The sequence below is a fragment of the Stegastes partitus genome, unplaced genomic scaffold (assembly GCF_000690725.1).
Source record: "Stegastes partitus isolate 25-593 unplaced genomic scaffold, Stegastes_partitus-1.0.2 Scaffold507, whole genome shotgun sequence".
In the NCBI taxonomy this organism is placed as follows: Eukaryota; Metazoa; Chordata; class Actinopteri; family Pomacentridae; genus Stegastes; species Stegastes partitus.
In genome coordinates, this window is record NW_007578238.1 from 345,650 (window position 1) to 410,445 (window position 64,796).

The window sequence follows — 64,796 nt, forward strand, 5'->3', positions numbered from 1 at the left end:
CAAACCACAAAGAAGCAGCATTAATGATAAGCACCTGGATTCCCACAAGTTCCCAGTTAGGTCCAATTGGCAGTAACTGATAAATTGGGATGAGTAGGAGTTAGACTGCAGAGCCTCCGTGAATGAACCCTTTTCACGTAAGGATGCAAAAAAGAGCCCAAAAAGAGAGATGAAGAGATCCTTTATACTGGCAGTGTGTTCACATGAGAGGAGACCACACGCTTGAGAGGGAATGAGATAGAAAAAGAGAGAGAGGGACAGTGTCTCTCCCAGACAGCCCATGAGAATCCAATACACTCCCACGCGTCTGGGCTTGTGTGTGGCCTCTGCACACACACACACACACACGCTACACGCTACATGTGTCCGTGTTCATCCCCTCCTTGTAACATCAACCTTTCGCTTTCTCAATCCGGGCCACACTCCCCGCCGACTTTGATGCGTTTTTTTTACTCGATGTGTACGACAATAATCTTTTTCACCCCTCCAAAAGCGTGGGCCATGGGAAGAAAGGCCCTGCTCTCGAGGCTTTGCTTCATCTTTTGCCCCGGCTCTCCAGCGAGACAAAATCGCTTCGCCGGCACCACAGCGCGGTTCAACTGCAGCTGAAAAGAGACGAGGACCAAATCCCTCTCATACACAACAAAACAACACTGTAGCCTTTTCAGTGTGACTGCCCACAAGGAAAAGGCCTTTTCTGTCCGCGGCGGACACAGTGTCTATCTATCTATCCACTCCCCACAGATGTTGACACTGTTTGTTGCGGGTTAAGATGCCCTCTAAAGACCATTGTTTCCCTTGTATCTTCTCTGTTATTGAGTTTTTCCTCTCTTTCGAGGCGAAGGCCGGAGGTAGAGAGGGGGGAAAGTGGTGAAAGACCTCCGGATGGCAGTCAGCGCTCCAGGGGGCCTTTCTGCCCAGAGAGACCCCGGCAAAGGGCTTCATTGTGGGTAGCAGCAGGCAGCCAGTGAGGGCTGTATGCTGGAAGTATTGTGTGCCTGGATAGACCCGAGTCCCTCTCCAGAACAGGGTCAAAGGTTAGCCCCCTGTGGGCTGCTCCATACCTGCCCTGCTCTGTCTACCTCCCCCCCAACTCTCTAAAGCCTGGACAGACACAGCCGCATACAATGGAAACCAGTCAACACGGTACTAAGGAGACTCTTAAGATTGAGAGGTAGCAGAGCGGAGAGACTAATTCAGTGCACTCTCCACTTTTCGATGAATAGGTAATTTGATTAATGGGACCATGAGAGGGAATAACGAGCGAGGCCGGTCAGAGGTTCCTCTCTGCAGTTTACAAGGCCACATCTCAGCACTTCAGCGCGATAAAAATCTTATCGCAGACTCAAAACAAAAACCTTTTGATGACATCTCAGCTATCAACTTTGTTGATGCGGGTGTGAGTCATAAGGTGGTGTGTGTTTATGTGTGTGTGTGTGTAGGTGACTGTGTGGATATGCAAGTCAGTATGCTAACATTTGGATCTGTGCTGAGCCAGATATCACCCCTATCGCCTTATTTTGACACCCCTGTGCATCCAGGGAATGCTTGTTCTCATGCTTCTACGCTCCGTCAGCACTTCAAACTTAAACATGCAGCTCTCCCTATTAACCACAGTGATTGTGGATTATGAAATTTGAGTTCCTATAATCTCTATCTTGTTTTTGACATTCATTGCTGGGTGTAACACTATTTTAATGCAGCCTTGACATTTTTTTAACACGTTAGTGATTTTTTTTAGCTTCTAAAGAGCTTTGTTAATTAGATTATTACAACCTTTTTAATTAAAAGACAGACAGATACAGTTTTAGCAGCTGTGGACAACTCACATCAGGGTTTCCTGTCACTGTGGTTCGATGGCACTTATCTAGATTGTTTTCTCCTGACTAGATCCTTGCTTGTGTTGTATCTGCTCTCAGATGTACGTCGTGTTGGATAAAAGCTAAATGAAATTGTAGAATTGTAGAATCGTGGTTCCCAACCCCTGGGCCGTGGACCTGTGCCAGGCCTCGCCACATTTACCAGACATGAGGAAGTTGTATGATTTCACGTAATTGTCAATATATGACATAAAATCATTTTATAACTGTAACGGTCGTATTCTATAATAATCACTTTAAACTGAGCCCAGTTTTTGTCTCTGTGTTACACCTGTAACAACAACATACTGCTGAATATTTCATACAGACTGGGTCCCCGGTCTGTCACTGCCATCTTTCAGCATTCAGCGCATAAATTCTGCATGAGGTTGATGAGTGGTGCTGAGATATCTTTCAGTATTTTCTGAAATTTAGTCAGTAACATGATGAAACACAGACCCCACAAAGTTAAGCTTCTATTTATATTTAGTTTGATCCCCTTTCTGCTGGACCACAACAATATTGCCAATATAAAATCAGTCAACCACTTCCCATAAGAGTACAGTCTACAGCAACGCTTGTTCATTTATTGTGTATTTGTGGAAGTTGGCTTTTAAATTCATACCTGTGAATATATCTATTAGTCTCTGGCTGTAAATTTTGCTGGTATTGAACACACAGCAGAACAGTATCTTCCATCTAATAGGGTAATGAGATTAAAATGTTTCTAACAAGTTGCATAAACATGTAATAAATTATTCATCAGTACTGAAGCTTATCAAGGCCTTTGCTGTTAAATTTTCCTCAAATGCCTTTGCAACTGTTTAACACACTTGAGTGAGAAGTCGCAGAATAAAGATTGCTCTCTTCAGCTGTACGACACCGCTGTGCAGATTTTATGACAGGGAAGATGGGTGCTGCTAGTCATCACTGATGGGTGCTGTCAGCAGTGATGTATGAGTGCGAAGGGGCATCTCTGACCCCAGATTAACAGTACATTAACCTTCTCCCCAGGCGAGGCCGGCGTGCCTCTTAAAACCTGACCCCTGTCCCCCGACACCACCACAGGGGGCCCGCAGTCACCGCTCTCCCCTCGAAACTCTGCAAGATGCCACATTGTTCCCCCCCTACGCTATTGTGTGCAACGTTAAATAATGTGCATCCCCTCGTCCTCATGCTGACTTCCAGGGAACGTCCAGGAGTCCGAGTTGTAGTGTCCAGTTTGAGTGTTTTCCCAGAGGGGGAGCTTGACCGGGAGCTGCAGGTAGCTTTCATGGCTCCTTCCCCTACTGCCCTGCTGCTAGAAATTTGTCGTCCCCCTCTGGGTGTCTTTCTGGGAGTGTCAACCATGGGGCCCCTGATGGGAGATTTGTTGATATGATAACTCGATTAGACTCCAGGATGGATGACATTTTGGCAGAGAGCCAGTCAGCAGCACCCAGGGAGCCACTGACTCGTCTCCTTAACCTCTCCTCAGGAGGCAGCAATTAGTGGTAGTAATTGGTGAATTAGCAGTGTTGCTACATGCATCCCCTACTTCCTCTCACTTTCTATGGGCTGTTGGTGGACTCGAAGCTGAGAAGCTAATGTCACTTTCTACAGTCAACAGTTCTCCTTTCGTATATTAATTTTATTATTTTGTAACTGAAGGCAAGGTTGGCCATGGTCACCGCCTTTTATTATTTCTCACCGGTGCCTTCCTTTATGTGTCTCCGTGCCTGCAGTTCAGAAGAGATAATTCAATTAACGCGGCCAAGGCCTGCATTTCAAAACCTGGCCTTTTCGTCTGAGAGATTTGCATCATAAAACTCCACCTCACAGCTGAAGGTCCTCCGATGTTTTATGCTTTTAAAATGTTAAGATTGCAAAATGAAATATACGTTTATTTTCAGACAAGGCTGTTACCTCGACAACAAGATGTCCCCATTGTTTTGTCATGGAAATGTTTCATAACTGCACAATGTCAGCTCATTACAAAATACAGACAGTCTGTTAGGGTTCTAAAAGTGTTTATGTGTTGCTTTTAACTTTTGTTCCTTGAGATCACAATGAAAGCTGGCAGGAGATGACTAGTGGAAGCATAAAGGAGGTTTTTTTGGCTGCCATTCAGAGATAAATAACAGAGATATTTTGTTTAAATGTCTCAGTTTGTTCGGCAAAGTCCATTTTACTCAAGAGTCAAATTTCTTATCTTAATAGTTGCTGTAGTTAAACAAAATAGTTCTGGTATTTCTCATTATTACTTCAAGTTTGACAGATGATGTTATTTTAACATTTTTAACATAAATATCAAAAGACTACTTAATTAATCATCCCTAAAAATCAAGTACATCCGTTATGTGCAGTTATGCAATAACTTGCGTGATTAGTTCTTCATTTTCTTTGGGCAGCTTCTTCAGATTTTTTGCGCTCTGAAGCAGCCACTCGGTTGAAACTTTGCACAGGGACTTTCCAAACTCTGCAATTATCTCGCCTCGTCCTCCAGTCCGGTCTGTGGAGCCTGTCGACTCCGGTGACCCCTGACCCGTCACGCAACGTGGGTTTAGTCTGACGTATTCAAGGTGTAACCATCTGTGCCCCCAACCTCCCCGCAACCCCCGGGCCCTTGTTTCTCTGTGGACAAGCCCTCTGTGTCCAGGCCCACTGGGCTGGAAAAGTTGCTTACAGTGGACTGTTTGTTTGGCTTTGTAAACGTCTCGGCCCAGGAGAAAGGTTGGACAGAGGAGTGGCAGGACTTCTGGAGGACACTTGTGCTTTCTCCCTTTTTTTTTTTGGTTTTTCTTTGGTTAACAGTGCTCCGGATGGTTGTGGTTCTATGCAGCTACGAGTTAACTTGTAACACAGTGACCTCTGACACTGTGTGTGTGGAGAACAATCAGTGTTTCCAAACTTGTTTGTGTGTGTGGTTTGTGTTGTCCAACTTCAGATAGATAGATAGATAGATAGATAGATAGATAGATAGATAGATAGATAGATAGATAGATAGATAGATAGATAGATAGATAGATNATAGATAGATAGATAGATAGATAGATAGATAGATAGATAGATAGATAGATAGATAGATAGATAGATAGATAGATAGATAGATAGATAGATAGATGCTGCCGTCACTTTCTTTTCCAAGTATGGAAATCATCCAAATCTGAAGGCAACATCTTGTAACCAGGACGTTTCAAGAGGTTGCAACACATTCACAATGATGAGGACATCTTTGTGTGCAGAATAACTGTGTCCCTGCTGTTACCACCCGAAATAGGCTCCAGATCTGAAGTGGAACGAACAGATGATTCATTTTTATGTCTATGTAATGGAATGTGTAGTCTGATCCTATAGTTAGAAAGAAATGACAACAACACACTATAAATGTGCTCCACTGAATGTAAAAAGTCCTGCATTTATAGTCAAAAAGAAGAAGTATTAACAGCAAAATGTGAGGTGCGAAGTGTCAAACAGTACATTCAGACTACTGCATTATATATAATAAATAATCGAAATTGTGTAAAATCTTATCTACAGACTTACAACAAATTGTTAGAATAATTTAGTGCAACAAAAATCACAGCATTTCTTTCTGAAGCGAAGTCTAGCGGGAGAATAAAGCAGCATAAAACGGAGCTTTTCAAGTAGAATACAAGTACGCTGTATTTAAATAAAGCACTTAAGCAAACGAGGTGTTCTGAGCTGCTGAGGTCATTCTTCAGGTCAGCTGCGGTGCTTCTGATGGGACTTTTTAAGAGGCCCAAAGCAGCACGGGGCTCTTCTGAACGGCGGTGTGACAAGCACGATAAGCGCACTTGATATAAGATGATCCTGCCCCAGATTTTGAGCAGCACCACTTCCAGCAAATGTACAAGTGCACATCCATCTTCCCTCATTTATTTTTCCGCTAGTTGCATGCCTGAAGTTTCCCTGAACAGCCGCAGCCTTCATTGTGTCAGCCTGCTGACATGTGACTGTCACTCGAGGTACACCATCAAATTGAGAAACATCTTTTGAAGGGAAATCAGTGACGTCCGTGTGGTTTGAATCATTTCTGATGATCAGTGTACAAATCAGCAGCTTAACCAGCTAAACCGTGTCCCAAAGCCTTAACAGATGGAACTGCGGTGTCCACACACACCCGGGACATTCTCTCAGAGTGATGTGTCATCCTGTAGTAATGACACCACAAACACGATGAGCTGGCCCAGACTCTGAGCGCATATTAAATGTGTTCATCTTCATCATAATTCATTATTCCCTCTGCCAGTGGAACTTGTTTTGTTTTGACATTCTGGTAGTGATTCCGTATTTTGTTTGACTCTGACATTCGTTTTAGCACCACGGTGAACTGCGGTGTTGGTGATGTATACATAATAGACTGAAGAACATGACGCTCGGTGGGTGGCAGTAACATGGACTTGGCTCAGCAGACTAGACGAGTAAAAAAGCATCGCTCTTAGTAGGAAAATACTGCCATCTAGTGGGGAAAAGTCTGCACAAACTTTTACTGCTGAAGAGTAGAGATGATCCTTAATTGTCAAATAGCTCTGCCACCAAAAGGCTTGTGTAAGGATTGATGACGTTTATGAAATTGAAGAAATGGCACTGTGACCTGCCCTCTGCAGTTTCTCATTGTATAACTAAAGGTAAATGATTTGTTCCTGTGTTTAAAAAAATAAATAAATAAATTAGATGTTCAGTCTTTTGTAGCAAAAAACTTAAACGTACATAAACAGAAACTGCATTTATTGTATATATGTTTAAAGTATTTGCATATACAAAATACAGCAAATCCACATTTTTAATTTAAAGAATTTGAAATTGGACATGGGGGGATTAATGTTATTATTGTTTATTGTTATTATTATTGTGAAAATGTCCTCAAAAATAATGCAGAAGATATAATGTCCTGTAGGGAGGAATTCTTTATTCTTTATTCTTTATTAGGAGTGGCTGTTAGTCTTCCTGGGGTCCCAGGGAACAAATGAAAATGACAATTTACAAAACATTAAACATACATAATAAATAGCAAACATTTCATTTATAATGCAACCCGGTACAAAGCAGTAAATAGATTACAATAAATGCAAGTTGACACAACACTGTAAATATAACACGAATACAAAAGGAAGAATGCTCACGTATTCTGTGCCAATTGTCCCTTTATTTTTTCTTTTAAAAGACCGTGTATTTTTAGTGTCTCTGATCTGTAAAGAAAGTGAATTCCATGCTTTTGAATAGCAGGAATAGCAGTTACAACAGAATGTTTTGGGGAAAACAATGATGTACAGTAAATTTAATTGGTAGTAAATAGTCTAAAACACAAAATAAAAATGGTATTGTGATATCTATAACCTTATTTATTATTCTTACAGTAGAAATGCGCACTAGTTCTTTCAATCAAAAAAAAGATTTTACGCTGTAAAATATAATGCTAATTAAAAAACAAAATCATGGTGCATAAATGGTGTATGAATAATGTTGAAAATAACAGCAATTTCAGATTTTTTTAAAAAAGTAAATCTTTTTTTTTTTTTTTTAAGTAAATCTTTTTTTATTATTATTAATTCAGTCACCTGCCAAAACAACACATTTTTTTATGTGAACATTATGTACAGTTGTGCCCTTTTTTTGTGTGTTTGTTTGTTTGTTTGTTTTGTTGTTGATGTTTTCCCACCAATGTTTTTTTTTTCTCTCTGATTTTATCAGATATTTTCTGTAATTTAACAAAACAGGGACTATCTGTAAAGTAAAAGTAATTTGTTTTTCCCCCCACTATAGTTATGGACTACATTTGTTGTGTTTAAGGTTTACATTTACAAATATAAAATATAATATCTATTGTGGGCTCCAAAAATCAGAGACTGCTAGATCCCGGTGGGGACACCCGGGATCTTTCTGCATGGAGTTTGCATGTTCTCCCCGTGCAGCATGGGTTCTCTCCAGGTTCTCCGGCTTCCTCCCACACAGTCCAAAAACATGTTGAGGTTAATTGGTGATTCTAAATTGTCCGTAGGTGTGAATGTGAGTGTGCTTGGTTGTCTGTCTCTAAGTGTAGCCCTGTGATAGACTGGTGACCTGTCCAGGGTGTCCCCTGTCTTCACCCTGAGTCAGCTGGGATAGACTCCAGCCCCCCAAGACCCTAGTGAGAATTAAGCGGTGTATAGATAATGGATGGATGAATTACTGGGATCAGCACTGCAGATATCAGTTTATTGAAGTTGGTCCAACATAGTTTGTGTCCTGGAACATACAAACACACTCCAGAATTCAACAGTGCCTTCTAGTGGAGAAACGCCATAATTGCACACACCTGTATCATCTCTGTGTGTCAACATTACATATTTGAATTTTTTCCGTGAGAATATTAATTTAAACATTTTACACTACACACATAGAGTCTCTGAGGTGTGTAGTTCTGTGGTGGTAATAATTATCACCTGTATATGTTTGAAAATATATTCAGTACATCATGCTATCTGCTGACAAAATTGACTTCCTGAAGATGTCTCAAAACAAAACAAAAAAGCTTCATTTTAATCACATTATGATTTGAAGAAACTCCATGTCCAACAATTTTGTCTACATTTTTACAAGGTTAAGGCAAAGACTTGTAAGTAGACATTTTTACAGCTATACCTATTGAAAGAGATATTTTCTCTTTAACCCTATTCAGGACTTTCATGCTGCCATACGTAGAAGGTCTTTCATTGGACCCCCAGAAAGAATATGTGCAAAATATTTGTATTCATTATAGACTTTTATACTATGTTAAATACATTTTCTGATAAGTTGACGTGTTTTTGGTTCCAAATGGATGACAAATGTCCCTCTTTTTTTATCTATTAAAAAAAAATCTTCAGAAATGAAAAAACAATACCTGTCACCTAAACCAAACAAGTAATGCAGTTCTTTGCTTCTTTCTCACACACAAATGAACACACTGCACAATAGATATAATCACAATAGTGAGACTGATCAAACAATTAGCAGATATTATTAATGAATATAAATTTAATCAGTTTGGTGTTGAGTTTTGTGCTTCATGATTTCTACGCTGTCTTTATTTTTTTAGGGATTTACTATTTCATAAATGTCACGACAACTCCAAGCCAGTTCCATTGTCTGATTAATGAGATTTCCTCAGTTTACAAAGGTACACGGTAACATCCTTCAACCATCTAAGAGAGCAGATTGGTAGTAATAATTAACCTGCAGCTCACTGCCACGACACACAGCTGCACCAGAAAACTGATTATTACACTGGAAATGTCAAATTCAATTGATTTTTCTGAATCAAGGCACAAATTAATTCTAAAATCTGTGTGGATTTTATACAACATAGTGGTCAGTTTTTATGTACACACTGACTTGCATGCTATATATTATTTAATCGTTACATTAATGTGTTCTTCGTATCAGTAGCATGAACTCAGAGTGTTGCTTTACCACATTTTATTGTTCATATTGCTGCTTTACATTCATCATATCATGCTTGATGAGTGTAAAACAATCATTATGACAAAACAGATTTATTTTCTTACTGATTACAAAGTTTTTGTTGGTGTTGTCTTGATTTTGAGTTACAACTACAAAACAGCGCTATTCTTAACTTTAATGAGGTTTGCTTTGGGGTTTTTTTCAGGTAAATTGTGTAACATTTCGTACCACCACTCCCCCACACCCCGGCTTTTGTAACGGTCAAAACCTGTCTGAAATCTAACACTCATGAATCCTGATCTGGTCTTTTGTGTTTTGTATGAAACTGGGGCGTTACACTGTTTCTTCCCAGAAACACTTTTTCATGGCTGCAGAAGCTTTTCTGCGCACGATGACGAAGAGCAAATGTTTTTGTGGAGTTGTGCAGCTCGGAGGTCGGCCTGGCGTTGGTCTTGGTCAATGGCTGTTCTTGCTGTTTCTTGGAACCATTTTTGTTGGTAAGTAATGAACACTTTTAAATCAAAATCATCCGTAAAAATAGCATTACAAACCTCTGTTGGATAATCATGAAGTGCTGTAGTGACAATCTATCCAAAGTATCCATTTGCACGTATCTTGGGTTTCTAGGTCAAACAAGAACTTTTTTTTTCTCTTTCTCTCTTTTAAAAATTTATTTATTTTTTTTAGATCAACACATCCTAATTATCATCAATCATATTTATGGCCAAACCCAGCTTTGACTTACATGGAACAAGTTAACATCTCTCTCCTGATGCAAAGTTGCTTGAAATTGAAACCACAAAAAAAAAAATGGAAGCGCTTAAGTAGGATGTGAAACGTTGTGAATCAGTGAATAATATTCTGGATCAGTGGTTAGCACTGTTGCCTCGCAGCAAGAAGGTCGCTGGTTCGAGTCCCGGTGAGGGCACCCAGGATCTTTCTGTGTGGAGTCTTCACGTTCTCCCCGTGCACCGGGTTCTCCGGTTCTCAACAGTCCAAAAACATGTTGAAGTTAATTGGTGATTCTAAATTGTCCGTAGGTGTGAATGTGAGTGTGCTGGTTGTCTGTCTCTAAGTGTAGCCCTGTGATAGACTGGTGACCTGTCCAGGGTGTCCCCTGCCTTCACCCTAAGTTACCTGGGATAGACTCCAGCCCCCCAAGACCCTAGTGAGGATTAAGTGGTGTATAGATAATGGATGGATGTATTCTATAGAATAAAAATTCCTGAAATCTATCAATAACCCAAGTTGCTGCCACCTAAAAATAGATCAAGATCTGGTATTATTATGCATTTTTTCTTGTAAGCGTTTTTGTTTTTCTTATGTAAAGTTTAAAATCTCAAATCACTAATGTTTCAATTACATCATGTTCAATTTGCAACTCACAATGAAAATGTGAATGATGATAGAATTACAGGTGATGTTTTGTGATGGTATTCTGTTGGTGTGAAGTTCATTAAACAACATGTTTCAGGTTCTCAGGAGAAATTTGCTCCACTCAGAGGAAACGCCTCCAGGTCAGTGGGTGACCAACCACTCCTGCAGCATTCCTTCACAACAGGTTAGCAGTGTGTCTTTGTACTTCCCTGAAGAGGAAACTTCATCAAGTTGATATTCGTGCTTTGCAACAACACATTCATTCTACATTTTACTTATTTACAGTGTAAAAATCAAAAGCTCGTCACTACATGTCTTCTAGGTGCTGCGTCCACAGTATTGCTGCAGATTCCACATGTCACAAATGTGCGTAGGACAAAAAGGAGCTCTGACGCTGAAGACTCGGCTCTGCCTCCAGAGATTCTGACGGCCTCTCATCTCTCCTCTCTCAGAGATCTGCTGTCGGACAAGAAAATCACAGGTTGTGAAATGGCACCACACCTCCCCACTCAACTCATCACGGCATGATGAAATCAGAAAATCTCAAATGGAGATAAGATAAGCTGGACCAGCTACTCCACGTTTGTTGATTCAGTCTCATAGATACAAGGCAAGATTTTTAGTATTCATTTACTGTTTTGTTTTTTGTTTTTTTTTTAAAAAAAGGGAATTTGGAAGATTTTTTCCATCCATAAGTTCATTGAAAATTGTGATTTTTTAGCACAGAAAGCCCTCTTTGAGTTATTTAATCTAAAATATCTAAAAAACAGACTTCATAACCGAAATCTTTACTGATGCTAACATTTAGCCTTTAATAATATTAATTAGTAAGTATAAGGTAAGGCCATGAGAAACAGCCTTTGAGAATCATTTTAGTAGATTTTGTAACCTGACATTTCTAGATACAGTGCTGCTACCAGCTTTGGTAACGTTTTGGAGAGAAAGATCCTGTTTGTGTTCAAGCTGCTGTTAGTATGAGTTTGAGATAACACTTGTTGTCTTTCAAGAAAACATGCAAAGTGCCCAGGTAAGATCTTCAACCACCAGGTGGCAGCAAAAGAAAGAATTTCAGGGCTGCCCCGATGGCTGAGGACTTACAGCACATAACACATTGGTGCAAATAATCTGATCAGTGTCCCTTTTACTGCACGTCGTATTCTCCTGCTCTCCTTCCTGTGTTTTTCCACTTTCTATTTAATGAAGGCGCCGGTACGTCATCTTGCAGAACACTTTTAAAATAGTTTGCAGACCCATCCACTTACTGGTGTTTGCACAAACAGGAGACGCGTCAATAGAAGCAAATAAAAAAACGTGCATGAAATAGAATAAGTCATGGAGAAGGAGAAATGTTGTTGAGCCGGTGCGTTCTGTCAAAGGGACAGAAAGTTTAAAATAAGCATCTGTGGCCAGAATATGGAAAGTAAGAGTGGAGGGTTAGTCTTTGTACACAGTATCCTACATTCTCTGAGTCATCACAGGACAGTAAAAGGCTGCACTAAAACACTTTGCGTCTCTTCTCGAGCATTTTAGAGGGTTATTATTACAGGAAAGGGCGTTGTGTTGCTGTGTGTGAAATGTGACCTGACTTTACCGCATAGGCCAGAGTGGAAAACGTGGATATAAAAATGTGTTTATTTACAAAAATGTTCTTTAAAAATTACTTTGAAAAATGTTCTTTACTATCCGACAAATAGGAATATACTCCATTATAACAAAAATGAGGCTGCACGGTGGCACAATTGCCGGTTTGTGTAGTACACTGTAAATATGTATGTATGCGTGTTGTGTGTGTTTAATGGCAAACATATAATAAATAACTGTTGGAATGCAGAATTGTTCATTAGTAACAATGAGGCAGTGGATCTGTAAGTCTTGTCGGTGAGATGGCTCAGCGGTGTGGTTATCTGGCCTCCTATTTGGCACATTGGATTGCTGACCTTTGGCCTCTGACAGTCATACCCGCCTTTGTCAAGTATTTGACCCCTGTAAATGGCTTGTACTTCTCCCCATACACGTCAAGGCGACTCACTTTAAGACCTGATATGACAAGCTGCTGTATCTTCAGGTTGAGAGAGGGGTTCTCGTCAGGTTTGGGGGCTCCTACCTGCAGACTGAGACTGCCCCACAACCCTAATAAGGATGAGGTGGTGTATAGATCATGGATGGATGGATATGAACAAAAATTAACAATAAAATTAGTTGATATTAAACATTTAGTACCAAAATCATTCAACCATATCAATCAGTCCATTATAACAGAGTTTATAACTTTTTTTGGCCACATCAGGAGGTAACAGAAATGACAAACTTTCTAGAAACAGTTGATGTAACTTATCAAGGATAATATTAGCACAGGTACTTGCATTTTTTTATAAACTGCCAATGTGATGCACTGAACATTTACTTTCTTTGCAGTTCGCCTCGGCCTCCGTGTTTCTCTCAACGGTCCATCTGAACTCCTCGACCCTCAGCTCCTCCTTCTCCTGAACAAAGAGGTCAGCAAGTTGACTCCAGCATACACAGCATGAGTAGTGCAGGAACACCCCACAATGTTCAAAATATACAAACGCCGCCGTGTCCATAGAGGGGAAAAGGAGTTGCTGGTAGCGGTGGTGTTGTGTAAAAATAGAAACAGAATTTGGTGTATTTTTGCAGACGTCAGATATCAAACACTCAAAGCTGCGGAGTCCTCTTCGGTTAGATTGTAAAAACCAGACAAAGCGAGCGCCAGGAGTTTTTGTTTAAAGAAATGCCAAACAGCTCACACACCTTACAACTAATCAATGCTCAGCCGGTCTAAAGGTCAAACACTGAAACCTCTGTATTGGTCAGACTTTACGGTTTATCACGTATTCATCCGGAAACTATGGAGCAATCAGGCCAAGCAGCTGAAGTCACTTTAGTTTGGAGTACAGCGGTTTGGCATTTTAGACTGACAGCACCTTTTAATTAAAGAGCAGGCACTGCTGGATTAAAGGATTAGAGTCTGGAGAACTGAGCAGACTGTGGTGTAGCCGAGGGTTGGAGGAGGGGGGGAGGCATTTTTTGATCTTACAGTGCAGTCAAGTGAAGTAAAGCTCTTCAAGTTTTTAAGTTTATGTCTGTCATCTCTTTGTTTTCTGTTTTCCTCGAGAAGCCAGGAATCTACAACACTGGAGAGACGTCAGGACTGTTTTCAATGCGAGTGGTGAGAATGAAGAAGGTGGCCTCCACACCCTGAGAGTTCATCATCCAGCCCAAACCTTTAATTAGAGCTGATCTCTTTCTGCTCTGAGCCCATGTTGCTAATGTTATATGAGCGTCCTGGAGTAGTAATGGCGTTGTATTCAAATTAATAACATGTGTTTAGCAATCTATTAAAGATTAATTTCATTATCCTGAAACATGTCAGTGTTGTGGTTATTATCGGATGTTATATGAGCTTCCTGAAGTATTAATGACGTTGTATTCAAATTAATATTGTGTGTTCAGCATCTATTAAAGATTAACTTCATTATCTTTAAACATGCCTGTGTTGCGGTTATCAGATTGCCCCGCCCACTTTGCGCATCAGCCAATAGAAATGCGCGTCGTTCCTTCATCCCCACCGTCCCGATTGGTGCTCCTGATGACCGTGAGGAAGTGTTTGTATCAGCCGGACAGGAGGCTGGCTGGGAATCAGTTTGACGGATCACTGTTTGGAGAAACGGATCCGAGCAGCCGCGATTACGCGAGGATGGCGGACTCGGCCTCCCCGGAGGACACGCTGCCTGAGGAGGAGAGGGACTTTCAGAAGGTCGTATCTCTGATCGGAGGCAGAGAGAGGATCTATTTGGTCAGTGACGCCTGTAAAAGTAAAGAGGTGGACGGAGACGACGTTGGAATACTGCAGGAGTTCGTACGTGACATGTTCCACAACGGCAGCCCTGCGAGCATTAACGGCCAGCTGCAGCCGTGTCCGTCCGGCAGACACGACGACGCTGCAGGTGAAAGCGTTTGCTGTAAGACAGAGACCGGTAAAAGCAACGAAATCCCTCTGACAGCGAGGCCCAAGGATTTGGAATTGGGAGAGGAGCGAGAGAAAGAGAAGCAAGATGGAAATGTCCAAAAAACTATTTCGCGGAGGGCGAACATTTACAGCCTGAAGCGGGCGATAGACTCCCCAGTCATCATATTCATCTTTAGAGAGACGTTTATCAGCCAAAGTCCCAACGAAGTGTGTCTAAAAGAGATCCTGAGAGACATAAAGGCGCGCACCAAACGTAGCCGAATAGCCCGACCGGCTCTGATTGGATTAATACGCACGACACAGGAAAGCGCCGAGACGCGTCGGTGCGCGCAGCAACTGGAGAGTTTGATCCGCGCGGTGTTCCATAAACAATCACCGGAGACAATATGGGTCGGCTGTTTCATCCCGCAGACAGAGGACAAAATGCTCAGCATCAAGAAAAACACCTGCAAAGTCATATACTCCTCTCAAACAGCAGGTGTAATAACACACACGCTCCATTTTTATGTTTTACACGTAAATGTCCAACGAAAAAGTAACTTCCTACTTGCATTTAGTGTATTCTAATGTGTGATTTGTGAAATCTGCTTTTTGTTTGCACAAACACACACAGGCACACGGTGACACACATGTCACATGTCTGTCAGTATGAAGTTTGAACCCTGGCAGCCTAAATTTAACCAGGACACCATGCAACTTTGAGGCATTATGAGATCACCAAAATGGAAAAACAAGCAGAGAATATGTGGACAGACTGATAGATAGAGCAGCCTCAGTTACGATACGATCAGGGTACACACTCTAATGAGTATTATTGAAGTTGAAGCACCAGGCAAACAGTAATTATCTGTGTTAACGCACTCTATTGTGCAGGTCAGTCCATGACATTCACAAGACCACACATTTTTGTACACATTTTTTCTTCTCAGGCATGGCCACAAAGGCCTGGAAACAAAGGGAGCATTGATGAAACAATCAAGCCCTTAGATAAGCTGCCAAATTGTTAAAGTGCTTATTATTGCCTTTCAGATCATACCGGGGATAGAGGGAACCCACTTCTCTGGCCATTCCAATGTTGGTTTAGGCCTCAGAGAGAAGAAGACAGAGGCCAGGCCAACAGCTCTGCAAGCAGCAGGCAAAGAGGTAGCATGAATCGTCCAAAAATTCAGTCTAACCGATACGGACACAGGCATTTAGATTCCCAGTGAATGTTGTCTTTAAACTATTCTTCACTATTCTTCTTGTTCCTTTTATTTCTCTGGATCCACTCTATACACTTGTTCAGGGTTGTCATGGGATTGGAGATTGCGCAACATAGGCAAAAGGCATAGATACAGGTTGCCAGGCTGTCACAGGGCCAGCAGACAAACACATTTACTCAGTCACTCTGTACTGGCTTATCTTGGTGTCAGATTTACAGGCTGTGGTGTAGAAATAAAAATCTGTAACTAAGGGAAGCAAAGGAGACCAGTTCAGCCTCAATATCATTCCAGTCAGATTATATAACACTGTATAGATTACATTTTATTCAATTTCACAGTAAGTCACAGTGTTTTGTTTTTTAGGCGACACTGGAAGCCCCGATGAAGGCGTCCCTCTGAAAACCGATGCCTTGTCTGCTGAATCTCATGTGAATGGAAACCCAGCTGGAGAAGACAGCTGATGTCAGAACACATGACCTGCAGGTCCATCACTGTGAACAGTCGTGCTTTTACTGTGAAAAGTTGGCTTATTGGTGCTACAGAACCTTACCATATTACAGCCGACATGATATCCGAACTGAAGCAGTATGCTGCTGGTGTACGCACTGTGTTGTACAATAGTTAGCCACAAAGGGATGTGTTGTACTTGTAACCTGCTGATCAGTTTAATACCACAGTATTTTTTGTTGTTGTTTTTTTCTTTTTGACAGAAGCCCTTTGATAGAAACTTGCATATTATAGGCTGAGACTGCAGTAAAGAAAGGCAGGCTTACGGCGTACATACACCTTTAACATGACATTTAATCAAGTACAGGAGTGGGTAACTATCTGAAAGAAATGGCTCAGTCCCAGCTCACTGTGTGTCAGCTGGTTTGTGTGATTTTGATTTATCCAGGAATATACACTACTAAAGCACAATATCGACAGATATATTAGGGGCCTTAAAGTGGACCAAGCTTTATTACTGTACCTGACCGTAAAAAGGATCTTTGCTCCAAAATGTTAGTTTTTACTTTGTGTATATTTTGCATTTTCTCATGATGACACAGCTCTTATGGGACCAGATAACCTGGATCACCGGATGTAGATTGCAGATATAATCCTGCCATTTCCGGCTCTTTTAATGTGGCTCTCTTCCCCTTTCGCTGTCTGCAAAATGTAATTCGTTATGGGAAGCAGCAACAACAACAACATACCACAGTAATTTCGAGTTTTCCTGATGATTTAGATCATGCAGAAAGGCTACCCTAGTGGTTTTTTAAGTGAACGAGCCGCTTTTTTCACAGTTCTCGCCTCTATGTGTGCAAGTGTTTCACCAAAACAGTTCCACCTGTCACTATTTTAAGGGGACTCCTGGTGCTGTATCCTACATTGAGCTCCCCCAAAACAACTGTGATTGGTTTAAAGGAATCCAGACGAACTCGTGTTTTTCTATCTGTAGCAGAATGATAATGAGGTGCAGCTTCGTGAGACTACAGGCCAGGTGAAGCACTGCACCTGCTGCATAGAAAACTGGTGTAACTAGGGATCATAAGCGGCCAAGCAGGTTTTTATGTGAATTTTTTGGAATTCTCACTTTCATTTGATAGGATCGTGTGCCTTAGAGAAGTGCTATTGACACTAGCATTATCTGTTGTAGAAATGTAACTCTGCTTGTCACTTTAAATGCATTTCTGTCAGCTACTGGTTCGTCCATTCAAATAAAGACATTCAAACTTGTGTGAATGTGCAGCTCTGTTTTAAGACCCCTCCCTGAGCCTGGTTCTGATGAATATCTCTTCCTATTAAAAGATAGTGGTTCCTTTCCACCAACACAAATATAAATGAGAAAAAGAAATATAAATAAGGAAAAATATGACATGAAATTAAACTTCATTTAAAAAAAAAAAAAGAAACAAATTTAACAAAAAGAACACTTGTTCAATGGAAATCAAGGGATTTTTTGATTTTGTTGGCCTTTCATGTGTATTTTTGGAGGGTTGTAGCTTCTAAATTTGTCAGATTAATCGCTATAATTAATGATGCTATAGGGTCTTAGCCCTAATATTTATTACAGTAAGTATAAAAAAGTAATTTTATATAATTTTTGTGTCAATCATTAATATTTCATTTGCTTAGGTAAATTCACACCATAAATAACACTGTAGGCTTTTAATTGCACAAATTATGTCTGCGAAGTTAGTCCGCCAGTCTTATTTATCTACTGGAAAGCACGCTGGCGCAACAGCTGTTGTTTTAAATGTTATTTCACTTCAAGGGCTATGACTTGACTGTCACTTGAGCAAACTGTTCACACGAGAGCCAAAAGAGCTGTTTCACGTCAGACTGCCTTTTGAAATGCCGGTTCATAAATTAGATACGTAGACATAAAATATATTTTTACAGTGGTTTTATTTATAAATTTGATCAAAATGATGCTATTTTTAATTCTTGAGCTAATGAGTTGTTCAACAGTAGAGTACAAAATTTATAAAATAATATTTTAGTTGATCTTTTTACTCAGGCGCAAAAGAAGCCAGCCAATCAAAAGGTCCTTTAGAGGGGGACTTGCGGTGTTGAACAAAAAGAACCTAGCAGCGGCTGCGTTTGGTTCTACCCGTTGTGCTTGTTCAGATACTACAAATCTTTTAATTTTCTTTCACTCCCTCGAAAATCGCACGGAATTCCGCCGTCGAACCAGGAGCGAGGGGCCGAGGAGGAAATAAAGATCCAACCATGATAACATCCGCCGGTAAGTCGGAGAAGGTGTCTTTATTTTGGTAGCCTTCAACTTTAGCTAGCTGCCATTGATTTAGCTGAGTCACACAGCTAATGTAGCAGTCAGTCAGCCGTTGACCGGTGACAGCCAACAAAATCACAATTTATTCCGTGTTTCACCGTGTTTTTCAGGAAGGAGACATGCGTTATTTACCGCAACGTAGTTAAAGTACAGGAAAATTAAATTCAGTTTCAGCATCGGCCATGCTAACAGTCTTGTTGAAGTAATCGGTCCTGAGTGCTCTGTAGCAGCTACTCAGCTTTGATCGTTACAAAAACACATTTTTCTTCATCTTTGAAGCAATTCCCCAAGACATACGTTTGAATTAAGCAAGTTTATTGAACAACTTTGTATCTTACATTGACTATATGTTAAGTGGTTGACAGGCAATGTTATAGAATAATTAAAAATGATAGACCTAAACAGTTCAAAACGGCAAAATATAAGAAAGATGGAAGTAGAGTACGAGTAGAGTAAATGATCAAGAATAAGAAATGTCAAATTAAACATCCTGTGTGCTACTTACAGTTTTGCACAGAAGCTCTGATTTGACATCTGGCCTGTACGTTGTGCTATTCTCTGCTACATTTTTTTAAACACAAAATAAATTAATACATTAAAAAAACAAACCAAACGTTTTGGCCTTGGCTGTAACCTGCAGGTGTATCATGAAATGTAACTGTAGTCCCAGTATTTGAGCAATGCCTTCCTTTGAATGGCTGGCCTTTTTATTCACAAGCACCGGACATCTACTCTATAAATACACAAGTTGTGTATTAAGCATGAATTTATTAGCTACTACTGTATTTAATAGTCTATGAGGGAGAAGTATTATATGTTATATGCCATTCTATTGAACATGTAAGTTCCTAGGCTGCATTGAAATACAGTATGTAGCTGTTATGGTTTGACTGGATATCGATACTTATTGGACTGTATATTCAACATTTTCCAATTATTAGTATCGTTATTTTATATATATGTGTGTGTGTGTGTTATTTATTTATTTTTTGAGGATGTTTAAAATCGATACGTGGATGAAAAAGATGACATGTGAACCTAATCAATTTCATTTTTCTCCCCTCCTTTTTTTAAAGCTGGAATTATCTCACTCCTTGATGAGGAGGAGCCACAGCTCAAGGTAAGAATGGGTTGCAGAGTAATGAACAACTGATGAAGTGGCAAACTCATATGCAGGTGTTTTATGAAATCGTAGACATCTGTTTATAACAAGCCATCATATCATATCATAAGCCAGTGCAAAAGATTTTTGCATGTACATATTCAGCTGCTTATTTAAAAACAAAAAACAACAACAAAAAAACACTCATCTCAAGAATTGCATAAGTGGTTTCGTCAAAGTCAGCATTGCCACTGCAGGTTTCCTCAGGGTTTTGGTGCGCTGCATGTTGTTACCACATGAAGTATTGAGGCTAGTAAAGAAGTTTTGGGATCTGCCTGTCCTCCATTTGCAATCTTTGATTTGACATCCGATGCAAGATGGAACAAGAAAACAAAGACCTCTTCGCACCTTGTTATGCATGCCTCAGATTTTGATTGTGGTTCCAGTCAGCTTTGCTAAATGCTACTCTTCTACATTCCTTTGAAATTTTAGTAACTGTAACATCAAAGTTGAATTTTCATGCCGACTGCAACATAAATAATGTTTTGTTTTTGTGCCTAAACTATGAATGATAAATTAAGGTAGAGTGTGCAGTGAGACAGATTAAATCAAAGATGGTACGTGTGTAATTGTGTATCTGTAATGTGTTTGTTTTTACTTGCAGGAGTTTGCGCTGCACAAGCTAGATGCCATTGTGAATGACTTCTGGGCTGAGATTTCAGGATCTGTAGATAAAATGTAAGTACTGTTAATGAGTCTGGAAGCTGTAGTTGACAAAGGAATGCAACATAGGACAGAAATAACTTAAGCTTGGTTTACTTAATTCTGTGTTTGTAGCATGGAGAAAGATACATCCTTTTAAATTCAATTGTGATACGAAAATGCGACTTGCTAGTGCTTGTTTCAGTCCTGTGTAACCGGCTCATGTCTCCCCACAGCGAGGTCTTGTATGAGGATGAGACTTTCCGGAGCAGAGAATTTGCTGCCCTGGTGGCCTCTAAGGTTTTCTACCACCTCGGAGCCTTTGAAGAGTCTTTAAACTATGCTCTTGGTGCTGGAGATCTCTTCAGCGTCACAGATGACTCAGAATATGTGGAGACCATCATTGGTGAGTTTTCCAACAAAAATACTCTCTTTGGATGCTGCTATGTTGTGTTTTGTATCAACAGCAGGGAACATAAATAGAAAAAACTGAAAATCTTTACTTTGACTTTACACTTCAAGCTCATCAGCAATTGTTTTCGTGTGGTGAACACATATATTTAATAGATATTGACCTGAACACTAAAGATGGATTTAGGAGTTTAATGCGTTTCTTCTGTCTGCTTCAGCCAAATGCATTGACCACTATACCAAGCTGCGGGTAGAGAATGCTGAGCTGCCCGAGGATGAGGAGAAGAAAAGCATCGACCCGCGCCTTGAGGGCATCGTCAACAAGATGTTTCTGCGTTGCCTAGATGACCACAAGTACAAGCAGGCCATTGGTATCGCCCTGGAGACCAGGCGGCTTGACATGTTTGAGAAGACCATCTTGGAATCGGTCAGCACCTGTTGTCATTCATGGCAGATTTGAGATTAATTTGTAATGCTTAATAAATCTGTAATACTCAGCAGAATAGCCCTGAGTGTTCAACAATAATCTAGCATAGTTTGCATGAGAAGGCCATAAAACTTTGATTGAGTTTAGTGTAAGAAATGTGTTAACAGTTGTCTTGATGACATGACTTGTACAGGCAGAATTCTCTTACAAGAGTAAAGACTTGGATTTTGATTACTGCTGTTAATTAAGTTGTTTCTTTATTGTCATGAGACGTGTTAGTAATTTGCAACTTCTTCTTTTCTCCTCTCATTCAGAATGATGTTAGCGGCCTCCTTGCCTACAGTCTCAAGGTGTGCATGTCACTGATGCAGAACAAGAAGTTCCGTAATGAGGTTCTGCGGGTGCTGGTCAAACTCTACATGAACTTGGAGAAGCCTGATTTCATCAATGTCTGTCAGGTAACCACTGGACTGTCAAACATTTATGTATCATCTCTCCGACTATTCCTGCTGTGCAATACATGCATGTTATTTGCAAAAGAATTTATTTTACTTAGTTCTCTTTTCTCCCTATTTAGAAGAATTGGTTTTGACCATGTTCAGTTTTTTCCAACAGAACCTTTGATTTGCAACACAGTGGCATTCATTTGGGACACGTTTCCCTTATGTCTTGGAAGTTGTAATTATCACTGTTTTGATGTTTTCAGCACTACTTTTGGAATTTTAACAGGGACTTTTACATTTTTTCTTTTTGTCTTGGTTCTTTGATTACTTGCAGTGCTTTTATGTATATATGTAAGTTGCATATGGTCATTGACTTGATGCTTATTTAATATTGATAAATGAAGTAAGATTTTTTTTAACCAATGAATGGTCATAAAATAGTAAAACATTTGTTTCTAATTCTGAACAACCCAAGTTAATGTATTTAGATTGTTTTACTCGACTGACAGTCCACCATCCAGAGATACTCTGTTGACTATGCAGTATGACAAAGAAACCATGAAATCCTCTCACATGGGAAGCTGGAACCAGCATGTTTGCCATTTCTACTAAATGTAAAACTAAAAACTGATTATCCAATTAGTTGTTCTTTTCCTTCTTGACCAATTGTTATTCAACTAATGTTTTTAAGTCGACATATACAACTCGTCTTCTTGTGATGGTAAAACCTCACCAATGTTTGCCCTGAGTCACACTGACAGTTATTCATGTGTTTAATGTTGTGTAACAGTTTTGGGAACTGCTATTTACTGTTTGCTCTAGTTTCACAGTATTTGGTTTGCCAAAGCTTTCTGAGCCTAACTTCTATTTTCCCTTTCCTCTCTGCTGCAGTGCCTGATTTTCCTGGATGACCCGCAGGCTGTGAGTGACATCCTGGAGAAACTAGTAAAGGAGGACAACCTGCTAATGGCCTACCAGATCTGCTTTGACCTCTATGAAAGCGCCAGCCAGCAGTTCCTGTCCTCTGTCATTCAGAACTTGCGTACCGTTGGAACTCCTATTCCTGCAGTTCCTGGCTCTACAAACACAGGCACTGTGCCCACGCCCGACAAAGACAGGTAGAGAATAAGAACGCAACTAATACCTAGCTTAAAGCACCTTGTCTTGGTTCATGCTGACAAAGGTTTGGGGCTTGTTCTTGCTTATAGCTCTGGTTGGGATGCTGTGTGTTGCTCGGAAAGCAACCAAAATCTCAAAAATTTTCAAGCAAGGCAGGAAAAGTGTTTTGTTAAGTCTATAAGACATCACTTGCTATACAGAACATTAAACGAACCAGAGAGAACTTTTTTACACAAGATCAGATCCTTGCATATCAAAATGTTTCATATTCAGTCCTAAAACTTTGGTCTTTAGGGTGCATCTTCTTTAAATGACATTAAATCAAATCTGGAGAAATAACCTGAGCTAAGGTAAACATACACATTAAATATTAGAGTTTTAATAAATATGTGGTGGACCTGGCAACACGAACTAAAACTGTACATTAGATTATTTGAGTCATCAAGTTAGTTGCTTGTATTGAAATCATGCAAAATTTATAGTTTTTATTTGTGTGTTTGTGTTACAGTGACGCAATGGAGACGGATGACAAGGCTGGCAGCTCCCCTGCTGGAAAGCCAGCTGAAACGGTAACTATTTTGGATTGTTGGGTTTCCTTTTGTGACACTCGGTGCCGGTTAGTTTTCTGTGTCTAAATAGTAAAGATTTCATGTGATTGTCAAATCATTGTTTTTCCTGTCTGTGATTTGCAGAAAGATGAGCCTAAAGACCAGAACGCCAAGATGATCAAGATCCTTAGTGGGGAGATGGCCATTGAGCTGCACCTGCAGTTCCTAATTCGAAATAACAACACAGATCTAATGATTCTCAAAAACACAAAGGTAATGTAGTTTAGCAATGGGATGAATGACTTGGCAATCAGAAATAAATTAAATACTGTTTGATGAACTGAAGGTTTGCAGAAGTCACTAAATCTGTTATGACAGCTTTCATTTCTTTCCTCTGTTACTCCAGGACGCAGTTCGAAATTCAGTGTGCCACACAGCCACGGTTATAGCCAACTCGTTCATGCACACAGGAACCACAAGTGACCAGTTCCTCAGGTAACTGTGCTGTTAGAATGAAAAACAAAACGCTGCATAGATGGCATAAAGAGATGAAGTAAATAACTTACTCTGAGTGAAGATGACCAACGTTTTTGTTTGTACTTGTAGAGAAAACTTAGAATGGTTAGCAAGAGCCACCAACTGGGCAAAGTTCACAGCCACAGCAAGTCTGGGCGTCATCCACAAGGTAAAGTTGTGCCGCTGCCATAATACGACAAAGCAAAAATCGTTTTATTCTCTTTTAAATATCTATTGAATCTTAACATGAAATGCTGTGTTTTTCAGGGTCATGAGAAAGAGGCACTTCAGCTCATGGCCACTTACTTGCCCAAAGACACTTCTCCTGGCTCTGCCTACCAGGAAGGAGGAGGCCTGTATGCTCTGGGACTGATTCATGCCAACCATGGCGGGGACATCATTGACTACCTGCTCAGTCAACTCAAGAATGCCAGCAATGATGTGAGTACTTTTTAATGTTCAATTTGAATGTTTGCTTTTTATCCTGTAAATATTATATGTCGCTTCAGCAAAAAGTTTGTTGTTAAGATCAGCAGCTAATTTTAGTCAGTGCGTCAGTGAATTCATTTATGTTCTCTGTGATGCTCTCGTTTTACAGATTGTCCGTCATGGTGGTGCCCTTGGCCTGGGTTTGGCTGCATTGGGCACAGCCAGACAAGATGTTTATGACCTACTCAAGTCAAACCTGTACCAGGATGATGCTGTCACTGGTGCGTAGACCCTTGATTTAGTTAATTAAAAGAGGTTTCCTGAGTTTGATGGTGGTTATTCAGTTTGTTCCACTCTGCTCTACTGACTAAAGAGGTTATCACAAAAAAAAATAAAACACAACACACGTATAAGTATTTTTACCTTCTGTTTGCCCTGAGCTTCTCTGATAAACTTTGCTTACTGTTAAAGTAGTGTTGCACAGAAGTGTCACACATCCATGACAGAATGATGAAATGCATTGACATAGATTTGGGTTTTTATTACCTTACCTTTAAGGAATATGTATTCAAAGAAATGTCTCTCATACGCGTTGCTGTTTAATCGAGTTGTGTAAACACTTAACATCTTTTTTTTTTAAACAACAAAAGAACAAAGTGAGACATGCTGATATCATCATATGAACCCACAGGTGAAGCTGCAGGCTTGGCTCTGGGTCTGGTCATGCTGGGCTCCAAGTCAGCTCAGGCCATCGAGGACATGGTGGGCTATGCTCAGGAGACACAGCACGAGAAGATCTTGCGTGGCCTGGCGGTGGGAATCGCTCTGGTCATGTATGGACGCATGGAGGAGGCTGATGCCCTCATTGAAAGCCTCTGCAGAGACAAGGTACAAGCAAATCATGCACACCATGAGGTCAGAAATGCGATATCCCCCCAAAACGATGATGAAGACTGTAGTATTTTAACATAGGTGCAGCTTATGCATATATGGATGTGTGACAGAAAAACCTATATAAAGAAGCCTCGTAAGGTTTTTTGGCAACCAAAAGCCACAAGAACAGCTTTATTGTGCCTTGGCATCGATTGTGCAAGTTTCTGGAACTCTACCAGAGAGATGTAAAACCATTGTGCCAAAAAAATATTCCTTCATTTGGTGCTTTGATGTTGCTGATGGAGAGGCTGTCTTTGATCCAAAATCTCCGATAGAGACCTGGTGACTGTCAAGGATATAGATTAAAATTCACATCAATTATTTACTCTTCAAACCATTCAGTGACTCCTTTTGCTGTATGGAAGGAATATGCACACAGAGCGGGCAAATAAGGAGACAGACAGGGCTGCTCTAAGGTTTATGGATTTTGTTTTGGATGCACTGACATATCCCACTGGGATATACCCTGGTATGCCAAATGACCACTGGCTGTCCTGCTCGCTAGACCTTCCACACATACTGCCAACTTGTTTAAAGAGTTGGGTGTACACAATAGACAGCATTGTGCTAAGAATATAGGTAGACTGACTTCTCAGAATTAATTAATTACATGAGGATGAATTTTGTACAGAGATGTTCTTGACACTGAGCATTTGTGAGCTCTGGATTGCTTGTATTCAGGAATTCAGCCAGCCGTCTTCTTTGTGGGGAAAAAGCTAACAACAGTCCCTGCATGTTTGGATTCAGAGTGTGCAAGTAGAGGAGGGGCTGTTCCTCGACAACTCTGTGTTTGTGTGAGAGAAGGGCGAGGAGGGACTGAGCAAGTTCATGCGATGCACACAGCTCTACAATGAAACAAGATTTTGGCCATTTTAGGTGTGAAAAATTGAAAATCAGTATGTGGCAGTCAGTGTTGATATTATGGTTGACTGACACAAATATATCAGTGTGTGAGGAAGCATTGCATCAGGATAAAAATGTGTCACCATAGGATAGACGTGGCCACTCAGAACAACTTTGTAGTGATTTACAGTGATCTTTTGACTTTAAGGGAATAAATGGAGCCAAACTATGCCAGCAAAATGCTCCAGCAAGTCACCGAAGCCCCTCACTTTAGGGGCAAATATTCTGTTGTTTTTTTTTCCCTTCAGTTTGTCACCTCTTTGTACTAAACCTAAACATATGAACCAACACACGTTTGTTTAATCCATCATAGGTTAAAAAGTCAATGTGCAGCCTATAATTCATTGCTCTCTTAAAGCTTGTTGTTGCAATGCATAGATGTTTAATTTAGTGAGTCCTGTATGCACCCATTCAACCCCAGTTGTGTGTATTTTTATGTCACGTTTGGGGCTCTTCCTCTGTATTGTGTGCCAGGAATTCTTCTATAAGAACTGGATGGGGAAAATGACTCAAACCGTGTTGATCTTATATGTGCAACCAGACAAAGTCTTTCAGCTCTGCTTTCTTTCACTGTCTATAATAGGACCCCATCCTGCGACGCTCTGGTATGTACACTGTGGGAATGGCCTACTGCGGATCCGGGAACAACAAGGCCATTCGACGCCTGCTACATGTCGCTGTGAGTGTTTCCTTTTGCTCTTGTTTGCAGAGCTTTTATGAAGGGAGGTGAGGTTTATCATGCTGGCAGTGAAGCAGAAGCCAGGATCCCGGACTGCACAACTGATGCTACTTATTTAGGTGTCATATTTATGATTGTTTAATTTGTGCTGAGAGTAAATTATTTGATGAGGCATTAATTATTAAACTAACATTTCACTTGCTCCAGACGCTTTGGTAGTGCTCAATTCAGCTAGGACAGACAGCTATTAGTCCTGCTCACGGCATTATGAAAATCACCTGTATACATTTTCTGGGTTAATCTTGCACAACTTTATTTTAAAATATAAGGGTCAAAGTGGAAGTTTAGGACACAGCAAAGAATATGCAATAGCCAATGGCAACTTTGGCAAACAGCATTTTGCAGAAGTGTGAACAACTTGTTGTCCTGTAGGTGGCACCTTGTGCAAGCTAATGTTGTTAGAGGGTGTGATAGTGAAGCCTCGTTCACTTACAGAGAGACATACGGGAGCTGCATCATTAATTAATTTCAGTCTTAGTATCAGCTTTACTTATTTACTTGCTTTGCTTGTCTTAATTAAGGTGAGTGATGTGAATGATGACGTCAGACGTGCTGCTGTCGAATCTATTGGCTTCATCCTGTTCAGGTAGGATCCAGATCTTTCAGCTATCAACACCCTGTTTATTTATTTACTTACATGCACCAAAGGCATGTCTGCACCTATGACACATCACTGTTTATACACATACAAAATGACACATAATTTGGCTTTATTTATGGGGTTTTTTTTGCCTTACATTGCCCTAATTTTTAGTTTTGCATAAATGATGAGCTATATTATTGTGATATAACAATTAAGACGCCCAATTTCCAGTAGTTTCCTGGTTTTTATGGAAGAAGTTCCTCCGTTAGAGAGAGCTAGAGGCTCTTGTCATTGTCACTCACACATTCTTCTCTCTAGCTATTCTTTGGGATTCATCACTCTTAAATAGATGTGAATGTACCCATCAGACACCAGAGCAGTGTTAAACAGATGGCCTAGCCAGCGCACAAATATCAGTGTCCATTTTTAAGCCCAAAAAAGGCTACGCGATATTCTGTGGGATCAATTGGCTGCTAGATAAACCTTGTGTAAATCATCCCTTTGTTTAGAAAGACTTCTGAACCAGAACAATTTAGTTTGCCTACTCTTGTCCAACTTCCAGTCCTAATGGGTCAAGGATAACTCCTGCATCTCCTCCCCCCCAACGTGCACACAAAGACACACGGAGGACAGTTTCAAGTTCGAATATCTTGTGTTTCTGCTTTTCATACTAATTCAACAAAGTTCCTGTTTCTTAGCAGTGATACAGAGTTCAGCGGTCTTTGCAGAAATTAAATGATGACACACAATTTGCATGAAAAGCTAGTGGAGCCTTTTACAGATCTCACATTTTTGGTCAATTGTGATTATTTTTTTGATAATAGGGTTGACTGTAACCTGGTTAGGCTTTTATGTGTTTGGATGTCTGCGGTGTTGTTGCTTGTCAAATTGCAATAATAAGATGTATCTCTTTAGCTCAAAAACAAAGAAATTGCTGCAGAATACACTTGAGCAGTGAAAGAACATTTTCTTTAAGGTTGGCAACACAGAAAGTATTTTATTGAACACATTTAGGTTTCCATTGAATCTAGATTGAGTTCTTTCTTATATACAGTCTTTCATTCGGAAACCGTTTTAAACATGTCAAAACAGCAGGCTGCAGCACACATACAAGAGTGCTTTCCAAACGTCCAGCAAGTACAAATACAAGTTTCATTTCAAGAGTGCAATGCATTTACAAGTCTGTCTGCAGAAGAGAGTTGTGGTCTTCTTAGCAAAATGTAACCATGTGGTCTGAGATGGTTTACAGCGTATTTTTAGGCCAAGTTGAAAGGATCAGCAGAGGAATATATTATGTACTGCATTCAGAGTGTTTCCAGGTTGTCATAATGTCTGGTGGCCTGAACTTTGTTGAATTACAACTTGTGTTCTTTTCTGAAGTAGACCTGTTACAGGTTATCTTAAAGTTATCTGATACAATTCAAGGACTCAAAAACTCTTGGTGTATGCTATGAACAGCCTCGCTGAGAATTCACATTGTTAATATAGCTTGCCTTTAGGCCTGTTGAGTTAAATTTGATCTTATACTGTACAGTCACATGTTTAACTGAGGGGTGGGATTTGCGTCTGAAAGGTAGCATTTTCGTTTCCAAATGATGCCAGTGAAAATACAGCCATGTTTTGCTTTAAAATTATAGATGTAAACAAACAGCAGTAGCATCAGATAACAGCAGGTGAGCTTTTGCTGTGCAATAAGTCCTGCCATCAAATGATTTGTGTATCAAATGGAGACTCTCTGGCATTTTGAATATATTACATATGGGGCAAGCCTTTGTCTTTTAAAGAGATGAAAATTTTGCACCATAAATCTGATCCTCTTCAAGTGCTCCCTTTAGTTGGATGTATTTGTCTGGTGTCTCTATACGCAGCTAACATGCTCCTGCTGCTTACCATCATCATTTTCAGTCAGAAGTATAGTGTCTAACAAAACTCCACTGGATGACTGTGCAGGTGCTTGCCGACACCTCAGTGGACTTTGGTAGCTCACTGATCCGATGCCATTCTTCACTCCTCGCTTCATGAACAGTTTAGAGTTCTCTGCCATGGAAGATCTGAATGACATCCTTGTAAGGGTCCAGTCTGTATTTGGTGTCTTTGGAAGTTGTCCTGCCCCATTACTCGAACAGTTTTTGTAGTTACAGGTGATATACCGTGCAAACGCCTCCCTGAAAGTTTTGTTGAATAGTGTGTAGACCAATGGGTTAATGCCTGATGACACATAACCCACCCAAACGAAGATCTCCATGAGGCGGGAAATTACGTTAGCATCACAACTCTTGCATAGCACAGAGGTGATGTTTGTAATGAAGAAAGGGCACCACATGACAACAAACAGGAGGAAGACTATGCCTAGCACTTTTGAGGCACGTTGCTCATTGCTCAGAGTCTGCATTGACTTCTTGCCCATTGTTGACATCCTGCGAAAAGAAATTTCCTCTCCTGTAGGAGCGTTCGTTGTGCCTGCGTTTGGTTTTTCTTGCATCCTGGGAAGTCTACTGTCCAATGTGTTCCTTTGCTCACCTTGAGGTGAAGTCACGGTCTGTTCCCTTTGGAAAACTGTGGAGACTGTCGAGCAGCTAAAGCGCTGAGTCACCTTTGACCTGAGCAAATAAACCTTCTTGCGCAACACTTGGACAGTTAGTAGGTAGATCACCATCATGATAGTCAAAGGGAGGAAGAATGCTGCCAAGGAGCCATACATGATAAAATCCCCGAAGGTGTCCGTTTTCAGCAGGCAAGTGTGATTACTGTTGAAGGTGATGTTGTTGGGAAGGGGGTAGTTCTGTAGCCCCCTAATTGGAATCAGGATTGCGATACCTGAAAAATGACAAGAACAGTTAATACTGGCAAGCATTGGCATTTTTTTATTTTATAACATTGAACTGAGAAATGAATTCTAGAATTTTTTTTTGCGATTTGTTACCACTAGCTACTGTAATTTTTCTTTTTCTCACTGGGAAATCGGTTGAATTTTTCGTTCCATAAGTATAGTGGTAGAAATGGAAGAATATTTATGTTAAATGAAAGGGTAGTTTGGGATTTAGGGGAATCTATACACAGAAATACAATGTAGTATTCATGATTGTGTTCTCTTTAGTGTATAACCTGTACTTCAGAGTCACTGTGTTTATCTTATGCCCCTCATACCTACATATGGAGCAAGTCCTCCTCTTTAGAGCCTGCCATGTTCCTACGGTAGCTCAGAATGAACGAATCAAACACTGGTTCTAGAGAGGGCCTTTTGTGTTATGTTGAAGTGAAGGCCATCATAGATTCTCCCACACACTTGGAGAGGGCGGGTGGTGGAGGGGCTTTACTGCAGTATGTAGCCTCACAGTAAATCGTACACACTGAACCTTTAAGCTGCTGGTGTTTTGTCATGTTTGCTGGTGAACATGTTTTGCTATCATACTATTTGATGTGAGTGTTTTGTTTTTGTTGAAACCTTTGGTGGCCCAAAAACACTGGACTCCACTCTCATGACTGTCAGTAATTGTGATAGTACCATCCCATCCCTTTCCCCTAAATGTCATAGCTGGTTGGTTGCTGTTTATACAGTATTTCTTTTTATTGCATCCGGCAAATGTTACTGTGTCTATGAACTGCTATGCATCTTATGCCAAGCTGTTGGAAGGCTGAGAAATGACTTACACAAGGTAAAGACTGCTACAGTGCTCTGTAAAAACTGTAAAAAAGGTTACAAAAAGTTGAACTGATGTGCTTACAAATGGATATGATCCACACCAGTGCAATCTTGACCAATGCTTTGGCTCTGGATTTGTACTGGCTGTGTTGGATTGGCTTCTTGATGGCAATGTACCGATCCAGTGAAATGGCACAGAGGTGCATGATGGATGCAGTAGAAAACAGCACATCGAGGAAGAGCCAGATTGGACAGAGGAACTCCGGAAGAGGCCAATCAGAGTCTAAAGAGAAGATGAGACAGAAATTAATAGAGGAAGACGATAAACTTTTGGAAACAGTGTCTCTGCAATTAGTAGCTAATTTAATGTACTTGTGGTACAACTCATTTTCATTCCAAAAGGAGCTTGGTCTTACTACCAGTTATGGGAGATATACCACAGTGGCAAAGGATTAGAAGTAGCACTCATGCAAAAGATTGGTGTTTGTTTATCTCTGAGGAACGACTTTACTGGAAAGGGAGGGTTCACAGACTGTTTATGGAGCTGAAAGCTCTGTATGTAGATGTGGTGGAGACTATGCTTAACGGTAGTGTTTATTTTCAGTTCCAGGCATAAAACGGGCTAGTAATTGCTCTGGCTTTTGTCTCATCACCTATTAACACTGCAAAAGACTATTGTTGGAGATATTCCTTTACGTAATTGTCTTTTCTTCTGCCCCCCTCCCCTCTTTTACTTGCAGTTTTTTCTTGTTGCACTTAAGGGAAGTTTGGAGTCATAGTTTGGATTAGATTATATCTGGAGGGTTTGTTCTCTGACTAATACATAACTTGTTCTCAGAGTAAACCTTCTGTACCTCTTCTGCGAAGTGTTAATTCCTATGCCAAACTCAATAAACAGAGCGACTGTATTAGTTTTATAATGTTCATAAAACATTTTGTCCTATACCATAGCTCTTTAAATAGTTATATAATATTGTTGTGGTTTTATAGCTTGCCTTTGAAAATTTCCTCGTTTCACAAAATGCCAGCTCATATAGTTTTATGGAGGGTAATTGATATCCTGCAGTTTCTGGTTACACAAGGCTGTGCTCAGTTACTTGCATAGTAACTTGTCTTACTGCAGTATTATGTTATTTTCTTTTGTACAAGCATTAAAAAATGCCCTCATTTCATATTTTTAGAATTTTGGTAACTTGGCTCTAGTTTAGGTGAATAAAGACAATTGCATTTTAAAAGGACAACAGCAAAAAGACTGTATCTCCATCTTATTTTGAGCAATGTCACATTCGTCAGAATGAAACTTAAGTATGTGGACAAGGTTTAGCTATGACAGACGTTTAAATCACATCCATAGACGTGATTGATAACTAAAAGTAGATGAGGCTTAATAATTACTCTGACCCAATGTATAGTTGAAAAGATGTATGAGGCTTTAAAGGACCAGTTGTTAAGGCACCAGCATGGTACTGCGATGCTGTTGCAGAGCTTTGCAGATTTACATCAACCTGTAGTTGCCTGCTGCCACTTGGAGGCAGTGTAAAACATAGATGGAACAACTGAAAATGAAGATTGCTCTTGTTCGTGTTTGAGCTGCTTTTGGTCCTTTTGCTCCTGCCACATTGAAAACAGAAGTCACAGTGGAGTGGAGTGGACTGAAACCAGTCCCGCTGCATCAGCATCGCTTATAACGCATGCGTTTTTCATTACACCAAAAGGACTCTTTACCATTTGTGATTCAAGCCAACCTTTTAACCAATAAGCATTCGGTGTATGTGTTGCATCACCGCCAAGGGTAGATGGACTGTTGGCAAATTCGTCTCAATAGCCTCGATGGTGTTTGAATTCTAATGATCATTTTCTATACGGAGAGCTGCGCAATCCTATAACATGATACACGCCCAAAGTTGTATCGGTCTATGTGCTTGAGTGTATTTTTTTTTATTTTCAACTTGGGTAGTGTTGCTTACCATTGTTTCTCTCTCCTAATTACCTCAAGCCCTGCCTATTTGGGAGATTAAAGCCCAGCCCATCAAGAACTGCCCCACCGACATGACCTGCAGATACCCCTCACTGTGATCTTCTAGGTCACATCGTAAACAGCATTGGGGAGTGTGTGTGACCTTATAATAATAATACAGTTTTAGTTATTGGTGCCCTTTAAAACAATCAGGGACACGTTACTAACAATAGTCCTTAGAGTAGTTTGGTGGTGATATTGCCAGTGTAACCTGTCCTGTAGTCTGGCAGTTTTACTATCTGCTCTGTTGTTAGCTCTGCCTTGCTTCACACCAGCCTTATGTACACAGTTAACATGTATGTTTATGCCGCCATGACCTCTTCCTTCTTGTCCTCGTACTTTGAACTTCATCTCTCTAAATCGCCGTTGTTTTTTTTCTTTGTTTTTTTTTTGCTGTGACAAGGGCAGCAACTAGCCATTATTTTTAATACTTGTTCATCTGTTGATTTTTTTCTTGAATAATTTACTAGTTGTTTAGTATATGCTATACCAGAAAATGTTGACCAGTGTTTCCCAAAACCCAAGATAATGTCCTTGAATGTCTTATTTTGTCCATAACCCAAACATAATCAGTTTACGGGAGAGAAGTAAAGAAAACATCAAATATTCTTATGTAGAAGCTAAAGCCTGAGAATTGTACTTTTTTCCCCTTAAAAAATTAAACTGATTATGCAATTATCAAAATAGTTGGTGGTTAAATTGCTGACAACTACTCGATTAATCGTTGCAGATCTTATTGTAGGCCAGTAATGCTGTGAACTCTGTGTATTTTAATTGGCACAGTGCTTGCACACATTTTCATCTTACTGCATTGAATCTCAGGACATTTTGTTTAGAATATATTTAAATAGCTTCACAAGGCCTTATATATATATAAATAAGTAAATAAGTGATTGTTCAAAGATGTCCATGAGCTCTGGTTTCTTTTAGGTTTTCAAGCTTTCTGTTTTTTGATATTATACCGGGTAACTTTCGGTCTGTCAACCATCTCAGCCTCTTCATTTGAAACAACTTGAAAGGCGGAAAGCTTTTAGCTTCTTTTAAACACACTTTGTTTTCTGGCCGAAGTAATAATATGAATAAGTGTTATTATAAGGAGTTGTTAAACTAAACAGTTGATCATTCACTTATATAACTCTTAGGTTAAATAAATTTACTGTAATTTCAAAACCCTGCCAGCTTTGATTCTCTTTTACAGCAACCCAATCTTAACGTGAACAGGATGCATGCAAATAGCTTTTTAAAAAAATCTTATTACAAAAGTAGATGGAAAAGTACATTTATTCTGAGGCTTTTATCTTATGATTAGAGAGATGAAAGCAGCACTTATGACCACTCTGACTTGTGTGGTTCCTTTAGTGTAACACATTCAGTTCCCATGCAAAACATAGTGTTTGGAAAAGAAAACACTACAAATAGCCTTGTGCTACACTATACTTTTGCACGTGTAAAACATTATTATGATGTGACTCATTGTCCTCTAATTGAATTAATGGAGACTTGGGGATGTCTGAATTTTGTAGCTGTATTAAAATACAGAGAATAGAATTCTAAATCAGTTCCTATGCAGCTGTGTTTACACAACACTGTAACTGGAATTATAATAATTTAGCATATCTCTCCAGAGGTAATGGTCCTCTAGCACAATAGTTCAGTCCCAGCTGTGCAGCTGCTACCACAGCAAAACCAGAGGAGGAAGCAGTGTGTTTATTGTCCACTATCGCTTGTTATATTTCATCGTATTTCATCAAGAATAATTTGTTTAGAGATGGTCGAGTATTCCTCATAAACTATTTTTACCCTCCATTGCTACTGTAGGTTTGCTGCTTGTTTTTGTAGATTATTAAAGCTACCAAAGCTTAAGTACAAATGAATGATGAATTGGTGGAACTCTTTGGAGGATTTACATGCTCACTCCTACATTCACTTTAAAATAGTTTATGAGGTTTTTCAGATCTTTTACCAAAGTTTGTTTATTATTAGCCAGCCCATGGTGTTTACAAACAGTTCAGCTGTAGCAAAGTGTCACAAAAATGTCTGAGATTTATGTTACATTTCCTCTGGATTGTGTTTAAAAAAAAAAAAGATCTGGACATTGAGGACAAGGACATAATTCTCTTGACACTATCTAATATTGCTTTGGTATTGCACAGGTTATCCTGTTTCCAACACAAGGCCCCATGCTAAACTTACTATAGAGAACAGTGATGAGCGCAATGGGCATCACCAGGACTCCCACCAGCAGATCAGCTACAGCAAGTGACATCAGGAAGTAGTTGGTGGCATTCTGCAGCTTTCTTTCAAGCGAGACAGCAAGGATGACCAGAATGTTTCCTCCAATAGTGGGGATGATGACCATGACAATGAGCAGGGCCGCCCATTTCAGCTGAATCTCAGGCGTTTCACCCGCATGTGAGCTGTTGGCCGCAGGTTGTGCCACGACTGGCTGAGACATGGTGCTGCTGAGATTACAGCGGGCCTGAGCGTGGGTCGGGGCTCTGATCTTTCTGGTGTTGGACACTCGGTCAGCATGGTCACTGGGTCCCACAGGCAAGGGCACAGGGTAGGGTGGGGCGGCTCGAGCTCAGTGCACAAGAGGCTTCATGCCTTGCGCAGTGTGCAGACCAAAAGCAATAGCTGACTATCGGTCGAGGGTCTACTTGTTGAAGAGGACAAAAAAATAGCAGGTCCAATGCAATAAACTCCAATTCTGGCGATAATCCCACTACGATTAGTACTTCCACAGTGAGATGTTTGCAGGGATCCTCATTTTCCAAGGCAGCTAATAGTCTTGTCATCCACTGCCTCCACTTGAAAGAAGAAAAACGTTTGTTAAAAGGGACAGCTTGTTACCCATTTGCTTTAATTTGTCTGACTGATGGCATAATTACGAGACATTAATGATAACAAATGATGAGGGTCTTTCCTGATAATTGACACTCACTGTTTCCACATTATGTCAAAGAAATGAACCAAACTGGAAAACATGAAGAAAAATAGCTTCCAAGCTTTTTTTCATTGCTTTTGTGGTGCAGTTTATAATAATTGTAAAATAAATGTAGCAAAGGGTGGTCTAGCATAGCAAATCCCTTAATTTATAAGTTTACACAAATTAACAACTTGATGTATTTAATCAAAAGTAGTATATGAATGTGTAGGTTTTTGAGATATAGAAATAAAATGCAGTGCAAATTAGTATTATCATGAGCTTGCAAAGGTTTCCTACCTGCTCCCCAAGGTAATATTTCTCGTACTTCTTTGCCGATCTTCTTTGGTGTTTAAACTCTTGAAATATTTTTCCAAGTCAGTACGTCTTACCTCTCGTGAATGCAAAAGTGACGTTCTCACTCAGTGCGTTTCAATCTTTGCACACCTTGTGGTATAACATCCTTTTTAACGTCCCCTATGTCATCCTTATATTTCCACCCTCCCTTAATAAGAGCGCTGCTGAGACTGCCCTCCCTCAGCTGCAAAACTTAAATCTGTCGTAGTCTGAAGCAGTCCATGATGTGGAATTTGCTTTGCTCCCACATGTTGGAGGAACCCCCAGTCTTGCTTCGCATCACCTACCGCGATCACAGGTTTAAAACTTTCAGATGTTGTGGTTCCTCTGCCTCTCTCCCATTCCCACTCGCTGCCTCTCGCTCGCAGCCTGTGATCAGATCACACCCTCTGCCGTCTCGTTCGCTCTCTCACTCCTCCCCTCCCTCCCCCTCCGTCTTGCAAGTGAGTCAGACTCTATACAAAACAGATGAATGTCTTTGTGCTGGCAACATGCCAGTGGTTCTGGGAGGTAATTTCCTTCAACACAGCCGTCCCACTGTTTATATTTGTCACTTTCTGTTCTCTCCTCCATTGGAAGCAAGCGGCGACGGGGGAGGTAGGAGTGGTGTATGCGGAGAAGCCTCTTTGGTGGTGGTGGATGCTTAAAAAATGTACTGCATAGCTTTCCCCTTTAGTCCCCAGTGAGCTCACACTTTCAGGCAAAGTAAGTCAGTCAAATACAGTCGTATTATCTTGATAGATACACCATTGGGTCTGGCAGTAAAAGTTAAAAGATCCGATTTTTTGTATTTCATTCAGGACGCCTATATCCACATAAGATAATTTGTTCTGTTTATCTTCCTTCGCTCTTCCTTTTCAAATGGGTTTGGTTTAGTATCTTCCGTCCCAGGGGAAGTGTTAAATTGTGACAGCAGTCAGAAGAAAGCAAGTTTCTGAACATTCACGTCTAGTTTTAACAACCAAACTTTAAGCACAGTGATTACAGGAAAACATCGGACTTCACCTTCACCTATTTGCATAATACTTTGAAGGAAGTAAGCAGCTGGTGCGCTGACTTCTATTATGTTAGATTCATTTTCAGAATGACATCCAATTTTGCAAGTTCAGACTGCAACTTAACAAAACATCTGAGTAAGTGTTGTATAATGTGTAAGTTATGTTCTGAGAAATATGCAATATGGCATAATTTAAGAATTCCACCGTGCACTTTATACTATGAGGTCATTGTTTCATTAATTTACATTTTGGCAGTGGCTCATCACTTACAATTATGGCAATATACCGTACTCACCCATAGTGTCAAACCATCTTTCTCTTAATGATTAGCACATTCGATGCCTTTTTTTTTCTTTGTTTACCCCTTTGCGAGACATTGGTTGAATTTTTAATTAAATTTAAGTGTCAACAGTAAACACCACACAGCTTCTTGGCTTGTCTAATATTAACATTGTCCAGGTGTTTTCATGATGTGTTTGGGTGACTGGTTGTAACAGACAGGAAGCAAGCTAATGAGATCTGCTTTCTTACAGTGAATGTGCATTATGCAACAGACAGACACATTTCATGTGGCAGAGTGCGGCTATAATTTGTTTGCTTCTTTCTCAACCTTTCAATGGCCGTGTTGCTGCCCAGATCATCACATGGGACCTGTAGCGAGAGGGAGTCATTAAGTTGTAGCTGTATCACTCACAGCATAATGCAATCTGTGGTGCATGCATTAATAGTCATACAGTACATTAACCAGACAAGTAAAAGCCTTGTGCGTTTCTGTAACATTTAAGTAAATGTGTGTTTTCAATCCATTGTTAGTGTTTTATTTAATCAGCTTCTTGGGTGAGTCTCTTTTTTTCTTAACTTTTTTTCCCTTCTATCTTTTGGGTTTCAGTTCATTTGGAGGTTTATAGGTCCATCACACATTAATGGAATATTCCAGTAACTCTAAATACAGACACCATTGCTTCAGTGCTTTTTCATACGAAACAAATGCTTGGTATCGATTTCTTCTCTGAATCTGAGTTCTATTTTGATTGTGGTTGAAAGTAATTAGCCTGTCTTTTACTTTGAAAAGGTTGCAAAGGCTTTAGATGAAACAATTTTAAAAACCCATGCCGAAGGTTTCTCAGTTTTGCCTCAAGGGACTTTAGTCTTCAATCGATTCCAAAATTTATCTTAAAATAGGTCTGGGTGTCTAACTATTACTAAAGCTCCTACGCTTTAGATGGCATAGTTCATACCTCTTTTTATAATGGACAGACAGTCTCCCGTGTTTTTGCTGTAAATGCAAGTGTTGAAGAATGAGGAACCTTGACTCACCACCTACATGTTGATCAGCTTTATTAAAGACGTCTGATATCGCAAATTTGTCCCTGAGGACTTTGCGATCTGGTCTTTATCCAAGTATGGATTGAAAGGGCATCGTCAGTCTACCAGAATAGTATAAACTCCATCCCTGTAGGCGAAACTGAAAGGTGATCTAGATCTCCCAGTGATTGCCATTTGTGATCTTGTTAATTCCTCCTGTAGTGGCTGAGCTGAGCTTCTAATTCCAAACAGGCCAGTGGAGATTACCCAGTGCGAACATGCCTCTGTATTAGGGGCTAAACAAAATGTGTGAACCGTTACACTTATTTAGATATAATATTCAGGACTATATTGAGGCTGTTTATTAGTTCCAATCAGATAGTTTCCTCCCATCCGAGTTATTTTCGTTTCTCCTCCATATATGCATTTGAGTCTTCAGTGTTGAATGAAAACAGAGATTTAAACATCTTGGCCACATGTACTGTTGTGGCATCAATAAAAAGTAGCTATAGCTCACATAATGATGTCGTTTTATTTATTGATTTTTTTTTCTCCCCCCAGTTTCTTGTTATACCGGATTTTAATAGTGATGGGAAGTTCGGCTCTTTTCAAAGAGCCGGCTCTTTCAGCCCCCAAACGACTCTTGATTTATAATCTGTAGACTCATATTTTAGCCTAACTTGGCAAATATGAATGATTTGTGTGTTGATAAGCCCTTTTGAATGTAGTGCTTTTATGAGAAGCCTTATAACGGCCTAATTTTGTATATTTTTATTTTACAAAAGCAGGCATTCTTACTTTTGTTTAATATTTTAATCAAACTTTTAATCTTTTTTTTTTTTTTTTTTTAACATGAAAACAAATGAACAAAACACTGCAAACAAACCCACAGAACAGAACAAAAACAGAACAGAGACAGAACAAAACTCCATTCAAACACCAAGCAGTATGTCCTTAGTGCAGGTTTGCATTCAAAAAAAATTTAATGTCTCAGCTTGGCTGGACTGATGCGGTTTTTCCTCTTGGTTATTATCTGCCCTGTTTGTGAGAAGACTCTCTCAGAGGGAACAGATGTTGCCACAGTACACAGTCTCCCCTCCATCACCTTCACCAGGTGTGGAAAGACTGAGGCCTTGGCCTGCCACCAGCTCAGTGGGTCTTCTGCTCATTGGATGAGGGGCTCCTCAAGATATAACATCAGCTATGGCACTAAATCCTCACATGTGATTGGCCACAAGGCCGCCATGCTGCCAATCAAAACAAAGTTCTGCCATGACCTGAGCTGAGCCACTGAGCAGCGGGAAAAAAAAAAAAAAAAAAGTCGGGAGCCGGCTCTCACTCGATGGGAGTCGGCTCTTCTGATTCACCTAAAAGCATTGGCTCTTAGAGCTGATGTTTTTGAGCATGACACATCACTAGATTTTAACCATCTATTAGATCATGTAGCAAGTACAGTTATTTGCCTTGCTGAAGCTGCCACTTTATTTTATTCATAAACTGACAATCATGTAAAGTGCCTTTTTTGCTAATGCTTGTGTGCACATTTTATGTTCCCTGCCAGTGTTACATTGTTTCAGTGAGCAAACACAAATACAACCAGCTAGTTTAAAACCTGAGGGATAAACATCCTTGTGATGCTTCTCTTGTCGTCTTTGTTCCAACGATCACTGAGCTTTGAATTCTTTTTAGGTGTTGGAAACAGATGGTTTCTTAACTGGACCTATAAAACTCTAAAGAAACATTGTCTGTTTCCTCATTTTTAATAACTTCCAGCATCCATTTGAGCCAGACTGAATCGACACTTGAAGGCACAGAGTAATCTCAGCAATAGGCTCATCTGACAGGCCCAGACATGGCTGGTGTTATCACGCCACCTTTCATGCACAAATTATGAGATAAGATTCTTGGGGAAAAGCAGCAGGTTACTGTAACTCCATGCATGTTTTTCTTCTTTCCTTTCAAATCAAACATCTCTTTTGGAACAATTCTAAACAACTCACAACACTTTTTTTTTTATGGCAATTGCACAATTGTAATTGTTTGTCTCTGACTTCACTCCTAAATTTTGTGGGTCTTTGTTGAAATCCGGATATCACCACTTGGCATTGACAGGATTCAACACTGCTGTTGACCTGCCAGGCTGCGGCTGTGTCTTTTATGTATAAGTGTTAAGTGTTTTATTGTGACCGAGGAGCAAACCCTGCAATGCAGTTTAAATGTGAAGAAGTGTTTCTTCCCTACTTCAGTCCACTCATTCAGCTCCGTCACATTCACTTGAAGTACCTCATAATTGTGTGGTTCTTATCTTTGCAACCCTTTGACTCATTACACTTAGTCAGCAGTCTGCATAGTGTTGTAGTCTTTTGCAGATGTTCCTCTTTTGCTGCTACAGCCCCACAGTCGTTACTGCTTCAGTTAAAAACGTTTAGTCCTTCTTTGAATATTTCTTTTAGTATCCCTTAATATGCACTTCATTCGCAAGAATTCAGTTTATACAAGAGGTGGAAAGACATAACATAGAGCCACAGCATTTGCAATTATATCTTGAGCCAAAGATTTAGCTTAAAAGGTTTGGCTCCATTACTTCTGTTCTCTCCAACAGCACCACTGTGACAAAATGCATAAGGACTTGGAGACTTTTCAGAGACATAAATCAGAGCCCTGCATTTCATATCCACACACTTTTAAGCTTTCTGTTCTCTCTCTTTCTCCCTTCGCTTTGGCTTATCCAAGATCTTTTTCACTGACTCATACAGTTCACCTTTGACACTGATATCACAAAAGCACACTCTGAATACATTATGGAGAACGCAACTATGTTATACCGATTAATGCGTCCGAGTTAGTCTCAGCTCATTCTACCATGTTGTACAAACTAACATCATATTGATACAAACCTTACATTTTGTAAGACTGCACAAGCGAGCACTCGCTATTATCAAATCAAGATAACTACAATGACCATGGTTCACGTGACTCTTTGCTCAAAGCCTCGAAGCACTTTGAAACAAATCACATCATCCATCACTTTAGCTTTTAACATTCTTGTGGGCACAAAGAGCAGATTTTGTCAAAGACTCCTGCAACCACATCCAGACACAAGTTGTGACTTATCAAAAATTAATGTTAACACAAATATCAGTCAGTTCAATATCAGTGCTGGAGTATCTTTCTTTTTGTCTCTTTTTTGTCTTTGTTCTATATAATTATCACAATTGCTGTTAACTTCAAGTGCCTCCTCCTGACTCTTTTGTTTCTCTTCCTTTCATCCCTCCAGGACCCCTGAGCAGTGTCCCAGTGTGGTGTCTCTGTTATCAGAGAGCTACAACCCTCACGTGCGCTGTGGGGCTGCCATGGCTCTGGGCATCTGCTGTGCTGGGACGGGCAACAAGGTGAGCGCCTCCTTTTAACCCGAAACGTCAGTCACCTTACCATGCCTTACCTCTCATGGTGTTGAGCTGCTGCTAATGAAACTCAGCACAGTCTTTCATAAACAAAAACTGTAAAAAGCATTGCTATTTTGCTGTCTGAACTGAGTGTGTTCTTTTTGCGTGAGACATACAAAAAAAAGTTTGCAATTCCTTATAAAGTTGCACCTCTCTACAGTCTAAGTAAATAAAGGTCCAGTCACTATTTAATAATTTCATCTTCTAGATCCTTTAAAGTGTGCAAAAGAGGGAACCACAAGGACTTAAACAAAGAAATATACACAGACCTTTACTTGCTAGCAACTCTAGTCGAGATGTAAATAATGCTGTTCTATTTAATTTGGTCTTTTTACGCAGGAGCTACTGTTTTTGGAGTCAGTAATCAGGACTGAACTGATGTGTCTTAAAAGGCCTTGTAGAAGAAAAGCTTAGGTTGCATTTTTTCGACCACAAATGCAGAATTCGCCCCGCTGTCCTCATTTATCCCATGTGCTTTGTTTCCCTCTTGGCCTAACGTGTGCGTCACTGATGCAAAGATTATCTGTGCTGAACAAAGGGTTTTCCTTAAAGCAGCCAAGTGATGGCTCCTCAGTGCGACAGAGGTGGTCGGACACACACTCACCCCCCTGTAACCCCCGACTGAAGCTGATAATGGAGGTTGACTGTTATCGCTTATCAGACGTAATGATGTATCACAACAAATAATAACATTACTTCATTAAATTGGTGTATTAAGTGTAAAAAAAAAAAGAAGCTGTGATTATCCCAAGATTATACCACAAGACTTGCTTTTTTAATTTCCTGCCACAGTCAGTTTGATTTGGGAACCAAAGTGTTGCTCTTGGATTTCCATCATTAAAACATGAATTTAGCAGCTCTTTGACACCTAATCAATTGATTTTTGCCTTTTTTTCATTGAGGATCAGCACTGAGGAACTCTAATGTGTGAAGAGTTCGTTGCAGATTAGTTAATGAAGTGGTGCAAGCTGGCACACAGTCACTAGGCTGCTCGCTGTCATTTTGTTTGGCCTCACTGAAATCCAAACAAAGAGGACGGAAGTGAGTGTGCTGCCAGTTCCATAGCTTTCTAATGATGTGGCCTGATCGGTCCCAGGTAGAACAACCACAGCAGAATCGCAGCTCACTGCACCCTGAGTCTTGTTGCACCAAAGGGAATATTTTGGACCCGAACAAACTAAGACATAATACAGACCTGATCAGTCTCAAGCTTTACTGCTTTGTTTTTCCAGAATAAGACCTAAAGCACATTAGACCCTTAGCAAGAGTAATGAGGTAGTGACAAGAGAACTGGGTCACCTATTTAGAGGGAGCACATTCCTTTGCCATCATTTACACCTTGGGGTTTGTTTATTGGACTGATGTTCGTGATCTATTGTATACCATAAAAAAAAAAACTGCACAGGAAAGGTGTTCTGAACATTGCTGTAGTCTGTTCATGCATATTTTTGTGCTATAATTAAATTCTTGGAGATAGTTGAGCTTGTTTTGATGAACTGGATGGAAACACTGTCCACCAAGAATTATGTGTGGAAGTCACGTGAACCATTTCATTATTTCAGTCCACTGTTATTTGAGACTGTTTTATAATTGAAATGGAAGTAATGTTGTGGTAAAGTGGTGCTGTACTGTAACCATTCGATTCCACAGGCCTCCAGACAGTAATACTGAATCGAATCTGTTTTTTAAGGTTAGTTCATGCTGATGCACAAACCTGAAGAAAACAACACTGCACTGTACATGGATTAAGATGATCTGAAGCAACCAGCCTTCTCTGTTGATTGGGTCTGACAGTAAATACCCTCAATTAAACCCCCCCCCTCCAACAAATGATCACAGGCAGGATGTGGCCGACTAGTGTTGGCTTTACACTCTTAACTTATCATCTTGCTGCGTGGCCGTCTGAGGCAGCTGAGCTGAGAACATGGTTTATTTTACCTCCACTGTCATCATCCGAGTTTGTTTCTCTTTCCTCGGCGGAGCTGATGTCTCCTCCTGAGCCCTGTGGTGTGGGTTACAGCCATTACCGTTCAAAAGGAATAAAAGTAACAGTGATGGACTAGCTGGAGGACAGAGGGGAAAGCAGAAGGAAAAGGAAGGACAGGGAGGTGGTCCTTCCTCACTCCGTCATTCACAGTGATCATGGGAGGAGACTGATTGTTAGTCAGTTGTCAGGAGCAACCAGATATGGATGACACTAATGTCATTAGTTTGTGAGGTCTGGTTGCGTCCGTTGATAATCCCTTTTCCTGTATTTAATCAATCAAAAGTGTCCCTGTTGCACTGATGTGTTCTGTTGGGAAATTATAAAATACATGTATGGTCGCGTTGTCAGTTTCATGTCCACTGAAGGTCCACGGTCGATTCAACAGAGGTCATTATTCCATCTTTTGTAGTAGTATACTAAACGATGCTAAATAAATGACCACACAACGGTGTACTAGTAGTTATTTGTGATTCCATCAATCATTGCGACTTTTATTAAGCTTTGTTAGCTTACCAATCAGAGTCTTGTAAAATCTGCTCTATTTATTTCCTAATGTGTTTGTAAGAGACAGAAACAAATGAAGCATTACTCAGAATATTAACTCTGGCAATCATTTAGCCTTTAGCAGAAAATGAAGGATTTTCAATCCGAAAACAAGTTTTTGCTTTTGGTCTGTGGAGGGCTCCGAGGTCTTGTCATGTCTTCTTCTGGCAGTAATCACAACGATCTTCATTCACATGCTTTTTGTTTAAGTGAAACTGTCTTATCTGCTCTCTCTTTTTTTAACCTACATTTTGACAAACTCTGCAGAAAGCATCATGAGCAGCGTGTAAAATCAGTTTCTTTGTCGTCTTCACCCTCAAGAAGTACTTAAAACTCATCCATGGGAAAGCTTCCCCCCCTTACAAATCATTTTAATAGGAACAGCTCTACAGTGCTTAGTTAGTTTACATATCAGCAGAGTGTTTACTCTCTCCACAAGGTTTCTGCAGCTTTGATTTTACTTTTTTTTCTTCTTTTTTTAAAAAATGCAAATGTGTTTTAATTTTTTGCCTTTTTTTTTTTTTTTGAGCAAATTTTTGAACTTCTCAGTTATGTCTGTCTCTTCACAGGAGGCCATCAATCTGCTGGAACCCATGACCAATGATCCAGTGAATTATGTGAGACAAGGCGCCCTCATCGCCTCCGCCCTCATCATGATCCAACAGAGTGAAGTCACCTGTCCCAAAGTAAGTGCATGGTCAAATTAGGTTTATAACCGGCACTCTGTATGTGAAGAATGTGAAGAAAAATTGGAGTACAAAACAACACAGCCCTGTTTATTGTCTGGGTGTCTGTTGGTTATCTGCAAAATAACAACATGCTTGAGTGACTGTTAAAATGATCCTTAACACCACTGGGACCGGAGCTTTTTGCTGAGTAAACTGCCTAAGGAACGAAAAGGGGAAAAGGGGAAGACTTGACTGAAAGCAGAGAAAATCAGAACTGTGGAGACAAAAGAAAAGAAGTCTGTGTCATGCAAGTCTGGAAAGTGACTAGTCAAGGCATAACTGCACGCGCTCACCCTTGAAGCACCTCATGCTTTGTCACAGACAGTTAAGAAATGCCAGACACATTTTCAAAGACTCATCTGCACAGTAACAGGCCTTAAAGCTCAGGGCGGTATGTAGGATTGTGCAGTTTTTTCAAACAGTGGAACATCGGGAGGTATTACATCCGTGACTTTTTTCCCCCCAGCCTTTGTAATTTCCAGCTCTACTGCACAGTTGTAGACACCAGTCTTATGTCGATGGTTTGTGGGTGGTAAATGGACCCAATTGGCTGATGCCTACCCAGCACAGCATTTAGTCAAGGTTTCACTGTGGCTAACAAGGTATGCAGTCAGTGCTTGGACTCCCATAGGTACCACGCCATACGCAAGGGTGTGGAAATGCTGATGTGGCTGTGATGTGAATATTCTGATGATCGTGCACACTCTGCGATCCCATTTTCTTTAAAGAACCTCTGACAAGGTGGTACAGACCAGCTTAGTAAAAAGTAATGTTCCTCTCTTGCACACTGTTTTGCAGAGACAAAGTCTAAACTTTCTAAATAACTTTTTCCAAAATTTCATTGTAATTCTAGGTGAACCAGTTCAGGCAGCTTTATGCAAAGGTGATCAACGACAAGCACGATGACGTTATGGCCAAGTTCGGCGCCATCCTGGCCCAGGGAATCCTCGATGCAGGTCAGTCTTCAAACAGAGCTGCGATGGGTTTATGCATGTCTGTCACTGAGCGAGAGATGAAACTGCGATGTGGTCCAGCATTTGGCTTCTCCCCTCAGGAGGATACGCCAACATCTGTAATTCTTAATTACACGGTAAAACAAGTGAAGTGCTTTAAATGTTATGTGGGCCTGTGGTTTCGTGTGTGTCTTAATTTGAGTTCCTTTGCGCTCAAGCGAGCCCTCTTTGGCTGACCACCCGTGCACTGTGTCTCTGGAACAGATCATGCTAAGGTGCATTAGCTCCTGGCGGTCCCACCTCTGCTCTGCTCTGCTCTCAGCCATATGGCCTGTTGGTCTCCCCCTGGTGATTACTGTTTGTCTGATGGTTTCTGTGTTTGTGTGTCTGTGCGGGTGTTTGTGGACACAAGCAAGCAGCCTGTGTTTGTGTGTGTGAGGTCCTAGAGAGCTGTACATTGTCACATGGAGAGCTACACACTCTCACACAAAGCAGAGCACCCCTACATTCACATGCATGAACAGATGCTCAATGTAGGCAGGAGCAGAAACCTATTTTCTAGTGCTAACACAAAACCCCGTGTGCAAAGCGAGAAAGAAACCAGCTATGTTTATACGCTGCTGTCTAAATACACTATCAGGTGTTGAAAGTTACACAAAGTGAAGCCGATCTCAAGTATTGGCAGCATTAGATGAAAGGTTTGAGTTGCTGTGAATATTTTTCATTAGTCATAATATTGCCCCTTGATTAACTCTGCCTCTTCTGCATTGCTGTTTAATAGTTATTGTGTTGTAAGCAGATTAGCCGTCTTGATGACACAGGATTTTAATCATGAGACCATCCAGACGAACCCTGATCACTGGTGTCTATTTCAGACTGCAGACACACTCCCAGCGTTGCTTCCTGCTCTCCTGGCCAAACCCCAGCCCTCAGTGCCATCCAAGTTTTCAATACAGTCCACTGCGGCACATGCATTTAAACAGGCTACACACCACTCTTGTTTGTATGTCAGACCTATTTAAACTCATGTGGCATGAATGTTTTATTATTCTGGCTCTTCTAGGGCTTCAGGGGGTGTTTGAGGTGCAGGGGTAATTGTATTTAATTTGGCTGGCGGAAGCGATTAGAGCTCAGTTTCATGATCACTGGTGCTCATTACCCAGGAAATGTCCGTCTCCCGCTCATTCCGTCTCCCTCTCTGCATCTCTGTCTCCTCTCTCACGCCGCTCATTTGCAGACTTTCTCCCACTAATTGATACAGTCCATTAATTATCTTAAATTAGCAGGTTTTCCCACATTACAGCAACAAAACATGCCCGTTCTTTTCTGTTTTATGGGACTCAGTTGTTTCGTCTTTAAACCGAAACACGCAGGCCGGTTGTTGATGTAGTCACGTTACACCTTTTGAGGGATCACAGCTATTCCAACACCTCCCTCATCAACTCCTTGGAATGAAAATTGGCCCACCAAACTGAGAGCTGGCAAAAACAGCGAGCGGGAGGAGAAAGAGAGAGAGAGACCTGCTCGTCAAGTGTACTCAACTTCTCAAGTGTTTAAGAGACTCTTAAGCAGCCGGTTGTTGTGAAGGCGAACAGACCTCGAAAGTCGTTCTAAACAGCGTTCAATCTGTGGAACTGGAATGATTTCAGTGTTGGTTCAAAGGTCAAGATTAAATCATCCCTGCAAAACAAGATAGCAGCAGATGATTTAAGTGGTATTGTTTAGGCTGATTTCCTTTTTAGATGGAAGGGCTCCTCCCCAGTAACCTTCCTTTGGCAGGGAAAGTTTTTCTCTTCTCCCCTGTAGAAACAAGCAGCTCATCCTGGTTACCTCCTGTCTTCTCTTCCTCCCCCTCCCTCAATCCTGTCATCCCTCCTGTGGTTTGTCATAGAAAGACTGATTCTTTTGTCCTGTTTGCACCCTTGATCCCTGTTAATCACCCTTTTAGACGTTTTATTTTAAGGAGCACAAACTTTCGCAGTGAGAAGTTATCGGTTGTACAGACATCTGTCCATACAAGTCCTTCGTAGGAATTTTCCTTGTTTTTATGCCACATTAGCATGACAGGTTTTTTTAATCTTTTTATCTTGCTGCAGTTATACTTAAGAAGGACAAGAGATAAACACAATCTGCAGCATTGTAACGGTTGCTCTTCACTTCTGTGTTGTGTAAAGTGTGTTCTCATTTTCCAGGTACATCTGAATAAAACTCATTCAGTCCACTCAGTGATGTAAATGGATAGAATATTTGGAACACATGACAGCATATTGTAATATAAAACTGCAAATCACAGCCTCCAGAATGGTTTAACACCACCTCTAAAACTTTAAAGACCTAAATATGAACGTTCATGAAGGTAGGATTTATTACAGGACTGTTTAGTGTAACCAGGTGTAAGTAAAAAGGAGGTAAAGGCACATCGTCTTGATCTTGGAACATCAAGATGCAAAATATTTAAAACCCAGATATATTGCTTTAAAAATATTTGGTCAAAATCGAGCTTGAAACTGGCTCTATATAATCGGTAACTGCTCTGATGCAGCTGGAAAAGCTATCTGGAATTTTCGGGACAGCTGACGCACCTCTTTTACTGTAGATCAGTCATTAATCTCTTCCGTAACGCAAATCTAGCAGTAATGGATGAGACCTATATTTTGGAAATTTAGATGCAGGATACTGTAGACAATGCATTCCTGGGTTTCGTAGGCTTGCCAGCGTGTCCCTGTAATTGAAACCCTGCCCCGAGTTGAACAGATCAGACACTCTGAAGCCAAAAGACAACCGTCTCTGGGTGGTGGACATCCTGGACTGGAAGCTTGTTAACCTCACTCTCCCTCATCCTAAGATTTCTGTGCCAAGCTGTAAAAAGCATGTTTAACCATCAGTAATAAATGCCACAACAAAGAAAAAAAAGCTGTCTGAACCATTTTATCATTCTGTTTAAATAACAGATCCCCTTTTAAGTGTTTCTTCTCCTGCTCAGGTTAGCTTATGAACTGTGAGGTTTTTTGTAGATGCTGATTGCCAGTGGAGCTCAACATAGAACTCCAAACGCATTTCTTTTGTTTCCGTTTTACTATACACGTGTCAGGAATCGGTATTGTATACTTGAGGTTCTCTGGGCATGCTCCTTGTCAGCCCTGACCTGATTCACATTTTCCATGTCACCCTGAAATGTCCTCAAATTGCCTCCCATTAGTTTATAATGCAGCAGAAAGTCACACTGCTTTCTGTATGACTTCTGTAAATCAGATTTAATCAAAATTCACAACTAGTTTGATTCTCTTTGATTCTCATCACCAGCAGTGTCAGACAATGTGCCTAATCCATTTTGAAAACCTTATCCTGCACCGGCATTGTGGAATATTTTGTCTGCAGTCAAAGTCTAACTGTAAGAGCAGCTCCAGTAGTGGAAAACAATTCACTTGTTGACAGACAGACAAGAATTTCTTTCTGGGAAAAGTACGACAATATGAAGTGCAGGGGAATTTTAGATATAGCCGTTCCATGTCATGTGCTTCTTCCGTGATAGTCACACCCTCTCTAACCTTTCTGCTTTGTGTTGTGCAGGTGGACGTAACGTGACCATCTCCCTGCAGTCCAGGACAGGTCACACTCACATGCCGTCGGTGGTCGGCCTGCTGGTCTTCACCCAGTTCTGGTTCTGGTTCCCCCTCTCCCACTTCCTGTCACTGGCCTTCACACCAACTGCTATCATCGGCCTCAACAAGGACCTCAAGGTACTGAAGCGTTTCGACTTGTTCAGATTACTGTTCCTGAAGGGATTTTCAAAGCAGATAATCGTTCTTACACTGAACATTTTTCGGTGCTTAAAATGCGATTTTGTGCATTTAGAATGTATGAAGTAGTAAAACCCCAGTTGACAAGAGGACTACAGGGTATCGCTGCTAAATTTGGCAGTTGAATTTATATGTGGCATTGCATTCTGGCGCAGAAAATATTTAGCCCCTCGCCTTGGGAACAACTGTCACCAGCAGCCTATCCATAACAAGGCTCTCCCAACTGTCGGCCTGTTCTGGCAGCCTGCCACTCGCACACGGATGCCAAGGGATCAGTGTGACATATTGTGGTCTTCAACTGATATTAGAGGGGCTTAATCTCTTCTTTGCTACCCGAATCAGCTGCACCTGACACCACGGACATCGACGCACTTTTGGGTATTGTGCATCCTCAGGTTTACAAGGCACTGGAGAACTTAATTGGTGTAAATCCCCAAATAATACACTGGGGATGGAGTGCTGAAAGAAGGTGGGGCACAGCAGAGTTTTCCAGACTCGCTGCATCCTGGCGAGGTTCATCAGGACATGTTTACACAGCACAAGCCTCTCGCCATCGCACAAAGAACATCCTTGTCATTTACCAACCACTGAAGTTTAGCGTCCAGGCTCTTGCTATACAAGAAAAATCACATTTCTGCCTCTTCTTTTTTCTTTTTTCTTAGCCTCCATACTGCAGTGAAACATTTGGATTATGAGGTGATATATAAAACAAAGTGCTCCTGGTCACACACTGTGCTGCAGCGGTGCTGTGTCGGAGACAGTTAAATCATTTAGTTTCAGTCAACTGTTATAATTTAAAGGCTTATATTAAACAGAAGGCACCTGGTCCTGCTGTGGCTGGAGATCTTCTTTTATGTTTGTCTCGGTGGAGTTGACAGAGCACTCCTTCATTTTAGCTTAAGGTTAAGTCTGCTGCTCTGAGAGAAAACATCACCGTATCAAGTGCTCCCTCTTTCGTCTAACTCAGGGGTGTCCAACCCTGGTCCTCGAGGGCCACAATCCTGCATGTTTTAGATGTTTCCCTCTTCCAACACACCTGATTCAAACGATCAGCTCATCATCAAGCTCTGCAGAAGCCTGATAACGATCCCGATCATTTGAATCAGGTGTGTTGGAAGAAAGAAACATCTAAAACATGCAGGATTGTGGCCCTCGAGGACCAGGATGGGACACCCCTGGTCTAACTAGTCAACCACTTAAGTGTAAGTTTAATTTAATTATCTAAATGAATCTATCTAGTATTTCTCTGTAAAAAATGATTTGTTTTTCATAGAAATGGCCAAATCTGCATTAACTGCATTTTAACATCACAGAAATGTTCCTTTCCACTTGTTTCTTCTCTGTGAGCCGCACTAGATTTACGTTTGCAATATCTGAGCCTGCACTAAATTAGCAGATTTTGACTCGATATTTCCTGCCGCAAAAGGTTAACATGAATCTTCAGCTCGCATTTCCCTTCAGTTCACTACTCAGTCTGAATCTCAGCAGCTGAATTCCCATCCTGCATCTTTACTAACCTGATCCTGCTGTGCTCAGAGGATTTCTGCTTTCTGCTGAGGATTTTAACACCTCATCATTTTAACTAAACGGAAGTAAACATGGCACAGGAACAAATTATATCAAGGAGAGAGTGTAATTTTAGCTCTGTTAATTTCCGCATTACGTAAAGCCGTGATCAGTCTCAAAGACATTAACAGTCTTTCTGGTTGGGACAGAGCTCATTCTTAGAATTGGCAGTTGGCTAGACAGTCAAACTAAATGGACTCCAGTGATTGTTAACAGCAGCGGTCATCAGGTGCAGCTAACTGATGAAAGTTTGGTCAGCAGAAAACAGCTTAAACTTGAAGCCTGTTTGTTTCCATCAGAATGTGGAATGTGTTCACAGTGTACAGCCATGCTAGCAGCATTGTGAACAGTTTAATATTCACCACTTAATGTTGCTTGTTAGCATGCTACCGCTTGCTAACGAGCTTTTAACACATATGCAACAGAGGCCAATACATTGTCAGTCTGGCAGTTATCCAGTATTGGATAAATTAAAATTTTGGCCTGTGGTTGACCCTAAAGATCATCCAATTAAATTAAAGAAACATGGATCTCTGTTCTGAATTCATTTGCTATGAATGCAATAGTTGCAGAGCTGTTTCACTTTTGACAGAAGTGGCAGACAGATGAACATTTCCATTCCCAGAGTCCTGCCACTGAAGTGTCTAAAAATCACCTCAGAAGTAACATCAGTTGATTTTGTTTGTCATTTATCTCCTCTAAAGTGGCCATAGCCAGATTATTAGCCTTAAAATGATATCATTCAAGCTAACCGTCTTTCCTTTTGTCTTTCTGTTCAGATGCCCAAGGTGCAGTACCGCTCCAACTGTAAGCCCTCCACCTTCGCCTACCCACCAGCTCTGGAGGTTCCCAAAGAGAAAGAGAAGGAGAAGGTGAGAACTGAGGCGCCGCAACAGATCAGCGTGTTTTGCTTTCCTTTTTCTGAAATTATTAGTTTAAGAAAACTGATCTGGCTTGGTATTGATTTGTGAATAATTTCAAACCCTCTCTGTGAGACTCGTCATTTTCTTGCCTGTTCTGTTTATTATTTTAGCATCTCTGGCCTATTTTTCTCAGTTGCTTCACTTCACAATCATAGATGCTCTTGGAGGATGTAATGAAAGGCGTTTAGTTTGCGGTTGACGAGTTTTGTACATTTAAAGCTCTGTTTGTTGAAGGTCTAAATGTCAACGGTGTTGTGTTACATTGTGGAAACGTCTCTCTCTCTCTCGTTCTTTCTGTCTACGTGGCAGGTATCCACCGCTGTTCTCTCCATCACAGCCAAAGCCAAGAAGAAGGAGAAGGAAAAGAAAGAGAAGGAGGAGGAGAAGATGGAAGTGGTGAGTGAAAAAAACAACCCTCAAAACAATCTTCCCCTTTACTTCTCATAATCTTCTTTTGTTTTCTCATTTAGTTCATTTCATTTTTAAACGCTGAATTAATTCATTTACTTATTTTATGATAATTGTTTAGAGTCGGCCATTTTATCTGCAGAACTTAAATTAACCCCTATTACACTATGGGTGGTCCTCCGAAACGAAAACAAAAGGACTGTTTTTGATCCTTAGATCCTTGGATTGTATATGAAGTAACATTTACAAGGATTTTTTTTTACGATGTTAAACTCTAAGGCCTTGTCCACACACAACAGGGTTTTTGTAAAACCGAATGTCCTCCCCCTCCGTCTAGAAAGTAACTTACGTACACGCCACCTCGTTTTTAGAAAAAAAATTAATCCACAACTAACCGCATAAGTGCGTTGTGAAGCACATTCTATTCTCAACAATTTCCCTGAGGTTTGCACCAAAGGGATCAATAAAGTTCTATTCTATTCTACATTCATGTTCTACGTGAGGATGTAATAACTCCAACGACAGGAGCGACGACCGGGACATACGGAAATTATCACGCCATTCCTCGAGGAACATAATTTCCGTCTCAAAGTTCTCCCACCAGCTGGCAATGCGTCCCGGTCTGACCCAAGAGACAGAGAACATGCTTCTGACGTGGAATGGCACGGTGGCGGAAAGTAACCGTCCCTAACATCATCCTTCGCCTGTGTTCTTGTACGTACCGTACCGTGCGGTACCTGGGCCTGGACCAGAGACAATGCCAACAAGGTTCTGAGGGCGTCCACGCTGTTTCCAAATGTAAACACAGGTCGCATATGTGATGTAAAGACCGTATTTTGTCGCAGGCAGTGACGTTTCGAAACCTAAAACCTGGTTATTGACGTCCACATGCAGACGCATAAACGGAGGATTCGCAGATTTTCACTTTGGTCGGAGGTTTTTGAAAGAATCGTTTTAATTGCCGTGAATCTGCGTTTTCGTGTGGATGACAGGCCGAATCGTAGAAAAATATATCAGTTTTGTAAGATACCCTGCTACATGTGGATGAGGCCTTCGACTGCTATGAAAGCAGGGAGGTAGACGGTGGTATTTATATGTCTAATGTATAATCTGCACTGCATTATACATGGATATTTTCATGGCAGGGCCTTGGTGCCTCTGGCTTTAGCTTCAGTCGACCACATGGCAATACAGCCTTGAATCGTGTTCTGTAGCTGTGTTTTTAGTTCGAGCGTTGTTGTATAATCTAGTAATAATCAGTTACACACTTCAATGAGCACGTCCAGATCTTCAAATGAAATGACAGCTGTATGGAAACGTATCGTGGAAACTGAGGCATACACCCAGTTAGCCGGCCTCTTCAGCTCTTTGACCCCGCTCACACCTACCTTTATTTCTTTTCTCAGAGTCTGTCTTGATTTTCTCACTCACCCACGCCCAGTGTTCACAGACAGACTCTGTCAGTCCAGAGCCAGTATAACTTTCATTGAGATTTACTCGGGGCGTTTGATCCTCTCTGTCACGCTACGTCTCAGCTCTGGTGCTGAGAGACGGGCCTGGAAACGTCCGGCCCGCTCACATCCCAGGCTTTGGATTTTATTTGGCTTAACTGGGGTCAGATGGTTCAGGATCTGCTGGTCTTTTTGTTTACATCTGCATCATGTATTTTGTCCATTATCCATTAGAAGTCATTCTTCATTGACTTGTTTATGTGTTTGCTGCCAGAACGTATTACTCATAGCTCCTCAGTGCCGTCAAATAGTGTCAAATTTATACCAGAAAAAATAGACTCTGACTGTGGAAGCATAGTGGGTCATGATTGTAAGCAATGAGTAGTTTTTAATTTTAAAAAAAATATCTGATAAAGTGTGAAAGCAGACACTATATCAAATAAATGAACATGAAAATAAGTAGTTACAGTGGCCCTGATGCAGACGATGCTGATTCTTTCTCACAGGAGGTTCAGGAGGGTGAGAAGGAGAAGAAGGACGAAGAGAAGGAGAAAGAGAAGAAGAAAGAGGCAGAGCCAAACTTCCAGCTCTTGGAGAATCCAGCCAGAGCGATGCCAGCTCAGCTCAAAGTCCTCACCATGCCAGAGACCTGCCGCTACCAGCCCTTCAAACCGGTAACTCAGCGTTTGTGTGTCCACATACAATAATGCTTCCTACAGGACTCAAAATCTTTCAATGGCAATCACTGAAATAGAATTCATCACACACAATTTTCAGCCAGAATAGACCAAAATCTAATCCAGCATTACAATACCAGAGCTTTCCTTTAAGTCTACCACGACACAGTCCCCAAATAAGGTGTTAAATGTGCGTATTCTTCCTTTTTTTCCCATGTATAGCTCCATTAAATCTGTGAAGTCTTAGGAGGAGCCTGATTTACAACATTACACTCAATAAAGCTAAAAATCAGATCATGTTTCACAGTGTTAAAGTTTGTCAAACAGGAGTTTCCTCCTTTTAAAATATAAAGTTCATATCAGCATCCAGCCTGTTGGTTTATTTTGGCCTTCATCAAGAACCTATAAGTCCAGAAACCTCCTTCTCAGCCCTGTAAAGCTGCCGTGCTGCTGTAAATGTTGACAGTTTTCCGCAGTAAATGGCAGGACGACGTGCAGTCGCCCAATGAGCGTTCACCCAAGTCTTGTAAAGAGGAAGTACTGTTTGATTTTGTGTCCAGCGTGCTGAGCTCAGAGTATCACATCGTACGGCTTTCTGAATCGGGTGCCAGAATGGTGTCTGTGCTGTCTGGAGTTTTGTGATGCTGCTTTCCTTTTAAGGGTTTGTTTTTGATTCAACTGCGGCTTTAGGAAGGGAAGAGGTTTTACAGACTTACCTTCAAATCTGGTCAATGTCTGATTTATTGAAAGTTGATTATATGGAAATGAATCTGAGCTTATTAGAGATGTTTTTATTGTCAGTTTTTGACTTTGGTTCAGAACGAACTGACCTCAAAAGCACACAGTTGCTGACTCTGACCTTTACTCTGCAGTAAATAAACCCTCCAAGTTACCCTTGATTTATGCAGAACTTATTTGTCCACATCTGCTTTCTTCCTTTATAATTGTCGCGTTGCATCGTACAGATGCACCACATTTCTTTGTCTTTTGGAAGACTGAGCCACTTGAATACGAATTAAAGTCATTTTTTTAGGGGATGTGAACAAGAGTGGACCTTCACTTTGGGACCCACTGGGGTTTACGATCCTACACTTGGTGCAGAGTGCAAACTTTTGGTGCACATGTCTGTTGCTTTTTTTTCACAAAGCTCACAGGAAGTCCTCTTGTAGATGAAAGCAGAAACGCCTTTATTTCTACATACAAAAATGAATGTGGTACACTCAAATATTTCAACCTAAAATGCCAACAGTTGGGTTTCAAAGGTGTACAAAGCTTATCCACTAAGTCCAAAATTATCCACAACACGGTCAGGGAGCTCCTGTTGCCTCTGATCTTCTTTTCAGGCTCGTCTGCAGTGACAGTGAAAGGAAATGGATGTACTGATATGCACAGTAGACCAAATATAGACTCAGACTTTCTTTATTGTCATTGCACCAAAACACCATTGTGAATCTGGCAATGAAATGTCGTTGCTTGGCTACTGAAGTACACAGAACTGGGGCTTGTGAGGCAGTAACTTGTTTATAAGTACTGTAGACTATAACTATAAATATATAAGTAGTGCAAGGTTAAAAAAAAAAAAAAAAGAGCTAAATATAAACAGTATAAAAATAACAGTGTGTGATGAAAAACAAAGAATAAAAATAACAGTCAGAATATATATATGAAATATTGCACCTTAAGTGCTCAGCAGCATTGTCTGAAATATTACACAGATAATACAGAATAATCTAGAAATATAGGATTGGGAGGACAGGGCTAAATAAAGAAAAACCTAAACAGGGAACAAATCACATTTAGCTCCAAAACCCAAACCTGGCTTCTATAGATAAAGGCTTTAAGGTCACCTTGTGGTGTTTTTTCACTGATTGTGACACTTAAAGCTGATATACACTGAAACGGTAGGACCTTTTTATACTGAATCATGTGACCCAGGCGTGTAGAGGGATCCTAAGTTGATGTTTCTTTTCTTTTCTTTTAAAGCGTTTTTAACTCAGACAATATCAGTCAGTTATAAACGTCCACCCTTTAGCTCCACACTAACCCTTGGTAAATTTCTCCATCTGTGTCCATACAGCTCCATACAGGAGGCATCATCATCATGAAGGACACCAGCGAAGAGGAGGAGGAGCTGGTGGAGCCCGTCTCAGCTCACGGCCCCAAAATCGAGGAGGAAGAGCAGGAGCCCGAACCCCCCGAGCCTTTCGAGTACATCGACGAGTAGAAACGCTCTCACAGCAAAGGTATGTTGACACGAGTTATTCCCGAGCCTTGTTAGTCATTCATAACTTCAACCTGAAGTGTCTGCTGATTTTAACCGCCCCGCTCACCGTTCTATATCCGGCTGCCCCAGCTGTTGCTCCTGCATCTTTATAAGCTCCATAATGGCATCGATGTTGAGTATTAAACAGCAATCTGTTGTGATTTCCAGTTTGTTTAAAGTCCTTTCCGGCAGGTTTTTAAATCGCGCAACACAGAGACCATAACAGCGATAGTTTAACAGCTTGCAAATCACATTCTGTGTGACTGATCTCCAGGTAGCTTTACGGCCTTAACACACTCTTACAAAGCTTTAAGACCGTTTTCATAGGAAGTAAAGTCGTGTGATAATACACAAAGCAGGTCTGTCCTGCTGTTTAAAAGCCTAACCCAGTTTCACCCGTGGCTGGCTGAGGAATGTAAACATCCCTGCCATCTCCAAAACGCCAGCTCACAGGGCAAACCTCCTCGCCGTGCTGGCCGATGAAGCTGGAAGCTTAATGATTCCTGGAGGCTCGTTGTGTTTGTGTTGGACTGACCGCGGCCTGCCTCCCATGTAGCGGCGCGCTGTTGCGTGTTATGAGAGCGATGAGGTGTCAGTGACCAAATTAGGGCCTCTGTGCGTACTATGTCATCTCTTTATGAGGTTCAAGTGCTGCTGTGACAGATTAAACTTTGCAGAGATCATCGTCAGGTTGGCTTCGGGGGTTCGGTTTCAGCGCCAAAGACAGCAGGACGGGCCGAGCGTTAACAGTGACCGAGGCGGTAATAGAAGGTCACGGGTTTTGATGCCCAGAACACAAATACTCCAAGTCACGGTGCCATGACTGTGTTGTGCCCCTACAGTCGTCTGATAAGAGCTCCAGTCAGGACTTGGCATTTTTGCTTGTCCCCACATGTCCAGTTAGATTTGTTGAGCAGCTATGAGCCCTTGAAAAATTAATTTAGAGACATCACCAGAGACATTTAGACATGACCGGAAAAGTACAAGTGTAAGTAAAAGCCGTAATTTTTTTTCTGGTGTAGCAATTTCCCTGAGGTCTTGTACCGAAGGGATCAATAAAGTTTTATTCTAATTCTAATATTTGCTGTTTTTTCCAGCTGTTATTGACTTTCATGTGGCTTTCTGGGGCTCTTAAACGTAACTGAATCATTCTCAGTATTATTAGCTCAACCTGACCTTTTCCTGCTAATAAAAGCCCATAGACCAGATACTTTAACTCATCATAGCAGAAATTGCACAAGTGAAACTCTTAATATTAATCATGGCTCTCTCTTAATGTCCCAAGGAGTCTGTCCAATGACATGCCAAAACCGGAAAACAGCAGATAGCAGCAGTAACATGTTGTACAGAGTTTCTAGATTAACAGCAGCTTGGAGTTTTACACAGTAAATCACTGAGTCACTAGTAGTAAGAGTGCACACTTGTTGAAAGGTCAGTAAAGCGCTTTGTCATAAGAACAAAGGCCCACTATGTTTTCATTGGACTAGCTTCTCCTCCATATATCTGTCTTACAGATGTTTCATATTACGTGCTGTTCTTGCTGACAGCGTGTGGAGTCGACCACTTATTATTCATCATCAGGCCTCTCAACTCACATGCAATAGTCACTCCCAGTAGTGAGAGCTAGAAATCCTTCTCTTGTATGTACTGTATGACACCTGGGAACTCTAATGTAATGCTGAGTTCACATATATATTTGTATTCATTTAACATCTCATCAATGAGTTCCAGTAATGAGTGGAAAAGACGTTTCTGTAAGCTCTGATAACATCTCAGACGTGATGTTCTGAAAACCAAACAAACTCCGATTCATTCTCTCAGCCAGCGTTCAAAGTAGTTAATCACAAACGTAATGGATACGGTGCTGTAGTTTGGACAAGATGGCGCCTGTGAGGACAGCCGCCGTCGCTCTGTGTCCTCCCCAGCGATCAGTTTTTCTCAAGTTTATGTCAATAAACTGAAAGTTGATATTGTAAATTTACAGTGTTGTAATGCCACATGACAAACTGTGGAACCGTCCGATGATGGGAACAATCACGTGTTGTAAACATGTGAATCTTCTCCATCTCTGCCATCCGTCTCATCTGACATGAGCGTACTAGTCGTGTGCGGCTCAGTGAGCAGAGCCTGGTATCAGTTCACTCTGTTGCTACACATTCAGACAAGCTTGTTTGGTTCAAATCCAAATGGCATACATGAATGAAAACAGATAATTTTTTTTGTAGTATCTCTGATTATCTGATTTTTGCTCTACTCCCTGATGTCTCTGTGTTCTTTTTCTTGGATGGATCTTTATTATTCCAGTGGAGTGCATCACCTCTCTTTTTATTTTTTTCCTCCTCAGGCATCAGAAGAAGTGAGATCCCAGCGTTCTGGTCCAGCGTCTCCCCTCCTTGCATCCATGTACCCATCCACCTCCCTGCTTCACTTCCTCTTTTACACGTTTCTTTCCTGCTCTGGCTCCTCATTTGCCACACAGGGAATGTTTTCCATTCTTATATTGTATAATTTTCTGTCCGTACAATAAAAAATGATATATATTGAAGAGAGTGTGTTTATTTGAGTGGATATTTCACCAAGCGTGCGTCGAGGAAACCTCCTCTAATCCCATACATTTAAACTGGCTTACATTTTCCACTCAGCTGCTGCTCAGTCCACCCAGCAGTCTGTCTACTTTAAGAATGCTAAACAACAGTGGGCTGGAGGGCCGATGGAGTGTGCTTTCAGACAAAGGCAGGTCAAATTTCAGTTCTGTTACAATGATCTACTTGTGTGGGGAAGAGAAAACTTTAACTGTGATTCTTCCACTTGATCCCGTGGCACTGATGTTATCAGACTCACTGTCCACTGAAATAAACATTAGTTTATGCAGGTCAGACTCTGAGAACAGTGTGTTATTCATGACCGCTGCCGGCCTTTTACACTTCAAAGTAACTATAAAAAAATGTTTGAGCTAAACTGGCTGTTTTCTCAGCACTTGCTTTTAGCTCTAATTGATCGGAAAACCCAGTAAATGTTACAGATTTTAATCAAGATGCACAAGACATCAGCTTTTCAAAACCTAGAACATCGGCTGGCAGCTGCATTGAAAGCCTGTCATTTCTAGGGGTTCTCCATGCAAGGAAAAGAGGACATTTGTACGTATGTATTTATCAACTACGGCATGAACTGTGTTTTCAGTCTTATATACATTCTGGTCAAACTTAAAAATGCAGCATGCAAATGATCAGATTATCTGACTTAGAGAAAAGTTAAAAATGTCTTATCTATTGTTGGCTAAAAAAAAGGGAGGTTCAGTTTAGCCAGATGCATACCTAGTGTTGCTCAGTTGGTGACAAATTCTACAATTTCATTTAGCAGACGCTTTTATCCAAAGCGACGTACATCTGAGAGCAGATACAACACAATCAAGGATCTAGTCAGAGGAGAACAATCTAGATAAGTGCCATAGAACAAACTAACAAACTAATTCTCAACCATGAGTTAATCCATACTCTTGTCATTTGGGAAATTGCACAAGTGGAACTCTTAATATTAGTGATGGCTCTCCCTTAATGTCCCAAGGAGTCTGTCCAATGACATGCCAAAACCTCTGCTGAAAAAAGTCCCATAGACAACAGATAGCAGCAGTAACATTCTCAACCATGAGTTCATACATCCTCTTGTCAGCTGGGGCTTTAATGGACAATAATCAGACAGTGTGAATAGATACTCTTTTTTTTTTTAAACCAGTGACTATGGAAGGCCACCTTTAAACGCAGTTTTATTATACATACAGATGAGAGAAAGATGAGAACAGGCTGCTGGCATGATGGATGCTGGCATCTTACTTGAAAGTCCACCACTCTACCATTTGTTGTCTCAGAAATCATTTCAGACCGCCGGGTAGAAAAGACACATGATGCTCTAAATGACTGTATCTGACACGATCTTGTCTCCAAAAATGTCTGTCAACTTCACCAAGTCCTTCAGGAACAGTACGACAAAATTCCACAAGCCAGAACAGACAACCTCATTAAGTTATTATCATTACCGCCCATTACCATTTCTAATATGGTGCACGCTTGTTTGTGTAATCACATCCATGCTGTTGCAGATAGGCTCAACTAACACTTACTCCTCTATGTTGTAAAGAACGGAGAGAGTAACTAAATACTACATGCTGCAGAAAGGTTCATTTAAATATTTTTGAATAAAATAAAAAATAATTGTTTAATTTTACACATGCACAGAAAAAGCCACCTCGAGATTATTACTGAACAAGAACCACAGGCTCCTGTAAATCACTAATCCTTTAGCTGCTCGGCTGATTACCTCCAACACCGACTTCATCAAAGTGTTCTCCGTCTAAAACCAACAGATTTTCTCTCTTCTGTTGTAGAATTATTTTCTGAACCTCCATAACGTCTTTTACATTCAGCTCGATAAGCTGAAGTAACATCCTGAGTGTTATACAACCAACAAAATCCATCATGAGTACAAATTCCAAGACATCTACCTTGTAATAAAAGACTCAAGACTGCAAAAGAATTTATTTTGTTTTATTGTGGTTTTTGGTCTTCAACAGGGGATTGAGTTTATCATCTTCAAGTGGCCAGTTCCCCCCACCCCCGACCCGAGTATGATTATATTTGGTAAATGAAGCTTCATGTGGAAAAGTGGTTTGGGAACGGGTCAGGAAATGATAACACAGCCAGTTGTTTTCTGCATGAAATGTGCTGGAATGCCACTCGTTTGACTTTTAAAGCGTAAGACTGGTGGAAAAAACGTCTCTGCCGTGAAGTAAGCGGTCGTCAGAGATGATTTGCTGCTTGTCCACTCCCATCAGAGAACTGGCCTTTGTGCATTTTGGCCAGACGTTCAAGTCTAATCAATTCCTCCCCTCGCATTCCCAGATGCTTGGTCACGGAAGACTGTTTAACAACTTTATCGACTTTCCGATTCTTTCCTTGTCTTGGTTGTCCGGTAATGAAACGCACAAATCACGCTGCCTTGAGGTCCGTCTGACTTTGACCTCAACCAACAAATCCATCATCAGCACGTGAACTGGACGCAGGACTCGACTCGCTCCATCACATCCGACGCGTCCTAAATATCGAGACAGTCACGTCTGCAGCTTTGTGTTACAGTCACACATTCCTGCAGATGCACCGAAGCCCTTGATGTGGCCTGCTTTAGCCTGCACTTCCAGTAAAGCACAGGTGGGATGAGATTTAGTTTTGTGTGGAACATCTGCCTCCGCTCAACGCCACGTTTCATACTTTTCATACTTTCTCTGTGATTGAATGGACTTCCTCCTCATTCCTCAGTTTCTCCACCTGGCAAACTGACACGAATCAGTATCTCACCCCTAAAAACATAATTTCTCAGCAAATGTTTTTGTCTTATCATAACTCCCCCATACACTGGTGTCCATTGCCTGTTTCCTACCCCACAAACTGCGGCTGCATGGGTCGTGTCAGTCAGTGAAAAGAACAAGAACTGGCCAGCTGCGCACCAGACTTCTAATTTCTTTTCAGCGTGTTGGTCAGTGATTCTAGTTTCCACAGGATTTTATGAAAAAGGCCTTTGTAGGGATCAAACCTATGACTGTGCTTACAAAACCACATCTCTAACCTCTGGGCTTGGACCTGTACTTTTTTGGAAGAAAGCCTGGACCTCCGAATTCCCTAATGAACAACAAAGCACCATACAAGGAAAAAGTGATCCCCTGGTTGTTGCGTCCAGTCTTGGAGCTAACGTCCGTCAGCGAACTGATAAACCAGCTGTCGAGGATGAAGAGAAGGGTGAGCAGACCGAGCATGTAGTCACCGTCTGTGGATGCAGCGTCGATGAAAAGGCGGAGGGTCAGCAGTGCAGTTAAAGCAAACAAGACGGGCCCACCAGAGAGCTCTTCGGTCGGGTCAGCCAGCGTGTGGCGTGCGGACAGGGTCGAGTTTTTTTGGCCGGACTCGAGGGCCAGCGAGTGATGCGCCGGCGGTCCATGGTGGAGCTCTGGATGTTCTCGCTGAACAAACCCAGGATGTTGTGGATTTTGGCCTCAGCGGCCTGCAGCTCGTAAATTTTCCTTCAATCTCTGATGAAAAAAAAAGATAGACCTCCTAAAACAAAGCACTTCAGAGCAGTGTGGAGGAGAGAGGATATGAAAAAGTTCCTGTTCTAATAATTCCAGTGGACTTTGATACACACATTTCGTGGTTGTTTTTCTTCTTATAAAAAGTATTCACCCTCTTGTAAGCTTTCCCCTTTTGTTAAAGTAAATTAAATCATCAGTTTAATTCAGGGCTTTCATGTTGCCATATGTAGAAGGTCTTTCAGGATCCATTGGACCCCAAGAAAGAATATGTGCAAAATATTTGCTGGTGTTCATTATAGACTTCTATGTTATAACATTTTCTGATAAGTTGATGTATTTTTGGTTTCAAATGCATGACAAATGTTTCTCTTTTTATATGAAAAAATAAAATCTTAAAAAATAAAAAATAATACCTGTCACCTAAACCATATGATCCAAAAGACCCCAAAAGTCCTGAATAGGGTTAATTTGGCTTTTTGACGATGATCTAGAAAAAAAAAGACTCTTTCATGTCAAAGTGAGAACATGCCTCTACAAAGTCATGTCAGTTGATTAAAAAATGAAATATAAAATAAGTGCATAACAATTCACTCCCTTCAAAGTGACTCACCGAGTTCAGTACAGTTGCAGCCAGTTGGTGCTAGAAGTCACGATCATTTGAGTGAAGTGAGGGCTGCAAGCTGGCTCAGTGGTTATCATCGTTGCCTCGCAGCAAGATGGCTGCCGGTTCGCGTCCCGGTGAGGACACCTGGGATCTTTCTGCATGGAGTTTGGGGTGTCCCCTGCCTTCACCTTAAGTCAGCTGGGACCCTAGTGAGGACTAAGCGATGTATAGATAATGGATGGATGGATGAGTGATGTTCCAAGTGACTGTAGTACAAAGACACCTACATCTGTTGGATTAGTTCTCCCAGCTGTAACTGCACTGTAAGGACAAAAGAGCATTTCAAGCAACTCAGTGAAAAGGTTATTAAAAAGCATAAATCAGGGGATGGATACAAGACGATTTCTAGGTGACTGAGCATCCCCTGGAGTACAGTTAAATCCATCACTAAGAAATGGAAGGAATATGGCGCTGATAAATCTGCCACCCTCAAAACAACTGTGATCATGCAAGAAAGAGACTAGTGAGGGTGACCACCAAGACACCTACGACTCCTCTAAGACACCCACGACTCCACCAAGACACCCATGATCATTAGTGAGAGAGAGAAAGGAAAGTAGGGGAAAAGAATGGGAGAAGG

The 64,796-nt window shown here is 40.9% G+C and overlaps 3 protein-coding genes across 3 annotated transcripts; 2 read left to right on the plus strand and 1 right to left on the minus strand.

Annotated features, from left to right (window-relative positions):
* Positions 1–14,367: 14,367 nt before the first annotated feature.
* On the plus strand, positions 14,368–17,570 carry LOC103361479 (uncharacterized protein C2orf72 homolog). The gene is made up of 3 exons (XM_008287563.1): positions 14,368–15,127; positions 15,679–15,792; positions 16,215–17,570. The coding sequence occupies exons 1-3, from the start codon at positions 14,377–14,379 to the stop codon at positions 16,310–16,312; spliced, it is 963 nt and encodes a 320-aa protein (XP_008285785.1). The 5' UTR covers positions 14,368–14,376; the 3' UTR covers positions 16,313–17,570.
* Positions 17,571–18,412: 842 nt separating this feature from the next.
* Positions 18,413–60,021, plus strand: psmd1 (proteasome 26S subunit, non-ATPase 1). The gene is made up of 25 exons (XM_008287566.1): positions 18,413–18,582; positions 19,707–19,750; positions 20,397–20,470; positions 20,671–20,840; positions 21,064–21,272; positions 21,587–21,730; positions 22,607–22,833; positions 23,343–23,403; positions 23,527–23,655; positions 23,789–23,877; positions 23,989–24,067; positions 24,166–24,339; positions 24,497–24,608; positions 25,019–25,215; positions 26,747–26,842; positions 27,424–27,488; positions 42,009–42,123; positions 45,277–45,393; positions 46,289–46,391; positions 49,959–50,128; positions 52,534–52,626; positions 52,987–53,073; positions 55,043–55,210; positions 57,291–57,456; positions 59,821–60,021. Exons 1-24 carry the CDS (start codon positions 18,567–18,569, stop codon positions 57,435–57,437), a joined length of 2,886 nt encoding a protein of 961 aa, XP_008285788.1. The 5' UTR covers positions 18,413–18,566; the 3' UTR covers positions 57,438–57,456; positions 59,821–60,021.
* htr2b (5-hydroxytryptamine (serotonin) receptor 2B, G protein-coupled) lies at positions 28,487–36,606 on the minus strand. Its single transcript, XM_008287564.1, has 4 exons — positions 36,372–36,606; positions 35,339–35,955; positions 31,211–31,411; positions 28,487–30,302 (listed from the first exon to the last, which is right to left on the minus strand). The coding sequence occupies exons 2-4, from the start codon at positions 35,598–35,600 to the stop codon at positions 29,344–29,346; spliced, it is 1,422 nt and encodes a 473-aa protein (XP_008285786.1). The 5' UTR covers positions 35,601–35,955; positions 36,372–36,606; the 3' UTR covers positions 28,487–29,343.
* Positions 60,022–64,796: the final 4,775 nt, after the last annotated feature.

Coding starts and splice junctions, on each gene's coding strand:
- psmd1 (XM_008287566.1), top strand. Junction 23,656..23,788: donor TGATTCTCAAAAACACAAAG/GTAATGTAGTTT, acceptor CTGTTACTCCAG/GACGCAGTTCGAAATTCAGT. Junction 24,068..24,165: donor GTCTGGGCGTCATCCACAAG/GTAAAGTTGTGC, acceptor TGTGTTTTTCAG/GGTCATGAGAAAGAGGCACT.
- htr2b (XM_008287564.1), bottom strand. CDS start 35,600: ATGTCTCAGCCAGTCGTGGCACAACCTGCGGCCAACAGCTCACATGCG. Junction 31,412..35,338: donor GCTCATCACTGTTCTCTATA/GTAAGTTTAGCA, acceptor TCTTCTCTTTAG/ACTCTGATTGGCCTCTTCCG. Junction 30,303..31,210: donor GGTGTGGATCATATCCATTT/GTAAGCACATCA, acceptor GTCATTTTTCAG/GTATCGCAATCCTGATTCCA.
- LOC103361479 (XM_008287563.1), top strand. CDS start 14,377: ATGGCGGACTCGGCCTCCCCGGAGGACACGCTGCCTGAGGAGGAGAGG. Junction 15,128..15,678: donor ATACTCCTCTCAAACAGCAG/GTGTAATAACAC, acceptor ATTGCCTTTCAG/ATCATACCGGGGATAGAGGG. Junction 15,793..16,214: donor TGCAAGCAGCAGGCAAAGAG/GTAGCATGAATC, acceptor TTTGTTTTTTAG/GCGACACTGGAAGCCCCGAT.